This window comes from Elgaria multicarinata, chromosome 3 (genome assembly GCF_023053635.1).
Source record: "Elgaria multicarinata webbii isolate HBS135686 ecotype San Diego chromosome 3, rElgMul1.1.pri, whole genome shotgun sequence".
NCBI lineage: Eukaryota > Metazoa > Chordata > Lepidosauria > Squamata > Anguidae > Elgaria > Elgaria multicarinata.
Window position 1 is genome coordinate 153,649,549 of NC_086173.1, and position 70,647 is coordinate 153,720,195.

Below are 70,647 nucleotides of genomic sequence, written 5' to 3' on the forward strand. Positions count from 1 at the left end.
AAAATGATACTTTTTGGATGTTTGGGCTACTTTTGTTGAAGCTTATGTATTATTGCTAGAAAGCTGTATGGATTTCATAAGATATCATATGTACCTGCCCGGTCCTTAAGATCATCTACAGGGGCCCTTCTCCGTGAGCCCGTCAAAGGAAGTGAGGCAGGTGGCTACTAGAAGGAGGGCTTTCTCCGCTGTGACACCCCGGTTGTGGAATGAGCTTCCCAGAGAGGTCCGCCTGGCGCCTACACTGTACTCCTTTCATCGCCAGCTGAAGACCTTTTTATTCTCTCAGTATTTTAACTTAAATTTACATTTTACTGTTCTAACTCTGTATTTTAATCATATCAATTTTGCTGCATGGTTTTATCCTGGTTGTGCTTTTTATACTGGATTTTGTAATTGTGCTTTTAACATGTTGGTTGTTTTATTATGGTTTTAATTTTTGTGAACCGCCCAGAGAGCTTCGGCTATTGGGCGGTATAAAAATGTAATAAATAAATAAATAAATATTCATTACTTTGGAGATACACAAACCCATGTACTTATAATTTAAAAAATGGAACCATTTTTAAAAAATGGGGGGGGAATCTGTGAGCACCTGGAGGCGCCACGCTGGGGACGATTTCACAGGCAGCATTGGAGGTGGCCATGGGCCACAGAGCCACCAGCATTGGGACCCCCTGTACTGCCATCTCCCAGGCTGTAGCTTCTTCCTCAGCCTTCTTTCCTTGCTGCAACACAGCAGATCTATCACAGGTTCTACTGCTCAAGATTTTTGTTTTTAGCAGCCCCTAAGCATTCTTTATTTTAGAATATCCATTTTGAATCTTTTAAGAAAGAACAGCTATAAATAAAAAAAACAGTGTTGAGCTGACTTTTTGCAGCTTCAGTATTTATATTAGTATTAGTGTTAGTGTTCTCCTTTTCTCGCTCATGACGTTTTTTCTAGATGGACATGACGGGCATTGCCAAGTCATGCTGTCTTTTACAGATTTCCTGACAACTGAGCATGTTTTAAGCATGACTGCTTTCTGGATGTTGGTGTGGATGTATTTTGGTAGGCCCAGTTTCTGAAAGTTTTCTGAATAGTTTTTTGATGTGATGCCGGTGACTGATGTGACTAACGGAATAATTGTGATCTTTTCCTGTTGCCATAGTTCTTTGACTTCCATGGCCAGTGGTGTATATTTTTCTCTATTATTATTATTATTATTATTATTATTATTATTATTATTATTATTAATAGTATTATTAGTATTAGTATTATTGTGCTTATAGTTTTACAGTATTTGAATTGCTAGGTGCTTGGTAATGTTGCCTCAAAGTAAAGCTGTGTTGCACTGATTTTATCCTAGTGCAACTAACATCAAAGTGGAAACTGAAACTCAACCACCTGCATTCACTTTTAGAGGGAATTATAAGTAAATGCGGAGAGGGGGAATATACTGATGTGTGAATATAAGGAGATGGTATTTTGGGGGCCTGAAGAGAGGCACACAAACAACAGAAGAGAAAGCTTTAATCATACAGGTTCACATTTCAACATATGAAAAATATCCCCTGTCCCAGGCATGTTCATATGCATTATATGAAGAGGGCCTCTTTACAAGTTACCAGCTGCGAGAGGGATGCTTATTTTTTTTTGCATCTTAACAAGGTCTCATGGGAAGGGAGAGAAAGAAAGGGGAAGATTGAAATCAGGACTGAGGCTCTGCTGGTTCCGAGAATCAATCCAGGATTTTTTATAACCGTTAAAATGATACAATCTCTTGAAGAACTATCGCTTGAAGAACTAAGCTGCAAAGAGTTACTTTTAGGACTTTTCTACATGAGACATTTATCGTGCGCTTGTCGTTCCTTACTCATGGTTGTTTACAGGTTCTTTAGAGGATGTCATGACCCTCCAATTTTACTTCTGTGTCTACCCAGCACTTTTGGTGAGGTTTTTAGGGCAGTGAAAAAGCACCGTTTAATTCTGAAAGTGAAGGAGAACACGATTTCCTCTTGTGCATTTGCGCTACTTGGCTATACCACAGTGCCACCTAGAGGTTATCTAGTGGAAAAGAAGAGCTCCTCATATAGTTCTAAATCCCAATTCTACAATGAAACTGAGAATAGATATAGCAGATTAACAGACAATTAACAGCCTCGTGCAGGAAAGCGCCTAGTAACTGCAACAGAAGTCTGTTGACATGCCTTTGCTGAAGTGAAAAGATGACCTTGACAGATAAAGGATTTACACGTTCATCATCCAGGGGTGCTTTCAGCTCAGGCTTTTATCACACCTTTACCCTGCTTATTCATGGACTTTTACAGGGGGACTAAACACCGTCTTCTTCCACTCATAACCCTCCCACTTCTTCCATCTGTTTTCTTATCTGTGGAAAAGCCATTAAGGAAGAAAAGATGAAATTGCTGCAAAATGTCTAACGGTTTGCGCTAGGACGAGCCCAACGTCTAGAAGCAGCCCTGCTCTACGGAGGAGAACTTTCGAGGGCGGTTTAGCTGCCTTAAGGGGTGATGCTGAGCTGACCTTTTCTGATCACGTAAAAGTAGGGGTGAAGGGTCTCTCCACAGAAGGAGCCAGCCCAAAACGTGTAGAGCCGGGCTCCTGTGTCGGCGTCGAAAAAGGCCACCTGCCCTCCAGCACAGTTCAGAGAGACACGGATCCGTTTGAGTTCTCCACTCAGGGGCAGAAGAGGGTTCTCAGGAGGGTTGATGCTCCGGTACTCCTTATTCCACTTCCCCACAGCCCAGATCCCTTCGTCTGGAGTGAACTCCACAGGGCCTTTTCTCCTCACAGACTTCCTGGCCACTCCTACGGCCCATACCCCCTCACTTCCCACTGCGACTTCCCAGAAGTGCCTGCCTGCCGTGAATCCCTCACGTCCCAGCACGAAACCACGCTGGTCGAATCTCTCAGGATTCTTGGGTAGATCTTGCCGTTTGTCTCCCCACCAAACGCTTTTACGATCCTTGGATAGGATGAGCTGAGGGTGAGCCGTCTCTGGATCCAGAGTTACATTTGCTGTTCGAGTGCGGGGAGGGGGAGATGAGGAAAGCGAAGAAAAGCAGAATCAAACAGGAGAATGGCCTATGTCCTCCCAAACCTCCACACATCATAGGAATTACCTTCTCCCTAAAAAACAGGACTTCCATACACTGTGGAGGGGAGGGGAGGAGCCTATTGCCATCACGCACCATCTTGACTTTCCCTCCAAGAGACTGGGTTCAGATGACACAATAAGCAATGATGTGTTAAAAAGTCAATGGTGGGTTAAAAGCTCAACGGTTCGTTGTTGTCTCGTCTGTTGGGACTTCTTCACACCATGCTTGGTTATCCACCCAAAATAACCAAAGCGGTGCAGAGTTGATCAATTGAACCACCGTTGGTTATCGTGATGTGTGTTGGCCACTATTGACTATTTCGTAACACACAGTTGGTTATTTTCAGCAACTACGAAGTCACCTGGCAAGAGCGGCCAAAGCAGTGGCTGCCGCTCTAGTCCAATCAGCAGAACTCACAATGGCTGATGGGATACCAGCAGAAGGACTGAGGGGTGGGGGGGAAGAGGGTATGTCAATGAAACACACCGTTGACTAATAATCAACTTGACGCTGGCCATAATCCACATCACAGTTGATTATAATCATGTTGTGTGGAAAGTGCCCCCTCGATAATCAACCATGGAGTTGACTATTAACTCACCATTAACTATTGCGTTGTCTGAACGCAGCCAGAGTCAACCTATTGATGGTTCCAAAGCAGTGGAGGCTGGTGGCTCCGATTCCAGTGGGGTTGCGAGTCCATCTGGGTTTTAGCGAGAACCAGCCAGAACTCGAAAGGAGTACTCCAAAGTGAAGAACCCTATTCCCCAAATGGGTTCAGCATCTTGGATAGCTCCTTTAGAGTTCTGGCTGGTTCTGAATGAAACCCAGAATAGATTCACAGCCCCACTGAAATTGTCGCCACCAGCTTCCACTGTTCTAAGGTCTGCAGACCAGATTTCTTTGATCCAGGGATTCAGAGCTCCATTCATCACGAGGGCCAAATCCCATTTCCAGAAAGGCCATGGACCAAAGGCCAATTGGGTAGGGCCAAATTTCCCCCCAAACCAGCATATTTTAGTTTGAAGGGTTTGCTGCCAATAAGTAAGCCTTAAGAGAGGCATTCAAACTTTTAAAACGGGGGAGGGGGGGTGGGGGTGGGAAGAACTGCAAAATGTCAGGAAACTACCAAATGAGTGTTGGTTGTAGAGGAATGGAGTGGGACCTTCTGGGAACCACTAGAGGGCTGGATTGTGGCCTCCACAGGGCCGGATTGTGGCCCCCAGGCCTGTCCCACACCCCTGCTTTAACCTCAATGAAATACAACCAGACACATTTTCCAGCCAGCCGCCATTCCTTTTGAGAATTTGATCCTCACTGGAAATTTACCTTTTTGCAGTTGTTGTCCATGCAGTAAAGCACCTGGGGGGAAGCAAAATGATAAAAAGAGTGAGGACTAGACCCTTGTGCCCACAACAACTCTTGTTTACAAAAATATCAATTCATTGAGAGCCAGTGGCCCCGTTCAGAAGACATCTTAAACCACGGCTTTAACCATGGCGAATAAAGCAAAAGGCCTTATTCACCGTGGCTAAAGTTGTGGTTTAAGGTATCTTTTGAACAGGCCCAGTGTGGTGTAGTGGCTAAAGTGTTAGACTGGGAGTCGGAAGATCCAGGTTCTAGTCCCCACTCAGTCATGGAAACTCAGTGGGTGACTTTGGGCCAGTCTCAGACTCTCAGCGCAGCCTACCTCACAGGGTTGTTGTTGTGAGGATAAAATGGAGAGAAGGAGGATTATTTATTTATTTATTTATTTATTACATTTATATCCCAGTGTTTTTCCTCCAAGAAACCCAAGATGGCATACATAATGCTCCTCCTCTCCATTTTTATCCTCACAACAACAACCCTGTGAGGTGGGTTGGGCTGAGAGTCTGTGAGTGGCCCAAAGTCACCCAGTGGGCTTCCATGGCCAAGTGGGGACTGGAACCCAGATCTCCCAACTCCTAGTCCAAGACCTTAGCCACTACACCACACTGGTTCTAGGTATGCCACCTTGGGTTCCTTGGAGGAAAAGGGGGAATATAAATGTAACAACAACATCATTTATTATTTTCTTATTTCAAGTAAAGGGTTTAGTAGAAACTGAAACAAATCGCAGTAAGGGGAGACCTTCCTCACATCTGTAAATTGCTTGCCAATAACAGCACAATTCTACACAAGTTTACTCAGTAAGTCTGTGTTCAATGCAGTTTGCTCTCGGGTATGTGTAAATAGGATTGCAACCTGAATTGCTCAAATTTGCCTGGTTGGATGGCTTGTAAGTTGGAACTCAGGAGTAACCTGACCATATGGAAAGGAGGGCAGGGCTCCTGTATCTTTAGAATACCTGTGTAGAAAAGGGAATTTCAGCAGGTGTCATTTGTATGCATGCAGCACCTGCTGAAATGCCCTCTTCATCACAACAAATAATAATAATGATGATTTTATTTATTTGTTACCCGCCTCTTTTTTTGGATTGAGGCGGGGTACAGGACAAATGCAAATACCATAAAATACATATGGTGTATTTAAAGTGGCAGGAACCCTGCCTTCTATTGTAACTGGTCAAGAGGGTAGGGCTCCTGCAGCTTTAACTGTTGTGATGAAGACGGAATTTCACCAGGTGCTGCATGCCTACAAATGACACCTGCTGAAATTCCCCTTTCAGTACAACTAGTAAGATACAGGAGCCCTGTCCTCCTTTCCATATGGTCACCCAGCCTTAGCCTAAAATCTGCCCCTGGTAAATTAGTGAAAACCTTTACTAAAGTCAACGTTATTAAAACATATAGAATAGGGTTGGGGAACCTGTGGCCCTCCAGATGTTATTGGACTGCAATTCCCATCAGCCCCAGCCAACCTGGCTAATGGTGAGGGATGATAGCACTCCTGCATTACCTTTGAATTTCTTCATGACACCACCTAGAAAGGCGTTTAGATCACAGAATTCCCAGATCCTCCATTTCAGCTCCGGAGGGAAAGCCACTAGATTCTCAAAGGGCTCCTTCTTACGCCTGGTAAAGAAAAACAAGGCTTATCCACCACAAATCCAACCCAGAATTCCTGAGTGGAGCAAAACAAAAGAATTGAGGGGAGGAAGTAAACTGCAGAAAGCCTAGAATCAGAGGCAGGAATTGGAAGGAGATCTTCAGTATGGGGGCCAAGACCCCAAAGACAGATATCTGGCGGCCGAAAGAGCAGCAGCCCGATAACTCTTTAAGCTTTTCTACATCAGGCATTTACTGTGCACTCAAGATTCCTTACCCACAGTCATTTACAGGGTCTTTAGATACATTGGCCCCGTTCAGAAGACACCTTAAACCACGTCTTTAACCATGGTGGTTGAGCCAGAAAGCTCATGGTTCCCAGACAACCATGCAGGCTGGGAGTTGTAGGACTCCACCCACCCACCCCATACCATCTAAACATGCATAGGGTTGTGCCCTAAATAAATAAATCTGGGCGGGTGTCCTCTAACCAGGAGCCTGCAGGGCCAGCATTTCACACACCATCCAGATTCTCCCCAGCAGTACAGAGGGTTGAAATGAGTGGGACCCACTTACTTCTGCAAGATGCTTCTCACATCCTAGAGGGGAAAAAGAAAGAGGGAACGTAGTGTCTGCCACAGCCACATTATTAAGATCCCTCCCCCTGGCTGGGACGCCTTCTGACCCTTTGATGCTGGCATGCCTAACGCACACCCCACTAGGGCCGGTGGTGCAAAACTAGAGCCAGGGAACCTTTTTCCCTGTGAACAGCCATGGAAATATGAGAAAAGTCCACTTTCAATTTAACAACCGAATTCCTGGGTTGTTTTGTGACATGCAAACCCTGAAACTCTGGGTTGTTTATCAGTTAAACAACCCAGAGTTAACCCAGCATTTGCCTGTGTTTCTGGGTTGTTATTTGAAAGTGTAAATGACCATTGCTTCACTCATCCCAAATAATTCCTGGATTATACAATCCAAGAATTGTAGTGTGATATGTAAACCGGCCTGCACGCATGCACACCCTCTCTCTCTCTGGCTGTTTCCAGACAGCAACTCCTGTCTATAACACACAAGCAGAAAATCAGTGGACTCTCCACACCAGGGGCTGATTGGGTGAGGAGGACATTGCTGTGTGGACAGAGAGGTGACAATTTGAGCCAGTGCAGTATAGTGGCTAGCGTGTTGGACTGGGAGTCAGGAGATCCGGGTTCGAGTCCCCACTCAGGCATGGAAGCTTACTGGGTGACTGTGGGCCAATCACAGGATCTCAGCCCAACCTTCCTCACAGGGTTGTTGTTGTGAGGATAAAATGGAGAGGGGGAGGATTTTGTATGCCACCTTGGGTTCCTTGGAGGGAAAAAAAGGTGGAATATAAACGTAATAAATAAATAAATAACTGCCTTTCGTCCTCCCTTTCCTTCCAAGAGGGACTTGCAGTGATTGGGTGGAGCAGAGAAGAACCTTCCTAGTGGTTGATGGTGGAGTGGTGCTGACAGTTTAAAAAAAGGCAAAATGCTTTCTCTACATTTTTTCATATATGTGTGTGTGTGTGTGTGTGTATTTTAAAATCTATTTTTTAATTTGCACTCTACTGAATGACATAATGTTCGCATCACAACAAGCCACCAAAAGTTAATTAACCCTTGGGATGTCACAGTGCGTGCCAGCCGGCCTTTTGAATATCTTAGCCCTGTCTAGCGGTTGCTGTGGCTTGTCTCGTCATGCGAACCTAGCTGGAAGGGGTTGTTTGAGGGTTAGACAATCCTCAAACAACCCATGGCTTGTTTGAGGGTTATTTGAGGGTTGTTTAATCCTCAAAGAACCCCTGCCTGAGTTCACATGACACGACAAGCCACAGCAATGCAAAAATGGCACCCACCAGTGCCGGGCACAATGTGAAAAGCCACAGTAAATGAAGTAAACCATGGTGGGCTGTTGGGTCATGCAAACCATGTCAATGACAGGAAGGCAGAATGTTTTTGCATTCATGCAACAGACACCCCACACCCAAAGGAAACAAGAGGCACTGCCTCCTCTATCACACCCCAAGCCCACGTGATTATTTCTTATATGATCTTTGTTAGGTGAAGATCCCTCCCATTTTATGAGCTTCGGCTATTGGGCGGTATAAAAATGTAATAAATAAATAAAATAAATAAATAAATAAATAAATTTCTCTGTATTCAACTCATTTTCTTGCTCTCACATATGGCCATGGAGACCACATAACCTCACTTGGTGAAAAAATGAGATGCCTAAAAACCCCGAAAGATTCCATCCCTGAAAAACTACCAAAGAGCAGCTCTGAGGGATCAAACCAAGGCTAGTCCAACCTCCACTGGTCTCTGAGAAGCCCCCAATCAGGGTATCTGCTCAATAAACTGGTCCCCTTCAATTCTTGTACTATGGCAAAGGCACACAAAGGTTTGGAGCCAGCTGTGCCCCTGGTTAGCAGTCTGGGCTGTTTGTCCCATGGCCTTACCTTCAGGAGTTCGTTCGCTGGCTGTTGATACTTCTCCTCCATCTCCTGGATGAGACTTTCAAGAGAGAGGAGCTCCTCCTTGAGTGCTGCCATGTGCTCCTCCCTTCTCCTTGTGATCTCCTTCTCCACCTCGTCCATCTGGACCAGCAGAAGCTCCTCTTGTTCCTCCAGAAACTGGTGTAGTTGTCTGAAGATATCCACAGTCTTCTGCCTCTCAGTCTCTCTTAATTTCTGAAGTAAGAAGATGGAAAGAGGAGAAAAGGAGGCCAATTTCAAGACTATGTGGATCATCAGACGAGTGTTTTACAAAATGCTCGTTACTGGGTGTTTTGCTAATTAAGGTTGGGATTTCAAAAGCAATTACAAAACAAGTGGTTCAAAGGTCAAAGCTTTTATTACCTAGCAGACGAAAGATCAATACATAGATAAGGCTAAAAGCTAAGCAAGAGCTCTTATACTTCCCCATTCAGTTGTCGGGAACTCCAAAAGACAACGAGGAGACTCCATTTGCTGGCCAATGAAGTCCACAGCACCCTCTACTGCCAGCTGGGTCGGTGGCAAAGTCTGCTCTTACAGATGCCAGGGGAGCATCTGTAGCTAGCGTCTACAGGCCATCACGTCACCGTGGGGACTTTGACGTTCCCATCTCTTATCAATGTTTTATCAAGAGAACCACTGCCTGACCCCAAGACTGGCATGAGGCCAGTCTCGTGTCTTGATCTTTCTCATAGATCAAAGCCAGCAGTTCTGGGAAGCATGCCAAGAAATGCCGCCTGCCAGGCGATAAAACTTTTCCTCAGGTTTCATAGAATCATAGACTAGTAGAGTTGGAAAGAGCCTATAAGGCCCCTTGCTCAATGCAGGAATCCACCCTAAAGCATACCTGACAGATGGTTGTCCAGCTGCCTCTTGAACGCCTCTAGTGTGTGCCTCTAGGTAACTGGTTCCATTGTTGTACTGCTCTAACAGTCATGAAGTTTTTCCTGATGTCCAGCCGGAATCTGGCTTCCTGTAACTTGAGCCTGTTATTCCGTGTCCTGCACTCTGGGAGGATCAAGAAGAGATCCTGGTCCTCCTCTGTGTAACAACCTTTCAAGTATTTCATAGAATCATAGAATAGCAGAGTTGGAAGGGGCCTACAAGGCCATCGAGTCCAACCCCCTGCCCAATGCAGGAATCTACCCTAAAGCATCCCTGACAGATGCTTGTCCAGCTGCCTCTTGAAGGCCTCTAGTGTGGGAGAGCCCACAACCTCCCTAAGTAACTGATTCCACCGTCGCACTGCTCTAACAGTCAGGAAGTTTTTCCTGATGTCCAGCCGGACTCTGGCTTCCTTTAACTTGAGCCTGTTATTCCATGTCCTGCACTCTGGGAGGATCGAGAAGAGATCCAGGCCCTCCTCTGTGTGACAACCTTTTAAGGATTTGAAGAGTGCCACCATGTCTCCCCTCAATCTTCTCTTATCCAGGCTAAACATGCCCAGTTCTTTCAGTCTCTCTTCATGGGGCTTTGTTTCCAGACCCCTGATCATCCTGGTTGCCCTCCTCTGAACACGCTCCAGCTTGTCTCTGTCCTCCTTGAATTGTGGAGCCCAGAAGGCATCACATCACCCTGATGCCAGCTTTAACCCCCTACTTGCATTACATAGCACAGTCAGCTTAGAATGGAACAACTATCCTATTGAGAAAAGGCGTTCCCACAAGAATTCAAGTATTGGCTTGGAATGACTGCATATCAAACCTAATCTCCTCGAGATAACGAAGGACTTCTGGATTTTCCCATACACTGGGCACTCGCAGATTTTTATGGGTCCTATTCACGACCTCCCATGCATCTCCCGCTCTTTCTGGTCTTCTTCCCGTGACAAAAATGACCCTGGTAAGTCCGATTTATTTTTAGAAACGTAGCTTGCCACGATCTCTTGCTGCGTGCAGGAGAAACGGTGTGATAAAAACACCCGCTGAATGGGCCATGGGCAGAGCTGGGCAAAGCTGGTAATAGGCCCAGGCCAGATGGGAAATGTAGGCCCCATTTCAAACTGCTCCTTAAGTATTTTTTAATCAGTTCTAAATACATATGAACTAGAACAATTAATAAAAAAGGTAATGGCAAGCACTTTTATTCAAGATGTATATAAGACATTCTTCACATTCAGAAATGCTTTAGTGCTTTTCTTTGGGCAAATTCATCAGCAACAACAGAAAAATCAAGCAACTTTGCCCAGGGGGACTCGGAGTAGGGGCCCTCAAAATCATAGGCCCATGCCCACTGGCCCCACTGCTCCCCCCCCCTCTGCCCAGCCCTGGCCACAGGGTCGTTGTTTACTTCTCGGGGTGGAGAAGCGACGGTAAGGAACCATGATTCCCCCCAACCCCCAGTCTGATGAAGCCCTATAGCAGCATGAAGAAGTGCATTAGGAAAATTTTATAGGAAAGGGACTTTAGTTCTTTCATAGATATATAACAACCATCAGTTGAGAAAGGATTTCTTAAAGATTTTCAAGAGTCTATTCTTACAGCACTATTCTTAGAGCACTAGTGCTCCATCTGGAGCACTATTTTAGTGGATAGGGGAGAGATAAATAAAATTGTCACTATAAATAAATAAATAAATCTTTCATTAACCACTTCGGATCATTCCAAATAAGTGATGCTCTGTAGAGCAAGGCTACCTTTAGGGCTTTTGCATCTTCTGCATTTTTAATTACATTTTACATCTATTCGTTGTTCCTTTCCAAGTAATATTGACACTTACAAGCAGGGCTTCATTTTCCTTTTCTGTGTCTGCTTTATATGCCAGAATTTTCTCTCTCTCCTTCCTCAGACATTCCAGGTGACGACGGATCAGATCCTGAAGAGGGGAAAAAATGTTCAGGTTTGGTTAAGAGAGAAAGAGAAGTAGAAGTTGAACAAGATGCTTGCTCCCTGCCTGGGGACAAGGCCAGCCCTACTATTAGGCAGGGTGAGTATTGCGTCCAGTTCTAGGCACCACACTACAAGAAGGATGCAGGCAAGCTGGAGCATGTTCAGAGGAGGACAACAAGGAAGATCAGGGATCTGGAAACAAAGTCCTATGAGGAGAGACTGAAACAATTGGGCATGTTTAGCCTGGAGAAGAGAAGATTGAGGGGAGACAGGATAGCACTCTTCAAATACTTGAAAGGTTGTCACACGGAGAAGGGCCAGGATCTCTTCTCAATCTTCCCAGAGTGCAGGACACACAGAATAATGGGTTCAAGCTACAGGAAGCCAGATTCCGGTTGGACATCAGGAAAAACTTCCTGACTGTTAGAGCAGTATGACAATGGAACCAATTCCTTAGGGAGGTTGTGGGCTCTCCCACACTAGAGGCATTCAAGAGGCAGCTGGACAACCATATGTCAGGTGTGCTTTAAGGTGGATTCTTTCATTGAGAGGGGGGTTGGACTAGATGGCCTTAGAGGACCCTTGCAACTCTACTATTCTATGATTCTATGAGGTTCAGGTGGCTGCTTCAGGGGTAGATGCAGTTTGTGCAAATTGCAGCAGCAGATTAATAACGGACAAAAAGGTCCAAACATATCACACAGATTCTGGCCCACTGGCACCAGTTCCCTGTATGTTTCTGAGCCCAATTCAAGGTACTGGTTTTGACCTATAAAGCCTTACCTGACTGAGGATCACAATACCTGACAGAGCACTTCTCCCGGCATGAACTACACTTATCATCTAAGGCAGCCTTCCTCAACCTGGGGCACTCCAGATGTGTTAGACTACAACTCCCAGAATGCCCCAGCCAGCTGGCTGGGGCATTCTGGGAGATGCAGTCCAACACATCTGGAGCGCCCCAGGTTGAGGAAGGCTGATCTAAGGCCTTCTGTCTATACCCACCCTTTTTCCTCTTGCAAGGAAAAGGCAGCCTGTATGATCGTCCTCTTCTGCATTTTTAATCTCACAACAACCTGGTGAGGCAGGTTAGCTGGTAGTCAGTAACTGGCCCAAAGTCACTCAGAGAGTTTCCAGGTCAAGTGAGAACTAAAACTCGGGTCTCTTGAGTCCTAGTCCAACACTCTAACCACTAGACTACACTGTTCTTATAGATCAGAGCAGGCTAACTTTTTTTCCTGTCATGGGATTCAACACTTTCCCTAGAGTAAAAGGGAACATACTGTCTCATCAATAATCTGCTTTTTGAAGATACTATTTCATTAATAATACATCTATAACTTAATAGAATAAAATCTCTAAAGATGCAATCCTGCGCAAGTTTACACAGGAAAAGGGCCAATAAAGCATGTTGAGCTGAGGAATCCTGGGAGTTGTAGAACCTCTTCTTGCCTAAACAAGCATAAGACTGAGCGGTTTACATACAAAAATGTTACAAATCTCTGTTGAAAATACGTATATAATAGGATAGATCCTCTTTCTGCAATGCATGTGTAAAGTCTAGGGTGACCATATGAAAAGGAGGACAGGGCTCCTGTTTCTTTATTAACAGTTGTATAGAAAAGGGAATTTCTCCAGGTTTAATTTGTATGCATGCAGCACCCAGTGACATTCCTTTCTCATCACCACAGTTAAAGCTGCAGTTGCCCTGCCCTCTTTTGCATCTGGTCACTCTAGTATAGCTCCTGCAGCTTTAACTGTTGTGACGAAGAGGGAATTTCACCAGGTTCTCCATATATACAAATGACACCTGCTGAAATTCCCTTTTCTATGCAACTGTTAAAGATACAAAAGCCCTGTCCTCCTTTTCATATTTTTATGCATGTAGCACCTGGTGAAATTCCCTCTTCATCACAACAGTTAAAGCTGCAGAGCCCTGCCTAGTGTGATGAGATACAAAAGAGGGAAGGGCTCCTGCAGCTTTAAGTGTTGTGATGAAGAGGAAATTGACAGTCCTTCATCACAACACCTGCTGAAATTCCCTTTTCAATGCAACAGGGGCCCTGTCCTCCTTTTCATAGGGTCACCCTAAACAAAACCCATGAACGTGAATTGCCTTGATGCAATTCACAGTAGGTCTAGTTTGGCCCCAAGAATTTCTCAGAAGGGTAAAAGCCTTCTCCGCTGTGGCACCCTGGTTGTGGAATGAGCTCCCCAGAGAGGTCCACCTGGCGCCTACACTGTACTGCTTTTGTCGCCAGCTGAAGATCTTTTTATTCTCTCAGTATTTTACCACTTAATTTTAACTTAAATTTAAATGTTACTGTTCTAACTCTGTATTTTAATCTTATATCAATTTTGCTGCGTGGTTTTATCCTGGTTGCGCTTTTTACACTGCATTTTGTAATTGTGCTTTTTAACATGTTGGTTGTTTTATTATGGTTTTAATTTTTGTGAACCGCCCAGAGAGCTTCGGCTATTGGGCGGTATAGAAATGTAATAAATAAACAAATAAATAAAGCACAAACGGCTGTTTCCAACCAGAATCCACAGCTCTTCCTCCCTCTCCATGAAAACCCAGCGATTTCCTACCTTGTTCTCCCGGGAAGCCTCCTCCAGAGGAACCACCTTGTGATTTTCATGCTCCTTGGATCTGTCACACACCAGGCAGATGGGAGATTCGTGGTCTTTGCAGAAGAGCTTCAGGGGCTCCTGGTGCTTCTCACAGACTCGCTCCTTTCCTTCTGCCCTTTCGCTCCTCCGAATTCCCGCCCCTTTGGCCCCCTGGCCACTGAATTTCTTGGCGATTTCGACGAAGTTCGCCAGCTGTCGATTTGGCAGGAGGTTCCCCTTCTGAAAGCTCCTTCTGCACTGGGGGCAGGAGGCCTCTGTGTCCTTCTCCCCCCAGCACTGGGTCAGGCAGGCTCGGCAGAAGTTGTGGCCACACTCCGTAATGATCACCGGGTCCTGGAAATACTCCAGGCAGATGGGGCAAGTGGCTTCCTCGCAGAGATCCTGGACGGGGGTGTCAACGGCAGCCATGGCTGCGGCACCGGGATCACAGAGCTAGTTTCACTTTCCCCGTTTTGAGAGATCGGGCGTTTCTCTTCCCGTCAATGACTCATCAGCGCGTGGGAAAGCTGGAAATGAGTCGGAAGAAAAGGCACAAGAATGGGCATGAATTTCGGGGAGGAAACGCCGCATATTCTGGATACATTGTGTGAGATCTCAGCTAGTTTTTATGAACTCATTCCAGCAATTAAAGGATTTTCAGAGCCGATTGTGGCGTCACTCCACATTTGATTATATTGTATGTATGTATATATATATATATATATATATATATATATATAATAATAAATAATGTCTGGAATTAGTAGGTCTGGTAAGTAGGGAAGGTTAGAACTGAGTGGGTGTGATTTAGGATGTAACCTGTGTTAATGTATTGAATTCCCTCCCCCTTTTTGATCGGTTACTGTTTTTAATTTTTTTTAACATGTTCTTAATTTTACTGTAGGTTTAATTCTGTTTTAACTTTTGTAAATTTATACTTATATCTTTTAATTGTACATGTTTTGATTTTGTAAACCGCTTTGAGTCCCAATACTTGGAAAAAAGCAGGAAATAATAATAATAATAATAATAATAATAATAATAATAATAATAATACCACCAAACTGCCTGTTTGGTGCATTCTCTTCCCCTCCTTATTGTTTTATTATGATTTTATTAGAATGTAAGCCTATGCGGCAGGGTCTTGCTATTTACTGTGTTATCTGTACAGCACCATGTACATTGATGGTGCTATATAAATAAATAAATAATAATAATAATAATAATAATAGCTAGGGGGAAGAGGAATATATAAGAAGGGTGTTGGGAGTTTGTGGAAGAGTTTTTTACAGGATTTTTTTGTGTGTGTGTTTATTTGTAAAGAAAGAAGAGTTTAGATAGTGTGTGGAGAGTTTAGATTAGGCCAGATTGAACGTATTATATTTTTATTTTAAATAACAATTAACTTTTTATTATTCTGTTAGCTACCAAATACGTGTCAGCTTCACATTATTTACCTGCCTTACAGTTATTGAACACCCACCCCATATTATACCCACAGTGGCCCCGTTCAGACAACACACTAAACCATGCTGCTTAACCATAAAATGGTTAATGGAATGCATTAACTATTTTGTGGTTAAGCAGCATGGTTTAGCTCGTTGTCTGAATGGGGCCAGTATATAGAGAGCAGATCCTATATTAAACCTGTTTCCCTCATAGCCAGGGGAAAGGTTTTAATTAACCCTCCCTCAGGTTTTCAAGTGGGGGCGCTGGGCCTGAGGAGGGTTGATGCCACGGGCCTAGTGAAAGGGTCTGTTACGCCACACCAATGGATGACTCAGAACATGTTTATTGTGTTTTTATTTGTGTTTTTAAATTGTTGGTTGTTTTATTATGCTCTTCATGGTTTTAATTTTTGTGAACCGCCCAGAGAGCTTCGGCTATTGGGCGGTATAGAAATTAAAAAATAAAATAGTGAAATTCCATCTCATCACAACAGTTAAAGATGCAGAAGCACTGTGTTCTTTAGCTAGAGTGACCAGGTACAAAAGAGGGCAGGGCTCCTGTAGCTTTAACAGTTGTGATGAAGAGGGAATTTCACCAGGTTCTCCATATATACAAATGACACCTGCTGAAATTCCCTTTCCTATGCAACTGTTTATGATACAGGAGCCCTGTCCTCCTTTCCCTATGATCACCCGTCTCCAGGGTCTCTGATTACTCTTCCCCAAAGACTTGAAAAATCCGCTTTCTGGAGTTCGTGAACATGTCTCAATACTCTTGCTAATTAACTCTTCACCTCCCCACCCACCCACCCACCCCGGAAACTACCATTACAGGCTGCAGTCCTTTACACACTTGCTTAGGAGTAAGTCAAACGCAAAAGGACTTTCTTTTGAGAAGACACATGTAGAATTGCACTACAAGTCACCTGTCCTTCAAGGAATGCTGCAGAATTTATACATTACAACACACCATTTCCAAAAGTTTAACTATCCTTTTTTATTATTATGAATTTTAATATTGAACTTGTGTATATTGCATCAATAAAGTCCTAAAACAAAACCAATAAATTGATTTTCACCACAGTTTATGCATATGTCAGACAAAAGCTGCAACCACTTGGCACGTCCAACCTTTTCCATGGCCTAGCACGGCTGCCTTTGTTAGTTTCCTGATTATGTTGTAGCTGTAATTGTGTCAGACTGGGTGGTAGCTGCAATTGTGTTGTAGGTTTTGCGTATGCTGGCATTTGTTGTTTTGGGGGGAATGTTTGCTACTTTTATTACAGCATCCATTTTTATTATATGAATTTTATTGCTATACACTGCTTTGCGAAAGTTCCTGCCCTGAAAGGGGGGGGGGGGGGCTAGAAACGTTCTAACTAAATATAGTTTAAATGCACAAAATGAATTCTCAGAGGCTAAATATTGCCACCCTGTGGTCGCTTGAGGTAATGACTGGGATTGTTCTGTGGACTGCAGGAACTGAATGGTGAAATAGGTCTCTCTTATACAGAGAGAGAGAGAGAGAGAGAGAGAGAGAGAGATTATGTCATGATAAGCCATGATGGGTTGTGAGCCTTGCTTGTGTCAGTGTGGCTTATTGCCACATCAAAACCCGGCATGGATGATTCCGCATGGTTTGTGCACAAGCCACCTTGAGAACCCATGGTCTGTTGTTAGATTGTTGAGAGTGGCTTGTGATGTGCGAACGTCAGCAGCTTCTTGGCACGCGCCACAGAGTTGCCTGGGAAGAGCAGCAGAAAGCCTTGGCACTCCTCGTGATCTGGCTAGTGCGACCTCCTTTGTCAGTGATGTCTGGCCCTCCAGCCATACAGGAATGACACTTGGGAATGTCCTGAATGTTTTAGCCACACAAGTAATAGAAGGCAGTAGTTATTAAGTAGTACTATATAAAGTGCCAAAAAGGCACACAATTACTCCAAACACCAATAAAAGGTGATAATTATCAAATAACCCATTTATTTACAATTTATAAGATTATATAAAACCAATTGATGTGTCTCAGGGCCTTCCTAGACGAGGCCTTAGCGCGCATTCTGTCCCAGCTTCCCTGCTGTGCGTCCAGATGACGCACAGGGGAATCCGGAGACAGGCCGCACTGAGGCCTCCTCCAACGCGCCATAAGCGAATTCGCTTATGGCGCGCCTTTTCCCCAGCTCCGGCCTCAGGCCGGAGCTGGGGAACATCTAGGGACTACCGCAGCTTTTCGCGGCTCCTCGCTTACTCGTGAGGAGCCACAAAAAGCCGCGGACCTGGCACAGCACTCATAGGAGCGCTGTGCCCATCGGCGGGGGGGTGAAGGCTGGGAGGGTGGGTGCCAGGGTGGGTGGCACGGGGGGAGGGCGGGTGCGATCGCGCCGCGCGCCGTCCGGGCATTGCCTGGCATGGGGCGGCATTGCAATGCCGCCCCATGCCAGGCATTGCCCGGGCTCGGGCGGCGCGCGGCGCGATCGCACCCGCCCTCCCCCTGTGCCACCCACCCTGGCACCCACCCTCCCAGCCTTCGGCCCCCCCCAGTAAAAAACCCCCAAAAAACCCCCACTTACCTCTCTGGAGTCTTCGGGCCGCACCTGGCCCCTTTAAAATTAAAAAAAAAATGGCGGACGCCGCAGGGACGCGACATCCCTGCGCGTCGTGCATGTGGTAGCCTGGGGGAGGCACGCTAACTTCAGCGCGCCTTGGCCCCGCCTCCCTGCCAGCGTAAGCCAGCAGGTCTAGCAAGGCCCTCAAAGTGGTTAACAATCACAATGTTGGGTCCTGTAATAACCAATAATATATATCATACATACAAAAGTTCAATTCTGATACAGTCCAACATTATTACAGACTTTTATAACATTTAGCACCTGAGACAATACTATCAGAATAATATATATCATTAGGGTTTCTTCTCATTTTCTATTCCAGCATTGTCAATGCACTGAATGACGGGAATTTGCAATTAACCTTCCCGTTTTCACTGTTCCAGCTTCTTCGGACTCAACGCTATAGTGATAAGAGATTCAATACAAAATTATCAACATTAGTTCTAACCCTCTTTATAGTTAAGGACACCAGATACTCGTTTCCACAATAGCGTAAGAACACTCATTAATGTTGATAATTTTGTATTACTGATAGTATTGTCTCAGGTGCTAAATGTTATAAAAGTCTGTATCAGAATTGAACTCTTGGACGTATGATATCATAGAATCATAGAATAGCAGAGTTGGAAGGGGCCTACAAGGCCATCGAGTCCAACCCCCTGCTCAATGCAGGAATCCACCCTAAAGCATCCCTGACAGATGCTTGTCCAGCTGCCTCTTGAATGCCTCTAGTGTGGGAGAGCCCACAACCTCCCTAGGTCACTGATTCCATTGTCGCACTGCTCTAACAGTCAGGAAGTTTTTCCTGATGTCCAGCTGGAATCTGGCTTCCTTTAACTTGAGCCCGTTATTCCATGTCCTGCACTCTGGGCGGATCGAGAAGAGGTACCAGGGCCCACTCTCAGCCTGGCGGATCGAGAAGAGGATCGATATATATTATTGGTTATTACAGTACCCAACACTGTTATTGTTAACCACTTTGAGACACATCAGTTGGTTTTATATAATCTTATAAATTGTAAATAAATGGGTTATTTGATAATTATCACCTTTTACTGGTGTTTGGAGTAGTTGTGTGCCTTTTTGGCACTTTATATAGTACTGAATGTTTTAGCCACCATTTTGAGGGCTGCTTTAGAAGTACGCAAATGTGTCTGCAATTTTTTAAAATAAGAATTTCCCAAGTCCTTTGCAGGTGTGCAAGCGCACCGATTTCCCTCTCTGCAATTTAGCATAAGGAAGCAGGCCAGATTTATTTATTAAAACACTTTTATAATACCACCTCACCATTTCCAGCATCATGGCACTTTACAATAAAAACACATAAAACAGTTTAAATGGTTTAGCAGTTTAAATACAAGGAAGCTTACCATTTAAAGCACTGAGAATCCACATTAAAATTCAAGCTGCCACTCCCCCAAAATCTTATTTAGATTTGGATTTAGAATTATTTGAGAGAGTTATCCATGAAACAAGTTCAGAACTTGTTGGACATCAGGAAAAACTTCCTGACTGTTAGAGCAGTGCGACAATGGAATCAGTTACCTAGGGAGGTTGTGGGCTCTCCCACACTAGAGGCCTTCAAGAGGCAGCTGGACAAGCATCTGTCGGGGATGCTTTAGGGTGGATTCCTGCATTGAGCAGGGGGTTGGACTCGATGGCCTTGTAGGCCCCTTCCAACTCTGCTATTCTGTGATTCTATGAACTAAGGGACCATCCAGAAGGCATAAGGTAAGCTGGTTTCAATTACACTAGGTATTCCGTTTTAACACCAACTGTATAGTTTGGAAACAGGCCACAAGACCATTAACAGCATTAACCACGGGACGTTATAGGCTCTTGGCCAGTGAACGGTTCATTTTAGGATTATTTATACAGGTCTGGACAGGAGGGCCTGTGAGGTAGGCCCGGCTGCCTTAAACGTGGATGCTGAGTGGTGCTTTGTGGTTCACATAAAAGAAGGGGAGAAGGGTCTCTCCAGAGAAGGAGGCGGCTGAGAACGTGTGGAGCAGTGCTGCTGTTTCAGCATCATAAAAGGCCACCCGCCCGCCCTGACAGTTCAAAGTCACTCGCATCCTCTTGAGCTCCCCGCTCAGGGGCATCTGAGAATAATAAGGGGTGTTAAAAGCCTTGTACTGACCTCCCCACTTCCCTACAGCCGAGACCCCTTCCTTCGGGCTTAAAAAAAACTTGTTCTTTCTCTTCACGGACTTTCTGGCAACCCCCACAGCCCAGGCCTCCTCACTTCCCACATTGACTTCCCAGAAATGTCTCCCGGCTATGAATCCCTCACGTCCCAGCACGAAAGGGTGACAGTTGAATCTCTCCAAGTTGTCAGGAAGATCTTGCTGTTTGTCTCCCCATCTCACACTTTTACGATCCTCAGACAGAATGAGCCACGGATGAGCTGTGTCTGGATCCAGAGTTAAATTTGCTATCGGGAGGGATAACGAGGTGAGAGAAGAAAACAGGAATCAGCCAAGAGCCAAAACATACAACAGGAAACTCATTCCCTCTCAACTTGCCGGGACATTGAGGGTCATCACTTGGGGGGAAATCGCGTTTCCTTACCGTCGCTTCTTCGCCCCCACGTTTCTCCCTCATTACTTCCTCTTTCTTACTGGAGGGGAAAGAGGAAGTAAACAAAGACTACGTGGCCCATTCAGAGTGTGTCTTTATCGCACTGCTTTTCCTGCACACAGCAGGAGATCGCGGCACATTCCATTTTTATATTAAAAAAGTCAGATTTGGGGGGGTCTATTTTGCGACGGAAAATCAAGAAGGAGCAGGAGGCGGACAGTATCATCTAACGGACGCGCGCACATCCGTAAGTGGGCGATAAAACACTCATCTGATGAACCTCTCTCAGAGCTTTTATAGACAAAGCATTTGTTGTGTGTTCGGGATTCCTTATTCACCGTTGTTCACGGGTTCTTGAGACGCCGCCGTGATCCTCCAGTTTTGCCTCTGCTTTTTTCAGAGCACTTTCCCAGGTTTTTTTTTAGAATGGGGGAAATGGGGAATTATTTCTGAAAGTGCTGTTTCTACTGGTGTATTTGTGCTATTCTGCTATTGCACAGCGTCACCTAGAGGTCATGTAGCAAGAAGGCAAGAAAGGCCAAGCTCTTCATTCAGCTCTCAATTCTGCGACAAAACTGAAAGTAGATGCAGCAGACCGACACACCAAGTCAGGATTGGGATGATCAGAATAAAACATCCATTTTATAACTGTGACCAAGTGTAATTGGGAGCATTGATATTTACAACCTGGCTCAAAAATCAATCCATCAATCATAATAAAAACCCTTTATGCTGCAAAAGGGTCTGGTCCCTTTTCATTCAAGAGACATTCCCATGCTAATTCCTCATGTGGAAGAACAAATGGTATTACTTTCGAACTCAGGTTATCCCGTCATCTACCAGGAATGGGGAAAATGGGCGCCTCAGGGCCTTTAAGGCCATCAAGTCCAACCCCCTGCTCAATTCAGGAATCCGCTGTCCAGCTGCATCCTGAAGGCCTCTAGGCTGAGAGAGCCCACCACCTCCCTAGGGAATTGGCTCCATTGTCGTACTGCTCTAACTGTCAGGAAGTTTTTCCTGATGTCCAGCAAGGATCTGGCTTCCTGTCACTTGAACCCATTATTCCGTGTCCTGTACCCTGGGATAATCGAGAAGAGATCCTGGCCTTCCTCTGTGTGACAACTTTTCAACTGGAGTGGGATGGATGTAAACCAGGAGCGAACAACCTCTTTAAACTTGAGGACCACATCTGCTGTTGACTTTAGGACCAGGGCTGCACATAGGAGTTCATTGCGTGCTATCACCAGTATTCGAAGCAATAAGCCTGTGTGCACCAGTTGCTGGGGAACATGAGTGGGAGGGTGCTGTTGCACCATGTCCTACTTTGTTGGTCCCTGGTCGATGGCTGGTTGGCCACTGTGTGAACAGAGTGCTGGAATAGATGGACCCTCGGTCTGATCCAGCAGGGCACTTCCTATGTTCTTATGTATGCACACACAGCCCGCATATTCAGACATGCGCATATAGGGGATGGGCAGCTTTGGGATAGCCCCAGTGACCTCAGTCAGGAGTGTTGCTTTTTCATTACAAATAGCAGCAGTAAGACAGCATTTCTTGCTGCTTCAGGGTCACTGGGGGAGGCTACCCAACCTCCCGCCCCCACAGCGCTTAATCCCAATGCTAGAACCAGGGGTTAATACTAGAACCCAATGGGGTCAACCAGCCAACCTTTGACTAGTCTCATAATTCCTACATACTTAGCCTTCCCACCAGAAATTTACCTTTCCGCAGCTGATATCTAGATAACATAGCATCTGAAAAAGAAAAAGAAAAACAGAAATTAAGCACTACTTCACCCCCATGCCTACAAGAAAACAGTGTTAACAATGATATTTTGTTTATTTATTTATTTATTATTGCATTGATATCCCGCCTTTTTTTCCTCCAAGGAACCCAAATCGGCATACATAATCCTCCTCCTCCTCCTCTCCATTTTATCCTCACAACAACAACCCTGTGAGGTGGGTTGGGCTGAGAGTCTGCGACTGGCCCAAAGTCACCCAGTGGGTTTCCATTTATTTATTTATTTATTTATTACATTTCTATACCGCCCAATAGCCGGGTGGTTTCCATGGCCGAGTGGGGACTAGAACCCGGATCTCCCGACTCCCAGCCTGACACTTTAACCACTACACCACACTGCTCAAAACATATTTTATTCTTCTTATTATTATTATTATTATTATTATTATTATTATTATTATTAAATAAATTTAATTTTTTTAAAAAATAATTTTTAAAATTTTCTTTCAAGAAAAGGATTAAGCTAAGTTAAAGGAGGGTGGATCCACCTCACAACTTTCACTTTGACACTCAGAGCACTGGGCAGAAATCACATCGCGTCAACACCCGCCGCATGTGTTTTTGCTCTTAAAGCAGCCAGTGTAAGGAAAAAAGAACTAGAAAATTGGCCTAATTAATAGATTTTATTAAAGGTCGTTACACGCAAGGAATTTAATTAACTGTGAGTCATAAATAATATACTATATAAGAATTGTACATTGTTTTATAACTTTATAACTTTTGTGAACCGCCCAGAGAGCTCCAGCTATTGGGCGGTATAGAAATGAAATGAAATAAATAAATAAATAAATCATAAATTTTAATTAATGCCTGTCTGTTTTTAATGATGATGTGATTTTTTATTTTTGAAATGGTCGGAAGACTTATTCAATAAAACTTCATTCATTTTTTTATTTATTTATTAAATAAATTTAATTTTAAAAAATCAGTTTTTAACATTTCTTTCAAGAAAAGGATTAAGCTAAATTAAGGGAGGGAGGATCCGCCTCACAACTGTAATGGATAAATCATGCAAACCTGCCTGGTTTGTGGTTCAGAGGTGGCTCATAGGTTGGGACTCATGACTAGAATATGAGCAGAAATCCAGAGGACAGAATTTATATCAGGGATGGGCACCCTGTGGCGTTCCAGAAAAGTTGGCCTACAATTCCCTTTGCCCCTCACCACTGGCTATGCAGGGTAGGCCTGATGGGAGTTGTAGATGATGATGATGACGATGATGATGATTTATTGCATTTATATACTGCCCCATAGCCAAAGCTCTCTGGGTGGTTTACAAAACCAAAACGAGAACATCCAAACCAGGTTAGAAAAAGGAGAAATGGGTTCTCAAGATGCAAATGATTTATTTTCATGAAACATTAATAATGCAATAGAATACAGTAAGCTAACAAGAAAATACAAGCCCTATGAAGTACAAGCCCTACAAAATACAAGCCCAACAGTAAGCTAACAAGAAACAAAGCCCTATGAAGAGAGACTGAAAGAACTGGGCATGTTTAGCCTGGAGAAGAGAAGATTGAGGGGAGACATGATAGCACTCTTCAAATACTTAAAAGGTTGTCACACAGAGGAGGGCCAGGATCTCTTCTTGATCCTCCCAGAGTGCAGGACACGGAATAACGGGCTCAAGTTAAAGGAAGCCAGATTCCAGCTGGACATCAGAAAAAACTTCCTGACTGTTAGAGCAGTACAACAATGGAATCAGTTACCTAGGGAGGTTGTGGGCTCTCCTACACTAGAGGCCTTCAAGAGGCAGCTGGACAAGCATCTGTCAGGGATGCTTTAGGGTGGATTCCTGCATTGAGCAGGGGGTTGGACTCGAAGGCCTTTTAGGCCCCTTCCAACTCTACTATTCTGTGATTCTATGATACATTAAGATTTTTAATGTTACAGCCCCCTGAGGAAGGCCTTTGAACAAAGTACAGGCCGAAATGTATCGGGTTTTGTGAAAATAAATTTGCATCTTGAGAACCAGTTTCTCCTTTTTCTGACTGGGAGTTGTAGATGAAAACATCTTGAGGCCCACAAATTGCCCAGTCATGATCTACAACACCACATGATCCCATATCTGAAAATTGTCAGAATATATTTGACCTCATTGGGTTTAAATGTGGGCTTTTATGAAAAAGCACAAGTTTGTTTCCACTCTGGGTTATGTCATGCTCAGTTAGCTGCACAGGCACATGTGTGTATAATACCATTTGCCCCAATATTTGAAAATGATCGTGCTATATTAGTCCACATATGGTGGAAATTTGGTGCTTTTATGGAAAAAAACACACCCATCATTGTGAAAAATTGAACTACTGGCCACCATACTAATATCGGTTAGTATCAGGAACACATAGGCCGCTGTAAGCCATCTCTATAAAATTTCCAGAAGGACATTGGATATTCTGGTCAAAGAGATATTTGGGGTTTGGGGTTAAAAAAAACCCAAAAAAACTTTCCACACTGCAATCAAAACAATGCACAAACAAATTTTAACACCTTTTTGTGATTTGCCTCTAGACCAGAAGTAGTCAACTTGTGTCCCTCCATGTAATTTTTTTGGCCTACAACTCCCATCATTTATTATTATTATTATTATTATTATTATTATTATTATTTGCATTTGTATACTGCCCCATAGCCGAAGCTCTCTGGGCAGTTCACATAAGATACTACTGGCTATGCTGAATGGGGTTAATGGGAGCTGTAGACTAAAAAAATGCTCTAGTCTATTACATTTTTTTTTCAACGGCAGATAAAAGGGAAAGTTGAAAGGAAAAAGAGCTTTTTTAATATATATATATATATATATATATATATATATATATATATATGAAAATTCAAAGAAGGGTTTGAAATTTCCATTGCCAAAGCCAGGTTACCTAGAATTCCTCCTGAAGCTACAGCTAAGAGATTGTTCTTTTGGACAAATGTATTCCCTGATATAAATTCCTTAGAGAAAATCTTCATTACCTCTGAATTGCTTCATGACACCCTCTAGAAAATAAGTTATATCGCAGAATTCCCAGATCTTCAACTTCAGCGCAGGAAGAAAACCCACCGGATTCCCAAGCATTCTGATCTGCTCACACCTGGGGAGCAACAGTGTTTGTTACTGAAGAGTTCAGCCTTGCTGCCATTTTAAGTTTGCCCCTTAGCGCCCTGACTCTAGGACGCTTCGCTCTAACCTGGTTCAGACAGAACAATACCCAAGAGTTTGGGTTCAGAATGGGTTACTGAATCCTGGGTTGTCATTACATGCGAACCTGGAAGTACAGGTTAACTGTGGGCTGTAAACCATGAAGAATCCAGGAAGAGAATCCATGGTTTGTTGTTGGGTGATGAACACTGGGGTGTTTGAACTCTGGGTTGTCATTACATGCAAACACAAAGCCACGGGTTGTTTCACCTGGCTACAGAGACAGCAGGAATAGGAGTGGTTAGATATTGCACAGTACAGTTATAAAAGAGTCTTGTTCTGGTGGGGCCACTCACCAGAACAAGTGAGATTCACTTACCTCTCCAAAGTGCTTGCCACATCCTAGAGGGGCGAAAGAAAAGAGAACTCAGTGCCCATCACAATGTAGGAAAGATATAATGAAGCCAGCGAGGAAATAGTCTTGGGACGTAAAGTAACCTCTTAAATAAGAAAGATGACAAGATTGCCAACTCTTTTTTATCTGCTTTCATGGACAGGAGACAATTGAGAGGTCCCACAATTGAGAGGTTCAAGAACTTTCACCCAGCCATCAAACTAAGCCTTGAACAGTCCGTAGAACCGGTTCATTTTCTGGCTACAATTGTGCAATGGATATATAAGCAGCACATAATAATAATAAAAATTATTTCTAAGCCGCCTCTCCTCTCAGATCGAGGCAGGGAACAACAATAAACGATAAAATACAAAATACTCAAAACATAATATACATTGTTAAAACATCCTAAAAACATCTTAAAATCCCACTGGATAGGCCTGCCGGAAGAGATCAGACTTTATAGCTTTCTTGAATGCTAGCAGACTGTTAAGTTGACAAGTCCATTCCACAGTCTGGAAGCAGCAGAAGAGACGGTCCTCTGGGTAACAGTTGTTAATCTAGTTTTTGCTAGCTGAAGTAGATTTTATATCAGAAATGACAAATACTTGCATGCTTCTAGCCTCCATCCAGAGCACATCAGTAAATCCACGGTCTACAGCCAAGCCCTGCATTTCAATTGTATCTGTTCATTACCGTTATATTGTATTTTATATCATAGTTTTGTACTGTTGTTTTATACTTTGAATGGTTTTAATTTTTGTGAACTGCCCAGAGCTGCAGGAGCTATGCTGGAGTGACCAGATTTAAAAGAGGGCAGGACACCTGCAGCTTTAACTGTTGTGATGAAGAGGGAATTTCACCAGGTTCTCCACATATACAAATGACACCTGCTGAACTTCCCTTTTCAATACAACTGTTAAAGATACAGGAGCCCTGTCCTCCTTTCCATATGGTCACCCTAATGTTGCCCAAGTGCAGCATGCTAATAGTCATCCGTGGAGTGGCCCATAAGGGCATCCGAACGCAATCAGAGAGCAACCTGGGCTGTTTCTGCCATAGTCTTACCTGCAAGAATTCACTCGCTGGCTGCTGACACTTCTCCTCCATCTCCCGGATGAGACTATCGAGAGAGGAGAGTTCTTTGGAGAGTCTGGACAGGTGCTCATTGCTTTCCTTCTTCACCTCTTCCATGTGGTCCAACAGACGATTCTCTTGGTTTTCTAGAAATTGGCGTAGTCGTCTGAATTTGTCCACTGTCTTTACCCACTCTGCTTGTGTTTGCTTCTGCAGTAAGCAGATGGAAAGGGGAGAAAAGGAGGCCAAGCTCAGGAAGTTAGTTGGTCTTCACGACATCAGGGAGTGAATTGTGAAGGGGTAATCTGTTGCCCTCAGATGTTTTGGCCTACAACTCCCATCAGGCCTAGCCAGCATAGCCAATGGTGAAGGATGATGGGAGTTAAAGGCCAAAACATCTCGAGGGCCACAAGTTGCCTGCCTCAGTTCTATAGCAAGGGCACTGCTGACTTTTTACAGATACCTTAATATCTGTCTTTCGAAAAGTACAGTTTCCAGAGAGATCGCCATTAAAAATACAGCAGCCTTAGTCAAGAAAGGTAGCTTTCCTGGCTCCTCATCAACTGCTCCTGGTGCGTTCTGTGATTTCTAGGAACATAAATAGGAAACCTTTGGCGTCTCATCTCACATCTGTCAGTGATAACGAGAGCAATCTCATTTTTAATTAATCCCCTTCTAGCGACATCTCCTGACTGCTTAAAAGGCTCATCTTGCTTATGTATAACTTGACCAGTGGAACATGTTGGATAGCCATTCCCAATCAACCCGGCAATTCATAATAAAAAAGGGTGCAATCTTATGTCCGTCTAGACAAAAAAAAGTCCTACAACTCTCAGCATTCTCCAGCTAGCATGGTTTTTGTATCTGGTCAAACTAGGCTGGGCTCCTGCAGCTTTAACTGTTGTGATGAAGAGGGAATTTCACCAGGTGCTGCAGGCTTACGAATGACACCTGCTGAAATTCCCTTTTCTATGCAACTGTTAAAGATACAGGAGCCCTGTCCTCCTTTCCATATGGCCACCCTAATGTTAGTTTCGCTCCAGGCTTTGTGCTAAGGAGAAGTAAAGAGAGGCTGAAACTTGAACAGCAGAAGACTGGGAGGCTTAGTGGCCCTTTCCCCTACTCCCGAGTAAATACATTGGGGAAAGCCGACCAGACTAGAGTGTGTGCTGGGACAATTCATAGCTCTACCTAACCAGGCTGGTGTGCGCTCAAGAACTGGAACTGTCACAATGACACTTACAAGCAAGTCTTGGGTTTCCTTTTTATATGCCATTTTCCTCTCTCTCTCCTCTTTCATAGTCTGCAGGCAGCTAGAGATGTGACCCTGAAGATGAAACACAAGTTCAGGATTGGTGCCTTTTACAAGATTATTTATTTGTATTTTGTTTTTTAAAATACGTATGTCCTGCTTTTCAACCTAACAAAATGCCTACAAGGAAACTCACAAAATACTTAAAGCCCATAGAACAGTCTAAGCCAGTAAGCTAAGATAAATGAAAACCACAAGCAGAAAAGAAACGAGAGGAGGAGAAGGAGGAGGTGAAAGAGAAGAAGAAACACTGAGAGACAGTGTGGGGTAGTGGTCAGAGGACTGGACTGGGAGTCGAGTGATCTGGGTTCTAGGCCCCATGAAGCTCACCAGGTGTCTTTGAACCCATCACTGACTCTCAGCCTAACCTTCCTCACGGGGTTGTTGTGAGGATAAAATGGAAAGGGAGGTGTTAATGTAAGCTGCCTTTGGTTTCTTGGAGGAAAAAAAGGCTGAATGCAAACCTAATAATAAAGACCTGTTCAGACAACACACTAAACCATGATGGTTAAGCATTTTGAGCTAAACATTACAGCTTAACATGTCGTGTGAACCATGACTAGGCCCTGTTCAGAAGACACCTTAAACCATGGCTTTAACCATGACGAATTAGGCTTTTTGCCTTATTCACCATGTTAAAGCCGTAGTTTAAGGTGTCTTCTGAACAGAGCCAACATGTCGTGTGACCCATTCCTAACCATGGTGACTACATAACCATGGTTTAAACATGCTCACTAACCTAGGGTGACCATATGAAAAGGAGGACAGGGCTCCTGTATCTTTAACAGTTGCATAGAAAAGGAAATTTCAGCAGGTGACATTTGTATATATGGAGAACCTGGTGAAATTCCCTCTTCTTCACCACAGTTAAAGCTGCAGGAGCTATACTAGAGTGACTAGATTTAAAAGAGGGCAGGGCACCTGCAGCTTTAACTGCTGTGATGAAGAGGACATTTCACCAGATTCTCCATATTTACAAATGACACCTGCTGAAATTCCTTTTTCAATACAACAGTTAAAGATACAGGAGCCCTGTCCTCCTTTTTATATGGTCACCCTAACCACTTGCTGCGAAAGGTTAACAGCCAAGCCATGGCTTAGCAGGCCTGGTCAGACAACATTTCAGGCTTTGTGGTTGGTGAAACTGTGGTTCTCTGGCGTTAGCACTAACCACAAGCCGTGCTGTCCCATACGTCACTTTAAGCCATAGTTAGAGTTGCTAACCCCGTCATTACTGAGTGAGCAGGGTTCAAGACACCTTGTCCGATGCTTAACCAAAAGCCTTAACCAGCAGGGTTTAAGGTGTCTTCTGAACAGGCCCAGCATGTTGTCTGAACAGGCCCTAAATAAAATAAACAAATAAATAAAGGAAAAATAACTCCGTAATCCCAGATATCCTACAGCCCCTCACCTGAGTTATTGCACTGATAGCATTTGTCCTCCATGCCAGTTCCAACTTTGCAGAATCTTGTTTGTGTCCAATATTCCCATTACACAAGCTTTTAGACACAGAATGAGTGTCTGGTTGACAGCTGGTTGACCTCTGTGTGAACAGAGTGCTGAACTAGATGGACCCTCAGTCTGATCCAGCAGGACTCTTCTTATGTTCTTAGGCCAGGATTGTCAAAACTTGCTGGCAGTGGTTCTCCAGCGTTTATGGCAGAAAATTTCCCAGCCCTACCTGGTAGGCTGACCATATGAAAAGGAGGACAGGGCTCCTGTATCTTTAACAGTTGTATTGAAAAGGGAATTTCAGCAGGTGTCATTTGCATATATGGAGAACCTGGTGAAATTCCCTCTTCATCACAACAGTTAAAGCTACAGGTGCCCTGCCCTCTTTTGTATCTGGACACGCTTAGTTCAGGGCTCCTGCAACTTTAACTGCTGTGATGAAGAAGGAATTTCACCAGGTTCTCCATATATACAAATGACACCTGGTGAAATTCCCTTTTCTATGCAACTGTTAAAGATACAGGAGCCCTGTCCTCCTTTTCATATGGTCAGCCTACTACCTGGAGATGCCAGGGATAGAACCTGGGGCTTTCTACATACAAAGCAGGTGCTCTACCACTGAGCCACGGCCTCTCCTTCAAAACCCTGATATGGGAACTGCTTCCCCACTGCATTAAAGGTAAAGTGCATATTTTACACACATTGAGAGGACTCCATTAATCCAAAGACCTAGATGCTTTTTTACCTTGTATTCCTCAGCAGCCTCTTCCTTGGGAAGAACAGTGTGTGATTTATGATCTTGGGAGCCCTTACACTTCCAGCACACCAGTTCTTCATCTTCTTTGCAGAACAGACGGAGTTTTTCCTTGTGTTTCTCACACAGGCTCTCTTTTTCAAGGAGTTTAATTTGTTCTACTATATTTGCCAGCTGCCAGTTGGGCCGGAAGTCCCCTTTCTGGATTTGGGCTCTGCAGACAGGACACTCCAAGCCCTCTTCAAGTTCTTCCCTTGTCTCACAGTGCTTTGTGATGCAGCCCAGACAGTAGTTGTGGCCGCAGTCCAGAGTCACAGGGGCTGTCAGACACTCCAGGCACATGGCGCACGTGGCTTCCTGTTCCACACCCATGGCTGGTGGGGATGAGGCCATTGTGGATGGAGTCTCTGCAACCTTGTTGGTAGAAGAGGCCTTTGTAGGGGGAGAGCAGAAAGAGAATAGCAGAGGGAAGGAAGAAATATCAATTGGTTAATAACTTTTGAGCAAACAAACACCTGAAAACCCTGCCATTTAGAACAAGAGTTGTCTCTACAAGGAAAGCTCCTAGCACTACCGATCAAAAGGCTTTGTGCAACTACTACGTGCATTTAGATGCCAGGCAATCAGGGTGCAATCAATCAAGTTTATTACAGCAAACAGCCAGCAATTCAGGGTGCAATCCTATACATGTTTAGACAGAAAAAGGGTGCCACAATTCCCAGCATGGCAGGCTGGGAGTTATAGGACTGTCTAAATTTATTTTGTAATCAATTTTTTTAACGTGAGTTTTAACAAAACAATAAAACAAAACCATGGCTTAGCATGTTATCTGAACAGGCCCAAAGTTTTGCACTTTTAATATTCTCCTTCATTGTTAAAATGTTATTGTTTTAAATCAGCCTTCCTCAACCTGGGGTGCTCCAGATGTGTTGGACAGCACCTCCCAGAATGCGCCAGCCTGGCTGGGGCATTCTGGGAGTTGTAGTCCAACACATCTGGAGCGCCCCAGGTTGAGGAAGGCTGTTTTAAATTGATGTTCACTGCCCTAATGTGTTTTTTTAAGCAAATAAGGCAGTATCATGATGATGATGGTGATACAATAGATCATGTAGCAGGAGGATGTAAAATTCTGGCAGGAATGGACCATATGGCCAGTCACAATACAGTTGCAAAAATAATTCACCAACCACTGGCCATCAAATTCAACCTACACCATACTATACATACTCACCCAAAACAATCTTGGAAAATGCAGATCATAAAATATACTGGGACAAAACAATTCATAGAGACAAGACAATACCTTGCAACCGACCAGACAACTGTTAAAGCCAAAAAAGAAAAAGCACGTTCCTCCTTGACATAGCAATACCTAATGACAAAAATGTAGAAAAGGAAGAGGAAAAGCGAGAAAAATATATGCCACTGGCCCCGGAAGTTAAAGAACTATGGCAAAAGGAAAAGGTCACAGTTATTCTATTAGTCACATCAGTCACTGGCATCATATCAAAAAACCATGCAGGAAACTTTCAGAAACTGGGCCTACCAAAATACATCCACACCAACACCCAGAAAGCAGTCATACTTAAAACATGATCAATAGTCAGCAAATTCCTGAAAACAATAAAAGAATGCATGACTTGTCAAAGCCCATTATGTTCATCTAGGAAAAAAATGCCACGAATGTGAAAAGAGAGATATGAGACCCCCGCTAAAGAGGTCAATTAATAAAGTTTTTATTTATGTTTTTATTATTTATTATTATTTATTTATTTAGAATATTTATATACCGCTCCCCATTGAAAAATTTCGGAGCGGTGTACAAGGTAAAATGAAAATAAAAACAGAATAAAACAGTTAAAACAAAATTTAAAAAGAAGCAAAAATCAGAAAACCAAGGCTGCATGTTAAAGAAAGGCTTCTTGGAATAAAGACGTTTTCAGGAGGCGCCGAAAGGAGTACAAGGTCGGAGCCTGCCTGACCTGCAGAGGCAGGGAATTCCACAGGAGGGGGGCCACCACGCTGAAGGCTCTTCCCTTGGTGGATTCCAATCGGAGGATGGATCCAGGTGGAACCACCAGGAGCAGGACCTCGGATGACCTCAGTGACCGGGCAGGTTGGTAAGGGAGAAGGCGCTAGTTTTATTGGCATGATGATTATCATGATAGTTACATTAAATACAATTTTAAAAATCATTAAGTCAAGAATGTAAACAGCATTATAAAAGCAGCAATAAAATCATAAACTCCTCAAATAGTAACAACAGCAGGGTAAAATAACAAGATCTTTGCCTGACACGAAGCATTTTAGGATGTTTTTAGTATGTTTATAGGAAGTTTTAACAATGTATATTGTGTTTTGATTCATTTTTAATGTATTTTATGCTTGTTGTTGTTCCCCGCCTCGATCAGGATGGAGAGGCGGGTTAGAAATATTTTATTATTATTCAGGACACTTCCAGAAGATGTGGGGACAGCCACCAATTTGGATGGCTTTAAGGGGGATTAAACAAATTCCTGGAGAAGGCTATCAATGGCTGCTAGTCCTGATGGCTATATTCTTCCTCCAGTATCAGAGGCAGTATGCTGGGGATCATGGGCTGGAAGGTGCTGTTGCACTCATGTCCTGTTTGTGGCTTTTTTTCTCCCAGAGGAACTTGGTTGGCCACTGTGGGGACAGAATGCTGGACTAGATGGACCCTTGGTTTGATCCAGTACGGGCTCTTCGAATCCAAGGCTGGAGTTAAAATCGCAGGAAGAAACATTAACAATCTCAGATATGCAGATGACACCACTTTGATGGCTGAAAGCGAGGAGGAGCTGAGGAGCCTTATGACAAAGGTGAAAGAAGAAAGTGCAAAAGCTGGGTTGCAGTTAAACCTCAAAAAAACCAAGATTATGGCAACCAGCTTGATTGGTAACTGGCAAATAGAGGGAGAAAACGTGGAGGCAGTGACAGACTTTGTATTTCTGGGCGCAAAGATTACTGCAGACGCTGCCTGCAGCCAGGAAATCAGAAGACGTTTACTTCTTGGGAGGAGAGCAATGACAAATCTTGATAAAATAGTTAAGAGCAGAGACACCACACTGACAACAAAGGTCCGCATAGTTAAAGCAATGGTATTCCCCGTAGTAACCTATGGCTGCGAGAGCTGGACCATAAGGAAAGCTGAGCGAAGGAAGATAGATGCTTTTGAACTGTGGTGTTGGAGGAAAATTCGGAGAGTGCCTTGGACTGCAAGAAGATCAAACCAGTCCATACTCCAGGAAATAAAGCCAGACTGCTCACTTGAGGGAATGGTATTAAAGGCAAAACTGAAGGACTTTGGCCACATAATGAGAAGACAGGATACCCTGGAGAAGAGGCTGATGCTAGGGAAAGTGGAAGGCAAAAGGAAGAGGGGCCGACCAAGGGCAGGATGGATGGATGGTATTCTGGAGGTGACAGACTTGACCTTGGGGGAGCTAGGGGTGGCGACAGCAGACAGAAAGCTCTGGCGTGGGCTGGTCCATGAAGTCACGAAGAGTCGGAAACGATTGAACGAATAAACAACAACAGGCAACTACTTCCACTTTTCTTAATCTAATGGAGATTTCCTTTCTCTGGGCCTGTCCACGATTTAGGTTGTCTTGTCTTTCTTAAAAGAAAGAAAGGAGGGGACTCAAGAAATTTGCAAGTTTAGTTTGTTATTTAAATGTTTATTTGGCACCTTTTTACATTTTACAAAACCCAGCCGTGTTGAGCTTCTCCTCCTTACAAATACATGACAACAAGGGGTTCATAATAACGGCCTTGGCACCATTAATATGAGCTCTGTCTGAGGTTTTAGCCCCATCCGCTTTGTGCGGGAGAGAAAACAACGTCTTTTCACTTGCAGCGCACAAACTTGCTCGGTGCCAGATCACACCACTTTAATTCACGCCGGCAGCACTGTCCTCTACACGCCTACTCGGAAGAAAGTCTCATTGTTTTCAATGGAGCTTACTTCCCTTGTCAACGTGTTTAGAATTGCAGCCTCAATAAACATGCTCACCTTGGTTGCAGGGCTTGCTATTTGCTGCCGGCCATGAGCGAACTTCCTCTGCAGCTGCTTGGCTTTCCTTTTCCTCCGATTTAAACTCCTCCGGCTTCCCTCCCACGCCGGATGCACTTCTGGTCTGCACGCGGGACAGTGGAGGCTGGTGGCTCCGAGTTCGGTGAGGCTGTGATTGCATTCTGGGTTTTAGTCAAAACCAGCCAGGACTTTAAAAGAGCAATCCAAGGTACTGAACCCCATCCCCAAACTGAGTTTGGCATCTTGAGCAGCTCCTTTAGGGTTCTGGACGGTCCTGACTGAAACCCAGAATGGATTCACAGCTGCACTGAAATCGGAGCCACCCGCCTCCACTGAAGCAGGAAGGAAATGTGTTTTTGCTCTGAAGGTGTGTGCAGATGGTGTAAAGGCCGGAAGGGAACAAAAAAACGGAATGGAACCTGTCTATTTAAATCAGCCTTCCTCAACCTGGGGTGCTCCAGATGAGTTGGACTGCATCTCCCAGGATGCCGCTGGGGCATTCTGGGAGTTGTAGTCCAACACATCTGGAGCGCCCCAGGTTGAGGAAGGCTGATTTAAAAGAAGCGGGGAAATGCCAAAAGCAATGGCAAAGGCCAGGTCTACACCAAGCAGGATATGACACTTTGAAAACGGCTTGAAAATTGTATATTGCGTGTGTCCTGGGCCCCAACATTTGTCACTACTGTTGTAAACTGTTTTGAAGCAGTAGTGTAGATCCTGCCTTAGTATTTTAGGATGGAAATACTTTCAATTTTACCACTGCAGGCTGGTGGCTCCAATGTCAGTTGGGCTGTGAATCATAGAACAGTAGAGTTGGAAGGGGCCTATAAGGCCATGGAGTCCAACTCCCTGCTCAGTGCATGAATTCTTAAAGCATCCCTGACAGGTGGCTGTCCATGACCTGCCCTCTTTTGTATCTGGTCACGCAAGGCAGGGCTCCTGCAGCTTTAACTGTTACGATGAGGAGGGAATTTCACTGGGTGCTGCATGCATAGAAATGACACCTGCTGAAATTCTCTTTTCTATACAACTGTTAAAGGTACAGGAGCCCTGTCCTCCTTTCCATATGGTCACCCTATTGTTGCCACCCTCCAAACCTAACTTGGAGAAATCCCTCAGCTATTGATCACAGGGTGGGGATCGGTTCAGTGCTCAATGACTTTGCTGGCTAAACAGCCAGTAAATACTCATTTAATAGCTAGGAAACAATTGGAAGGTGTATGACAATCCTCACCACCGCTTTGGGGGACTGGAGCTCCTGTTACAATAGCCCAGAAACACATTATTTCACATCATGGAAGGTACAAGGTATAAATCTGCATTTTATTTTCAGTTTCTGGGTACAGAACCACACCTTAAAAACTCAGGTGGAGGCTAGAAAAGCCACAATGTGGAGCAAAGGAGGGACAGGACTGGGTATTTCCGCAGACAATATTAGAAGGAGCCTTGTTGGGGCTGCTGTGGGGGCTGCTGGCATTGGAATCTTTAGAATGGTGCATCCGGGTACCCACCTGCTCCCCATCTTTTGAAAAGCAGCCAAAAAATGCCTCAAGTTCTTGGTGATCTCTCATCTAAATGGAAACTAAAGCCTGAAGAGCAGAGAAGTAGGAAGGCTCCTAGAACATAATGGAATGATTATAGCCTTCCCCAGTCCCAACCTGGTGCCCTCCCGATAGTTTGATTCCAACTCCCATCAACTCCAGGCAGCATGGCTAAAGGTCAGGATGATGGGAGTTGTCGTCTGACCACTTCAACAGGCTCCTCATCCGTGCTGTAGAGGCAGGGTGGGCACAAGGTAGATCTCCAGATGTTTTGGGCTATAACTCCCAAAAAGCCCCCGACACCATAGCCAAGGATTAGGAATACCGAGAGTTGGAATGCAAAATATTTCGAGATCTATTTTCCCCTCCCCCACCATTGCTGTAGAGAAGTCTTCCCCAACCTGGTGCCCTCCAGATGTGCTGAACTGCAACACCCATCATTCCAAGCCATCACGGCCAATGGCTTGGGAATTATGGAAGCTGTGGTCCAACACAGCTGGATGACACCAGGTTGGGGAATGATGCCACATTCAACGCCACTAACAGATGGAGCCAATTCAAACACTGATAGATATGAAACCGATTCACAGATCTCTTTGGTTTCCTTCTTCTGAAGTGGCAGGTTTACCCATGGATCTAACCCTGGGGCAGAAGGGATTCATTTTGTGAGTGGGAGACAAGACCAGAAGCAACCGGGGGACAGCTTGATCTCAAGATGGCTGAAGTGACACGAAAGACGCTGGTTCCAATGGAAGCATGTTTCCCACCCCCGTGTAGATTCTTTTGTGTAGTGCAGTTCACACTCTAATAACAGTTTTTTTCCACATCATTTATACAGTTTATTCCTGATGCAGATGTGGTTGGCTATTAGTGATCGATTATTTAGAAAAGCTCCAGTGAATCACTGGACATGAATCTCTGTCTTGCACTTGAAGTTCTTTCCCTACTCCAAGCACTTTTAGCATTCACAGGAATCTCTCCTGTGTGACTTTAAAAACAAACAAAAAAGTTTATCTTGTGAGATAACCTCTGGCCACATTTATATGGTGTCCTCTTTTGTGTGGTGTCTCAAATGATAAGCAAGGTTATAGCTACGACTGAAGCACTTTCCACACTCTGAGCATTTATACGGTTTCTCTCCCGTGTGGATTCTCTGATGACAAACAAGGTCTGTCCTCTGGCTGAACCTCTTCCCACAGTCTGAGCATTCGTACGGTCGCTCTCCTGTGTGCACTCTTTGGTGTTTGTAAAGAGTAGAGCTCCGATTGAAACACCTTCCGCACTTCACACATTCAAACGGTTTGTCCCCCGTGTGGACTCTTTGATGTTGTATAAAGCTGTAGTTACGACTGAAGGTCTTTCCACACATTGAACATATCCACCACTTCTCCCCTGTGCACACAATCTGATGCCTAATAAGGTTGTCGTGCCGATTGAAGCTCTTCCCGCATTCAGAGCACTTCCATTTCTCCCCAGCATGGACTCTCTGATGTCTATTCAGGTGGCACCTCTGACTGAAGTTCTTTCCGCACTCAGAGCATTTCCAACTCTTCTCCCCTGTGTGTACTCTTTGATGTTTAAGAAGGTTGTCACGCCGTCCAAACCTCTTTCCACAATCAGAGCACTGCAACGGTGTCTCCTGGTGGTGAATTCTTTGATGTCTTTTTAAGTCTGAACTCCTAGCCAAGTCTATGGCAGACTGAGGGCCTGCCTGCCTTTTGTTTCCTTCCCGGTATTCTTCTTGGACTGAAATGTCAGAGCCTTCGGACAAAGTGAATTCCTGCCTCCACTTCCGCTCTCGTACCTCAGTTTCCCTTTTCTGCTGTTCAGTATCACTCTCGTTCTCCCTCGGTTCACCTGCAGGAATAAAGAAAGGAACGAAGCCTCAAATCAGAGAACAAGCCCAATTAAAAGGACAGAGGGTGGGGAGGCAAATGCAGCCTCATATTTATTTATTTATTTACTTCTATTATTATTATTATTATTATTATTATTATTATTATTATTATTATTGAAGAATTTATAAACTGCTTACATCTTCAGATTTCAAAGAGGTGTACACATATCATACAAACATAAAAACAAGAACTTGATACATTGAATCAATACATATCCATATGAATAAAATACAGGGCTGTTTAAACTACTATAAATAGATGTGTCTTCAACGTGCAGCTAAAAATAAGAATTGTTGGTGCATGTCTAATCTCAGGGGGAAGATTGTTCTACATAGTGGAATAATACATATTAAATAGCATCTATTTCTTGTCCTTATTTATAAGCATACAAAAGTCCCCAATAAAACACTTTGTAAGTTTCTTAATCCGTTGTCCAGTTCTCCTGGAAAACATGGCGTTCATCCTATACTCTCCTTCTCTTTTTGGATGCCACTGTGGCAAACAGATCTAGTAAAGGCACATTATTCAATCTATTACCTTCATTACCTTTTCCTTTCTTCTTCTTTTTTGATCTTGGTGTTGAAAATGATAGAGCAAGCTCTATTAGCACGAGCAACACCAATCCACTTTTTTCTTGTGTTAAAAAAAAAAAAGACAACACTGATTTTCACTCCTTTTAACTTTAATTTTAAGCATTTTTCTCTGCATCATTTTAATTTCGCTTTTCCTTTCCATCCCATCAGCAACATCGTCTCACATGACAGCAAGTTAACGTTTCCCATTTACTGTTGAAAACTGTTCACTTGTCAGCCTCAGCAACAGCGGGAGCGCTCACAGGGCAGGAGTAACAGAGCACTCTGAGAACAGCCACCAGCGTGTCTGAGAGCGGACACTCTGAATGTAACACTCTGACGTCCTAGTGATATAGGGCGGGATGCAAATGTTTTTAATTAATAAATTAATGTAAGAACGTAAGACATGCTGGATCAGACCATGGGTCTATCTAGTCCAACACTCCGTTCCCACAGTGGCCAACCAGCTGTTGGCAAGGGACCAACAGAGCAGGACACGGTGCAACAGCACCCTCCCACCCATGTTCCCCAGCAACTGGTGCACAGAGGCTTACTGCATTGGATAATGGAGGTAACACATAACCATCAGGGCTAGAAGCCATTGATAGCCTTCTCTTTCAGAAATTTCTCTAACCCCCTTTTCATAGAATCATAGAATAGCAGAGTTGGAAGGGGCCATCAAGTCCAACCCCCTGCTCAATGCAGGAATCCACCCTAAAGCATCCCTGACAGATGCTTGTCCAGCTTTTAAAGCCATCCAAACTGGTGGCCACCACTACATCTTGTGGTAGTGGATTCCATAGTTTAACTATGCCCTGTGTGAAGAAGTCCTTCCTTTTATCTGTCCTGAATCTCCCACCAATCACCTTCTTGGGCTTCGTCACTCAAAGTGCAGGAGTCATAAAGCCCTCTGAGAGCACTGCTAGCTACAGTGTCTTCTCAAAGGAACATTTGCAGCAAAGCCCAGTGAGGCTGGACTGAATTTGCAGCCAAGGGATGGGTGTAGGGAGGAAAAGGGCTTGTGGAAATCCCGTACAGGTGAGAGCAGCAGTACCAAAATTGGTACATTAGCAGGATAGCACTGGTGGGGGGCGGGTCAGGCCACTTGTACTGGCCACTGGTATGGTCTTGGCAGTGGGGGGACCATGCAGACAATGGGCTACTGGTTGTGCACCCTGGTTTATAATTTGATAAACAAGAACCTGCACTTTAAACTGGACCTGGAAACAAATTGGAACCCAGTGTAATTAATGTAAGGCCAGTGTAATACATTGTACAAAATACATCCCGGAAAATAATCTGGCTGCAGAGTTTTGTACCAGCTGCTGCTTCTGAACACTCTTCAAGGGCAGCCCCACATACAGCGTGTGGCAGTAATCTAACCCACTTTGTCTCCTTCTCTTCTTAAGAGCTTGAATCCCGCTGTTTTTACTCTACAGTGTTCTAATGTTTCCATTGGACTTTCCATTTAATATTGTCATGGAATTTATTTGAAAGGTGGGATATAAATTCTAGTCCCCACTCGGCCATGGAAACCCACTGGGTGACTTTGGGCCAGTCACAGACTCTCACAGCCCAGCCTACCTCACAGGGTTGTCGTTGTGAGAATGAAAATGGAGAGGAGGAGGATTATATACGCCGCCTCGGGTTCCTTGCAGGAAAAAGGCGGGATATAAATGCCAAAAAAAAAAAATCCCATCGTTAATACATGAATGAATAAAATAAGTAAATGAAAGGGAGAGCCTTACCCAGAGAGGTGAGATTACCATCATTCTCCTCCATGACATTCCTGTGCAGAGCTCTCTGGCCTGGATCCAGCAGAGACCACTCCTCTTCCGTGAAATGCACAGCCACCTCCTCAAAAGTCACTGGGCCCTGAAAAAGAAAACGGTTTTTCCCCCTGACAGGTAATGTAGCAGTGTAAAAGGGCAGCCAATTTAAGGTGGCTGGAGGTTTTCCTGCAGCAGCCAAAGCCTTCCCAGTGGAGCAGCTTTGACAGAAGCCAAAAGGACACTCTTAGGCTGAGCAGGATGTGCAGGCCACGGAGAGGCCCAAGCCTGTTCCATGCTTATTTGTCCACTTATTCTTCTCCTACCTCATTCTGCTGCACAGGAACTGTTTCCTTTCCACTACAAAGAGAGGGCCTGGAATGAATTGTCACTGACGCCCCATCGCCTGCGAGGAGAGAAAGGAAGGAGGTGGAGGTAAGACGCTTGATCCTAATAGCTACCTGACCCACTTCAAGATGCAACCACACCTCAGAAAGGATACTGGGCCTGTTCAGACAACACATTAAGCCCTGGTTAGGCCGCTAACCCTTTTTGCAGCATATGGTTAGCGAGCGTGTTCAAACCGTGGTTACGTAGCCAACGTGGTTAGGAATGGTTCACATGACACACTACGTCATGGTTAACATGACACGCTAAGTCATGGTCCACACGGCACGCTAAGCTATCATGTTTAGCTTGCAATGCTTAAGCACCGTGACTTACCATGTTGTCTGTACAGGGCCAATATAGAGTTGGTAAAAGTGCAAAAAAAGAGGGCAACCAAAGCGATAAAGGGGCTGGAACAACTCCCCCATGAGGAAAAGATCACAATGTTTGGGGCTATGTGAACCGCCCAGAGAGCTTCGGCTATGGGGCGGTATATAAATGCAAATTATTATTATTATTTATTTATTTATTACATTTTTATACCGCCCAATAGCCGAAGCTCTCTGGGCGGTTCACAAAAATTAAAACCATCATAAAACCACCAACAAGTTAAAAACACAAATACAAAATACAATATAAAAAGCACAACCAGGATAAAACCACGCAGCAACATTGATATAAGGTTAAAATACAGAGTTAAAACAGTATAATTTAAATTTAAGTTAAAATTAAGTGTTAAAATACTGTGAGAATAAAAAGGTCTTCAGCTGGCGACGAAAGGAGTACAGCGTAGGCGCCAGGCGGACCTCTCTGGGGAGCTCGTTCCACAACCGGGGTGCCACAGCGGAGAAAGCCCTCCTCCTAGTAGCCACCTGCCTCACTTCCTTTGGCAGGGGCTCACGGAGAAGGGCCCCTGTAGATGATCTTAAGGTCCGGGTAGGTACATATGGGAGGAGGCGTTCCTTCAGATAACCTGGCCCCAAACCGTTTAGGGCTTTAAATGTCAATACCAGCACTTTGAATCGGGCCCGGACCTGGCCTGGCAGCCAATGAAGTTGTAAAAGGACTGGCGTAATGTGATCTCGCCAGCCAGTCCCTGTTAGTAAACAGGCTGCCCTGTTTTGTACCAGCTGAAGCTTCAGGACCGTTTTCAAAGGCAGCCCCACGTATAACGCATTGCAGTAATCCAAACGAGATTACTACGATATTATTATTAGGGTTTTTATTGCTGGCCTGCACCCCCGAAACCTCCAATTTTGAAGGCTTCCAAGCAGCCCATGCTCTGCTGAGCTGCTGCAACAGAAGCAATTTTTGCCTCTATGTCCTCTTTTTTTACTTTTTCCTCTAGACAGGCCTCTGAGCCTGCATAGCGGAGGCGCACGGGCTAGAGAGGCCATAGGGTTTCTTGCATCCTGGCCTTTCCTCATCCTTCCTCTCCCCACCCACAGGAGTGCCCCCCTTTTCGACCTCTACGAGACCCTGAGGCCCATTTGCGACCATGGAAAGCAGACCGCAGGGTTCTTTCCACATCAGCTGCAAGGGGTTGGCGGGAGGGATTTTGGAGTTCCCCTCCCAAAGTCATAGAATCATAGAATAACAGAGTTGGAAGGGGCCTACAAGGCCATCGAGTCCAACCCCCTGCTCAGTGCAGGAATCCACCCTAAAGCATCCCTGACAGATGCTTGTCCAGCTGCCTCTTGAAGGCCTCTAGTGTGGGAGAGCCCACAACCTCCCTAGGTAACTGCATTGTCATTGCAGTGTCTAGGGCTTCTGGGTGGGGGGACTCAGAAAAATTCTAGTGTCCCTGGGATGCTCTTCAGCCACCATTGGATTGTTCTCTTAAATAATTAAAGAATCCTGTATAATTTTTGTTTAATGGGATGTTTTCCCCTTAACTCTATTTCTGATCTTCCTGGTGCTTGTTAAGGTACATTTTGTGCTTTTTGTTCCTTGTACATTCGAGAGACTGACATCAAGTTACAAGATTCAGTGGGCTCTCCTTTGATGGGCTCAAGTTAAAGGAAGCCAGATTCCAGCTGGACATCAGGAAAAACTTCCTGACTGTTAGAGCAGTACGACAATGGAATCAGTTATCTAGGGAGGTTGTGGGCTCTCCCACACTAGAGGCATTCAAGAGGCAGCTGGACAAGCATCTGTCAGGGATGCTTTAGGGTGGATTCCTGCATCGAGCAGGGGGTTGGACTCGATGGCCTTGTAGGCCCCTTCCAACTCTGCTATTCTATGATTCTATGATGGGAGGGGCATTTAAATAGAAGCTGGATGGCCATGCTAAAGTTGCAAGATTCCTGAACTGAGTCGGAGGGTAGATTAGATGACTTTCAAGGTCACTTCCAACTCTTTAATTCTATAAAATAAACTCCCATTATCCCTTATCCAATGAAGGAAAACTTCCACTGTTGTCTTGCATGCTGGCCCTGAACAGTGGCCTCTGTCTGGTGTCCAAAAAGTCCTTCTCTGTCCCGGGGAAATCAGGGGCCACCGCCATCAGCCGTGTCTGCACCTGAAACAGAAGTGAGGATTGGGGGCACAGAATAGGAAGAGGGATTAGGAAAAGAATAGTGCAGGCAATCAAGGTGGGTTGCACACCTGGAATGGCTATTGGGAGGGGAGGAAAACCTTGGATAAATGGTGGGTTTTTTAAAAAAAATTCACATTGTTGGCCCTGCGCATATAAAGCACTGTCACCTGCAAAACATCCTGCTTCTTGTCCTCTGCCTGGCTAAGGAGGAAACCTTCTGCCAGCGCCACTGCTTGGCAACTGGTTTCTGCTCCACACTCCCTGACCCAGCGCTCTATCTCCGAGGGCAGGACAGTTAGGAACTGCTCCAGGATCACCAGGTCCAGCATCTGAGCCTTCGTGTGCAATTCTGGCTTCAGCCACTGACGGCACAGGTCATAGAGTTGGCTGCAGGCCTCTCTGGGCCCCTTAGACTCCTGGTAGCCAATCTCCCTGAAGTGCTGGAGCTGTGCCTCTGAACTGGTGCTCTTCCCCTCCGGGATCTTCTCACTACTCCCAGCTTGGATGGGTTGGGGGCCTTTACCTCCCTCAGGGTCAGCTGAGTCTTGTTCTTCCATCTTTGACCTCTATTTCCAGCTCAGCCTCCAACCAGATTCGAAGGATCCCCTTGCTCTGCAGATAATTTCTTCCTTGAAGCAAAAAGTGCAGGAACCTGGAGTGAGGAGGAGAGCCAACCTTTCAGAAGTCTCAGGTCATTCTGGATGCAAGTGTTACATGCCCCAAGCAGGAAGGTCCTCTGCAAGAAGCCATGGATGATTCTGGGGCTTTTCCCTGAAAAGAGCACCAACCAATTCCAAGATATTAGAGATGAGTGTGGCTGGAAGAAGAGGAACAAACCCAGGTAACTGGCTCACAGACAGACAAGCTAATGGAGCATCCCTCACACAGAACCACCGCAAACAATGCCCCTATACCTACAACAGCTTCACCCTCTTACTCTTCGCAAAGCCCTCTCCCAAATCCCTTCTGCTCTTCCAATCCTGCTCTACAAATACACAGCAGTTTGCAGCTAGGTGTATTGTATTGTATCTTAATTCTGGTCCCAGGGAACCCCTGGCTTAGCACAGAGGGTATCTCCAGTATCAGATGCAGTGCGCCTATGCACACCAGTTGTTGGGGGACATGGGCAGGAAGGGGTTGCGGCACGTGTCCTGCTTGGGGGTTTCCCGTGGGCAGCTGGTTGGCCACTGTGTGGACAGGATGCTGGACTGGATGGACTCTTGGTCTGATCCAGCATGTATGTTCTTATGAAGCAAGAGGCTCTCCAATATATGGGTGTCATGGAGGAGTTCCAGATGGGTCAGCCGCAAAGACCACCTCCCTTGGGGAGGGGAGGGGTGGGGAAGAGAGAACAAGCTCACCTTCTCACACACACAAACCTCCACTAGCAGTTGCCTCCCTGACTGTGTTTTTCACTCGTTCCTGGAGGACTCTTCCAAATTAGGCTGACCATATGGAAAGGGAGGACGGGGCTTCAGCATCTTTAACAGTTGTATTGAAAAGGGGGATTTCAGCAGGTGTCATTTGTAGGCATGCAGCACCTGGTAAAATCCCCTCTTCATCACAACAGTTAAAGCTGCGGGATCCCTGCCTAGTGTGACCAGATACAAAAGAGGGCAGGGCTCCTGCAGCTTTAACTGTTGTGATGAAGAGGGAATTTCACCCGGTGCTGCATGCATAGAAATGACACCTGCTGAAATCCCCTTTTCTATGCAACTGTTAAAGACGCAGAAGCCCTGTCCTCCCTTTCCATATGGTCACCCTATACTCCCCACTTGCTTGCCTGACATGTCTCACCAGCCCACCCTCCCTGGGCCTCCACTGAACCCCAATGCACTGACCAGACCCCTTGGAGGAGGAAGCGTGAGGGGGCTACTGATGCTACTGGAACAGGACAAGACCAGGATCCTTGATTTAACGCAGCCCCCAGACCTTCCTTCCCATCATGCACTTCCTCTCCACCCACCCGCTTTTCCTCCAACGATCTTTCACTCGCCAGAATCCTTGAAGAAAAAGTGGGGGGGGGGGGGGAGAGACAGGAAATAAGTATTTCAATGCCTCTCTAGGCATATGTACTCACTCCCCTTAACCCTGAAATTCCCCCTCCGTTTCTGTTTCCGAAGACAAGAACAAGCAGCCTTCCTTTCTCAACGTTACATCTCCTGATTATGTTAATTACAATTCCTATCATCCCCAGCCAGCATGGCCCAGGGTGAGGGGAGTTGTAGTCCAATAACATCTAGGGAACCCAACGTTGGGCAAGGCTGCATTAAGGTATTAAAACCTAAGATATGATGAAAAGGAGGACAGGGCTCCTGTATCTTTAACAATCATCATCATCATCATTCTCATTATTAGTATCCAGCCTTTTGCCCAATGCTGGGCCTCAAGGCGGCCTTACAAAGTTTAAAACATACATGGGGTGGGGGTGGGGAAACAAAACCACAAATGTTTAAAATACACAACAAAATTATAAGACATTAACATAGATGGAGGGCCAGATTATTCTCTAAAGGCCTGCTGGAACAAAAAAGTTTTAGCCTGCTTCCGAAAGCCCATCAAGGAGGGAGCCAGCCTAGCGCGCCTGTGAAGATGGTGGGACTGAAAGAAAGGCTTCTGCAGAAGATCTTAAAGCACGGGCAGGCTCAAAAGGGAGACTCAAAAGGGAGAATACGTTCTTTCAAATAACCTGGACCCGAGCCATATAGGAGCTATACTAGAGTGACCAGATTTAAAAGAGGGCAGGGCACCTGCAGCTTGAACTGTTGTGATGAAGAGGGAATTTCACCAGGTGTGCATGCATACAAATAACACTTGCTGAAATTCCCTTTTCAATACAACTGTTAAAGGTACAGGAGCCCTGTGCTCCTTTTCATATGGTCACTCTATAAAACCTGAACTTGCGTTCCTCAGGGAAAGTAATTTCCTCTCTATCCGCAATTCCTTGGGAGAGCTGGATAGGGTCTAGTAAATAGAAGGGGGATCTGGGCAGCCTTCTCATCTGCACGGACAGCTCCTGCGAGTACTTGTTGAGTTGTGCTTAGCTCCTGCGTCTGGCTCCCTGCCACGCTGCCACGCGACTAAGGCAAAGGATGAGCAAAGCCGACCCCAGCACTCAGCCAGCTCTTGCAGAAAGTGTCCAGGGGTACTATAGACCTGTAAATATTTTACAACACAAGTAAGAACTTAGGAACATAAGAAGAGCTAAATTGGACGAGACCAAGGGTCCACCTACTCCAGCTTTGGGTTCACACAGGGTAGGGTGACCATATGAAAAGGACAGGACTTCTGTATCTTTAATAGTTGCAAAGAAAAGGGAATTTCAGCAGGTGTCATTTGTATGCATATCACACCTGGTGAAATTTCCTCTTCATCACAACAGTTAAAGCTGCAGGAGCTATACTGCAGCTGTACTGTGACCAGATCACGCTTCCTCCTCCAAGGGGTCTGGTGAGTGCATTGGGGTTCAGTGGAGGCCCAGGGAAGGTGGGCTGGTGAGACATGTCAGGCAAGCAAGTGGGGAGTATAGGGTGACCATATGGAAAGGGAGGACAGGGCTTCTGCGTCTTACAGTTGCATAGAAAAGGGGATTTCAGCAGGTGTTTTGTGACATTTTTTACTCTACCCTGTGCCTGTTTGGTGCATTCTCTTCCCCTTCTTATTGTTTTATTATGATTCTATTAGAATGTAAGCCTATGCGGCAGGGTCTTGCTATTTTATTGTTTTACTCTGTACAGCACCATGCACATTGATGGCGCTATATAAATAAATAATAATAATAATAATAAGATTTAAAAGAGGGCAGGGCACCTGCAGCTTTAACTGTTGTGAAGAAGAGGGAATTTCAACAGGTTTTCCATATAAGCAAATGACACCTGCTGAAATTCCCTTTTCTATGCAACTGTTAAAGATACAGGAACCCTGTCCTCCTTTTCATATGGTCACCTTAACACAGCGGCCAACCAGCTGTCAACCAGGGACCCACAAGCAGGGCATGGTGCAACAGCGCCCTCCCACCCATATGCCCCCATCTGAACTAGTAGCCATTGATAGCCATTCAAAAGTATATATTTTTAAAAATCCAAATATTGTTTGGATAAAACTTTTAAACCACATCGGCAGGCCAATTCTACTTCTGTAAAGGGCTGCCGGAAAAGCCTCTAATGTTTGAAAGCATCTGCTGTTTGAACAGCTGTCCTGCCCAATTCGGATTTAAAGATAAGCCACAAGAACCGTTGCTGCCCATCAGCAATTAGTACCTAACAGCAGGCAAACTGTCACCAGGGCCGGATCTACACTACTGCTTTAAAGCGCTTTGTAAGTTTTATTTAAAGTTTTATTTAAAGCAGTTAAAGCGCTTTATAACTGTTATAAAGCGCTTTAAAGCAGTAGTGCAGATCCAGCCCTGTTAAGTCTAGAGATATAATTTAAATATATCTCTAGACTTAAGAGATATAAGTCGACAATGGAATCAGCTACCTAGGGAGGTTGTGGGCTCTCCCACACTAGAGGCCTTCAAGAGGCAGCTGGACAAGCATCTGTCAGGGATGCTTTAGGGTGGATTCCTGCATTGAGCAGGGGGTTGGACTCGATGGCCTTGTAGGCCCCTTTCAACTCTACTATTCTATGATTCTATGAAATAGAAATTCAGTACAACTATTTCTAAAGTTGCATCTATATATGTAAATTAGAATAGTCCTATGCATACCCATATACGTATAACCATCAGTGTGTTGCAGAGCAGGGGTGGACAATGTACAGCCCTCTGCCTTATTTCCAAAGCCCTGCACATTCAATCAGTTCTGACAAAAATGCTTTCGCCCTTCCCTTGCAATTCACTGCACGGGAAGTGAAAGGGAAAAGAACAGAAAAAGGGGTGACCCACCCACTTTTGACTCTGGCTGCACTGATTGCCAACATGTACCCCTACCCCAGACAGATTTACCCATCAGGGAATAGGGCCCTTGACAGAAAATAGGATGCCCACCCGTTCTAGAGGGCTGTTTGCCAGGTGTGAAGGTTGCAGTGCAGCCCATGCGAACTAGCTCCATTGAACTCACTAGGGATTCCTTCCACATAAACAGGCATAGTATAAAGTCATTGTGCTACAGTCCTATGCCCTTTCACCAAGGAGGTATATTTGGAAATTCAGCGGGGCTTAATTCTGAGTAAACAGGTATGAAACATATGAAGCCAGCCTTTATTTATTTATTTCATTTCATTTCATTTTTATGCCGCCCAATAGCCGAAGCTCTCTGGGTGGTTTACAAAAATTACAACCATTAAAAACCATTCAAAATATAAAACAGTATAAAAGCATAATATAAAACCACAAAAATATAGGACTGTATACAGAGGATACTCTTATGGCAGGAGAAGACTTTTCACAGCCCTGCTGTTTGACATTGTTATTTGCGGTTTGATTCATTTCACAAGTGTACGGCCTTGCTTTTCAACCATTGTTCTCCAAGCAGGTTACAGTTAAAAGAAAAATGCAATACAAATAAAATTACAACAATTTTGGGGGCCACCACCAAAAGACATTGTTCTATGATAGCCTCCAGTATGTCATTTGGTGGGGGTCTATCACTTCCTTTAAGCTGGAGATGGCCAGTGATTGAGGTTCCTGAATAGCAGTGTTTACCTGTTATAGCAAAAAATAATTTTTTGGCATCTTGAACACGAATGCATTTATTGTGGCTCCAGATTTCATTAGCTATACAGATCAATAAAGACGAGCTGTACTTTTATTATAGACAAGTTCAAAAAGACTAACAATGCAAGAGAGGAGCGTATCACATTATAACCCAGAGCAAGAAATAAGAGCAAGGCAGAGAAAATCCAGTTAGAATTGATGTAACCCACTCCGAACTGGTAATGAACTCGCTAACCAAAATTACCTCCGAGCTAATCACTCTCCCTCAGCCTATCTTCCCTCACAGAATTGTTATGAAGATAAAATGGAGCCAAGCTTGAGGGAAGAGTGATATATAAGTGAACTAAGGGCACAATCCTAAGCATGTTTAGGCAGAACAAAGTCCTACACCTCCCTGCATCCCCAGCAAGCATGTAGGACTTTTCTGTTTTGAGGATATTTTCACTAGGGATGTGCATGGACCCCCTGCTCCTCTTCGCGCCCGATCCATAAATTGCGGATCAGGCCCGGTCTGTTCTGCCTCAATCCGCCTAGGGGCCGTTCCACTCCACTGCTCCGGCTCCTAATCGGCCCCCCTACCTCCTTCCACTTACCTGTGTCCGTCCAGGCCCATCCCAGCTTCACTAGAGCCCGCAGCTCAACCAGGAACTGTAGGCCCCGATTGCGGCCTACACTTCCTGGTTCAGCCGCAGGCTCTAGTGAAGGTGGCGACAAGCTGCGACAGACACAGGTAAGACCACCCCTTACCTGCCACCAAACCCCCCTCCCCCTTACCTGCATCCATCTGTGGACCCGTGGCTGCTTCAACGGAGCCCGAGGACTCAAACAGGAAGACTAGGCCGCGGCCTAGTCTTCTTGTTTGAGTCCTCGGGCTCCGTTGAAACAGCCGCGGGAAGGCGGACAGATGCAGGTAAGATCCACCTCCTCCTGTCAGGTTTTTGTGTTAACCTTAACAGTAATTAAGGCAGATTATTGGCAAAGACTTGCAAGCTCAGCACACCTGTTGGTGATTGAGTGAAGGGAGTATAAGGCTCGCTCTTTCATAGCAATATGCAGTCAGCCAGTGGAGGTTTGAGGGTATGGCGTAAGCTGCTGCCGCTGTCAGGGAAAAAGGAGTATGCTGTTTTGATTACGGTGACCAATCGTCCGGATTTGGCCGGACATGACAGGAAATTGGGGGGGGAACACCGTCCGGCCGGAAATGACCTCCCCCCCCTTTTGCCCGGGAAAAAAGGCTCCCCCAGTTTCTATCGGGGCCTCTCCTTGGTCGTCGTCACCATGGCGACCAAGGAGAGGCCCCAACAGAAGCCGGGGGAGCCTTAACACGCGGCGCTGGGGCCTTCTATCGATTGGAGCGTCCCCTCCATAGAGACGCCGGCGTCTCCATGGAGGAGACGCTCCAATCGATAGAAGGCCCCAGTGCCGCGTGTTTCCCAAACGCGGAAACACCCGGCTTTAAGACCCACCCACCTGGAGAGACCCGAGGTGGGCAGGTCTTAAAGCCGGGTGTATCCGCGTTTGGGAAACACGCGGCGCTGGGGCCTTCAATCGATTGGAGCGTCTCCTCCATGGAGACGCCGGGGAAGGGCAGGTGAGTGGGTGTCTGGGAGAGCATTTTAAAAGGAGAGGAAGGGCAGCTGGGTGTGGGTCTGTGGGAGAACATTGCACTAATCTAATTATTTTTTTAAAGGAGAGGAAGGGCAGGTGGGTGTGGGTCTGTGGGAGAGCATTGCACTAATCTAATTATTTTTTTAAAGGAGAGGAAGGGCAGGTGGGTGTGGGTCTGTGGGAGAACATTGCACTAATCTAATTATTTTTTTAAAGGAGAGGAAGGGCAGGTGGGTGTGGGTCTGTGGGAGAGCATTGCACTAATCTAATTAATTTTTTAAAGGAGAGGAAGGGCAGGTGGGTGTGGGTCTGGGTCTGTGGGAGAGCATTGCACTAATCTAATTATTTTTTAAAGGAGAGGAAGGGCAGGTGGGTGTGGGTCTGTGGGAGAACATTGCACTAAACTAATTAATTTTTTAAAGGAGGGAAAGGGCAGGTGGGTGTGGGTCTGTGGGAGAGCATTGCACTAATCTAATTAATTTTTAAAAGGAGGGGAAGGGCAGGTGGGTGTGGGTCTGTGGGAGAGCATTGCACTAATCTAATTATTTTTTTAAAGGAGAGGAAGGGCAGGTGGGTGTGGGTGTGGGTCTGTGGGAGAGCATTGCACTAATCTAATTAATTTTTTTAAGGAGGGGAAGGGCAGGTGGGTGTGGGTCTGTGGGAGAGCATTGCACTAATCTAATTAATTTTTTTAAGGAGGGGAAGGGCAGGTGGGTGTGGGTCTGTTGGAGAGCATTGCACTAATCTAATTAATTTTTAAAAGGAGGGGAAGGGCAGGTGGGTGCGGGTCTGTGGGAGAGCATTGCACTAATCTAATTAATTTTTAAAAGGAGGGGAAGGGCAGGTGGGTGGGTGTCTGGGAGAGCATTGCACTAATCTAATTAATTTTTAAAAGGAGAGGAATGGCAGGTGGGTGGGTGTCTGTGGGAGAGCATTGAACTAATTAATGCACATGATAATAATAATGCATATAAAAATGTAATAAATAAATAAATGTGACCGAGGCCACACCCCCTTGGGGGCCGGACATGTTGAGTTGGCTCCGCCTTGGGGGTGGGCATGTTGGGGTGGCCACGCCTCCTGAGGGCGGCCATTTTGTCCTCCTTTTTGGTTTCCAAAATATGGTCACCCTAGTTTTGATGCAAAGCCAACTTTTGTCAAGGAGAACCGTAAAGCTGTTATGCTTACTTTGATTTATGGTGAGACAATTGCTTTGTTATAATTTGCTGCTACAAGCCTGGTTGTTTTGTTTTTGAAGAACTTCGCTAAATAAACTGCGCTGAAGATTCAAAACTCACGCTTGCGTTTATTTGCGAGCTGCGGAGGAATTTGTACAACAATACTTATTTCCCCCAACACCCCCTCCCCCGGCTCTGCTGCCGTCGCCGCATGGGCGGCGGCGGCAGAACCAGGTAAACCTCCCTCCTCTCCCTTACCTGCGTCCATCTGCGGACCCACGGCTGCTTCAACGGAGCCCGAGGCAGTTGCGGCCTAGTCTTCCTGTTTGAGTCCTCGGGCTCCGTTGAAGCAGCCGCGGGACCGTGGACAGATGCAGGTAAGACCCCCTTACCTGGCTCTGCCGCCGTCGCCGCATGGGCGGCAGCAACAGCAGCAGGGCCAAGGCCAAGTAAACCCCCCTTAGCTTTTCTGCAGAGCTCCGGATGGAGGTGAAGGACCCGCCTTCACCTCGATCCGCTCCGCAATGCTCCGCAGCTTCCCTGATCCTCTTCGCCTCTGCCTTAAGCGGAGGCGAAGCCCCCCCCGATCCGATCCTGCTTCTCCAGTCCGAGAAGCGGAGCACATCCCTAATTTTCACAATGTATATTATGTTTTAATTCAGTTTTATGTATTTTATATTTTCTGTTGTTCCCCGCCTTGATCAAAATGGAGAGGTGGGTAAGAAATAATAATTATTAGTAGTATTATTATCTAATCATGCAAAGGATTGCACCTTAAGAGAGAAAAGGGAAACTGAGGCGGAAATCCTATACATATTTAGTGGGGCAGAATCTCCATTAAACGTAATGGGACTTATTTCAGGGTACATATTGAGGTCCTCAAGGCTGGAGCCCCTGGTTGCCAGTATGACAACTATTATGAGCTCTGCCTTTGCTTAGGATAGATACAGTAGGGTGACCCTATGAAAACAGTTGCATAGAAAAGGGAATTTCAGCAGGTGTCATTTGTATATATGGAGAACCTGGTGAAATTCCCTCTTCATCACCACAGTTAAAGTGCAGGAGCTATACTAGAGTGACCAGATTTAAAAGAGGGCAGGGCACCTGCAGCTTTAACGGTTGTGATGAAGAGGAAATTTCACCAGGTTCCCCATATATACAAATGACACCTGCTAAAATTCCATTTTCAATACAACTGTTAAAGATACAGGAGCCCTGTCCTCCTTTTCATATGGTCACCCTAGATCCAGTATTGCAATTAGTGTTATTAGTGTTATTATTGCCTTTTAGGGGTTTTTTTTAGTCATGACATCTGTGTCTGGAAGCTATTCTAATGCCTTTGCAGAGCTTTCAAATGTTTTGCTCTTGACCAAGACATGTTTCAGTTTTAGATCTATTGTCCTGGTCTGGGGAGAAATACCAGCAGGGCCTGTCAGGTAAATCAGATTGGAGAGTGAGACAGGCCTCTCGTGACGCCCACAAGTAAGGGACAAGGGCCTCACTTGACAACGAGGCTTCTGTTAATACAAAGAGCTGGGCTGCTGAATCAACATCGTAAAATGCCAGCCACCCTCCTTCACTGTTCAGATACACCCGGATCCTCTTGAGCTCGCCACTGAAGGAGAGTTCCTGCTGACAGATGGGACTGGAGATCTTGTACACACCTTCCCGCCTCCCCAGTTGCCATATCTCATTTCCCTCAGGGGTCAACTTAATATCTTTCATGGCAACCCCCACAGCCCACTCGCCTTCACTTCCCACAAGGACATCCCAGCAATGTCTGCCTCTTGGGAGTGTATCAGACCCCATCACAAACAGCTGTTGATTGTGGATTCCCTCAGGATTCGTGGGCAAATCTTGATCGTTGTCTTCATGGCTCATGCTTTTATCGTCCTTGGAGGGGGTGAGCGGAGGAGGATTAACTTTGCCTGGATCTCCTGTTACATCTCCTGTTGTGGCTGCAGGGGAGGAAAGAGGAAGAGCAAAATTAGTTGTGAGACTATGCTTTCTGATTACGTTTTGTGCAAACTAGACTCCCACTTTGGATGCAATGGCAAATTATGGCCTTGTCATGTACCAGGACGCACTGGAAGTAATTGGAGCACACTAACATAAGGCTCAGATCACACGAGGAAGCTTATCTGTGTGAACTAGTCATTCTTTATTTCCAAGTTGAACGACATTGCCACAGGACCCTCAATGTGTGATACAGAGAGCCACTGTTGTATATTCACATATGCAGACAACATGCTAAGCCAATGGTTAGTGAATGTTTAATCCATGGTTATGTAACCACCATGGCTAGGAATGGTTCACACAACACGCTAAGCCATAATGTTTAGCTCAAAAGTGCTGAACCACCATGGTTTAGCTTGTTTTCTGAACGGGGTCTATTTCAGCATTCTACTGAAATAGAATGCTGGGGGTTGTAGTCCGAAATCCCTGAATAGAACTAGGTTGGGGAAGGTGGCTCTAACATTTGGCTCCAGATTATGGCCCTCCAGATATTTTCACCTAGAATTCCCGTCAGTCCTAAGCAGCACAGCCAATGGTAAGGGATGGTGGGATTTGTAGTCCGTACCTCTTAAAGGGCCACCATTTGCTCACTCCTGCTCTAACCCTTCCAAAGTATTGGTGAGGTGGTGCTTGTGAGGCAGTTTTAAATTTGTTAAATGAGTGACAAATATTTAAGTATTTTTATATGCCTTTCTGGGCAAAAGCCCACCTTGTTCATGTTATTTATGGTTAGCAAAAGATGAACTTATATGCACACCCAAAGCAAGACAGAAGGGACATGGGACAGAACTCTTCCAGCATTTCCCAGCTGCCTTTAAAACCCAGTTAAGGGAAATCCTTATTTATGTCTTCTTCCTATAAGGAACATACTATTTGTGCTTACTTATTTCCACTCTTTCTTTGTTAGAGGTTGTTCCAGTTATCTCTCAGCCCCCAACACACACACACACACACAAACACACACCAATATATATGTGTGCGTATATATACACATATGTGTGTGTGCTTGTGTGTAGGACTGGTTAGACAGCAAGAAGGCAGTCCAGCCATTTCAGCTAGTTTTTATAGGAAATTAAAAGCTGAAACCAACATGGAAGGCCCACAAAGAACTGCCATCACAGGAATGGAGACTGGGATTAAAGCAGGGGGGTGGGCAACAGGTGGCCCTCCAGATGTTTTGGCCTACAACTCCAATAATAATATTTTTTATTTATTTATTTATATAGCACCATCAATGTACATGGTGCTGTACAGAGTAAAACACTAAATAGCAAGACTCTGCCGCATAGGCTTACATTCTAATAAAATCATAATAAAAACAATAAGGGGCAACAGGTGGCCCTCCAGATGTTTTGGCCTACAACTCCAATAATAATATTTTTTTTATTTATTTATTTATTTATATAGCACCATCAATGTACATGGTGCTGTACAGAGTAAAACACTAAATAGCAAGACTCTGCCGCATAGGCTTACATTCTAATAAAATCATAATAAAACAATAAGGAGGGGAAGAGAATGCACCAAACAGGCAGTATAAAAGTCAGAACAAAATCAAGTTAATAATAATAATAATAACAACAACAACCTGCCTCTCCCTCTGGATCGAGGTGGGGTACAACACAAACACCAAAAATACATAACTAATTAAAACATTTAAAATACATTATAAAAAGGAGCTCATTATTAAAAGGCATCTTAAAATTCAACTGGGTAGGCCGCCGGAAGAGATCAGTCTTTAAAGCTTTCTTAAATTCTGAAAAGACTGTTAAGTTGACGTCATCCTTTACCATTGCCTACGCTGTCTAGAGATAATGGGAGTTGCAGGCCAAAACATCTGTAGGGTCACCGTTTGTCCACCCTGGATTAAAGGGTTACAACCTCACCAACAGCAAGATCCTTATGACAGTGCCTACCACCAGTTTCACTGTCATTGAAAATTCAGAATAGGAGGCAAAAGAAAGTGGTTCATATGAACCTCCCAGAGAGCTCCGGCTATTGGGCGGTATAGAAATGTAATAAATAAATAAATAAATTTCTCTGTAATCAGGACAAACACCCTCTGAACAAAGTATTTAGAAAGTGACAGACACAGTAGGCACATTAAGGTTAGAAGTATAGGAAAAAGGAGTTGGAGTTTAACTGGAAAGAAGTAACTAGCAGATAGCAGGTTATAACTTAAGTCAGCCTCCCCCAGTCTAGTGCCCTCCAGATGTACTGGACTTCAGCCCAAGCCAACATGGGCAATGATCAGGAATACTGGGAGATGTGGTCTAAGACATCTGAAGGGAACCAAGTTGGGGAAACCTGACTTAAGCAGATGAATCTTGCTTGGTCTGATGTAGCAGGGCAGTACAAAGGGATGGAAGTGCTCTTTCATTCTACTTCCCCAGTAAGCCCTTAACTAGTTAACCCATTTAAGGTTAAGGAAAAAATTGGCAACCCCAATGGAACACAAATCAGACAATTTCCTGAAAAGTCCCCCAAATCCCTTATATGAATTTGGCCCTCTATTGGTCTTTGAAATTTACCTGTTCGAAGTTCAAGTCCAGAACCCAGTCCCTCTGGGGAAACAAAGAGAACAGAGTTATTACTTCCTCACTCCTTTCAATAGTAAACCTGGGTAATGAATTCTGACAGGAATGGAGTCAAAACAGGGCCACTGAGACTAGACTTGCCATACGTCCCAGAAAACCAGGAACGTTCCGATTTCCAGGAGATTCTGAAATGTCCTGACCAGCTGGGCAAGAATCCCGGATTCCTGGTCCAGCTGGCCAGAGAAATTCTGACCTCCAAAATGGTGCCTTGAGCCTGCTCAGCAAAGCGGCAGCAGCAGCAGCAGAGAAAAAGAGACATCAATCCTTGGATTTGGGTTGCAAGCCTCAAATCCGTTACTTGGAAGTAAGTTGCAATGAATTTATGATGCCTGGTTTTACAGTTGTTGGTGTTTTAATTGAAAAATTGGGCTTTCCCTAGGCCTTTACATATTGCTCAGTTTTTTAAAAAAATCCTAGCCCCCTCACAAAAAAAAATTGTCCCGGTTTTGTGGATTCAGAATATGGCAACCCTAACTGAGACCCAAGATGGAAATATCAGTATGCCTGAGGAAACCCCCTACATTTGCCAAAGACTGTGCATCCTCTGTTGCCACAAGACGGTGTCTATGGAAAAAGAAAACTTGGAAGGGGAGTGCGTGGGATGGGAGGCCCTATTTCAGCTCTTCAAAAGTCCTAGAAGAAGGCATAGCTGGCTGGCTAGTACCCTGAACTTCAGCACTCCTGCCACAGGCAAGGATACATCACAACATTTTGTTGCAGGTCCCACTTGTATGGTTATATTGCATGTGTTTTTTCCCCACTTAAGCATGAAATACCGTATTTCTTCGATTCTAAGACGCCATCGATTCTAAGGCGCACCCCATTTTTAGAGCTGTTTATTTAGGGGGGAAAGTGTGTCTCAGAATCAAAGAAATACGGTAAGTCCTGCTGGAAGTTGTAGGACTTACTTCTGTCTAAACATGCATAGGATTGCATCCTAAATCAATTGAAAGTCCAAGTACAAATTGAAACAAATCTGATTCCCATCCTAATTCTAAATTTCCATGCTAATATTCAAATCCAGAACATCAGCAGCTTGGATTTAGAAAACAAAAGTATTATTACATTTGACAAGATCACTTTTTCCAAACAATTAATTTTGCCAATGTTAATCAAAAATGTGGTTTTTCAGAAGTCAATCCCTTTGTATGGGGGTTTGGACATAACTAACTTTTTGCATGAATGAAGTGCATATCTTTGCAAAAAACTCCTCAAAATCCAATTTCTAAAGCAGATTTTAAATTAAGGCACTATTCTATGCCAGCATCCCATCACTTGAGTTTGGGGATTTTTATTACAATCCAGATTCATTATAGCCATTGAGATAATACCATTGAGGGTAACGCCATCAATTAAGTTTTTTGAGAAGGATCAATGAGATTGGGCCTGTTCAGAAGACACCTTAAACCCTGCTGGTTAAGGCTTTTGGTTAAGCAGCAGGGTTTAAGGTGCCTTGCGTGATGCGTTTTGCTAAGGTCTGCTCACTCATTAACCCCAGTCAAACCATCTACAACAGGGTTAGAGGCTCTAAAACCACGGCTTAAAGTGTTGTGTACGAGACCATGGCTTGTGGTTAGTGCTAACCCCAGAGAACCACAGTTTCACTAACCAGATCCTGATGTGTCGTCTGAACAGATCCGCTGAACAGTGAATGAAAGGGACCCCAATTTTGCTATGTGCATATTAAGATTAGCGAACTGAAGTCATTGTGGTTGTCAGATTATTGAACTCCTTGCCCTGGGAGGCTGTTTAATGATTTCACCATGCTTATAGGCTTGAACCCCTCCTCTACTATGAAGTTTTCTGCTGCTTTTGTTACCTATTTATTTGCTTGTTTAGTTATTGATTTCGGTTTGTTTTAAGTTTGCTTATTATTAGCCACCTTTATGATCTTTTGGGGACCAAACGGCAGGATATAAAATATATAAATTATAGCTCAAATAGTCCACACCTTTCTTAAATCAGCTATAACATCACAATCTTTTGCTCATATGACCATTTCCTTCTAAACTGGCATTTTCTTCACCCTTCTAATATTCCCAGTGATGGGAGCTGCAGTCATATTAAACTTATTTGGAAATAAGCCTCACTGAACTCAAAAGGACTTACTTCTCAGTAGACTTGTATAGAATTGCACTGCTACATTCTCACACACCAACATCTGAACCAATGTAATGTCCAGTACTGAATTCTTGCATACCTCTGAACTGCATCACGGTATCCCTCAGAAAGGAATTTATATCGGAAAATTTGGTATTTGGCCACTTCTGCATAGCATCAATATATGCCGAGTTTTGAAATGGCTCCTTCCTCTCATACCTGAAAAGAAACAATGTTAGCTCTCCAGTCCAGAATTCCTGAGGCAAGCGAAACAAAGGAGCAGAGAGCAAGAAAATGGCAGAAAGTTTAGACAAAAAGAGAGTGTCCCCTGCCCCTCATGGTGCGTTTATTCGTAATTGTGAGACGGGCGCGATGCAAAGCAAAACATTAGCTTCTATCTTTATCTCTAACAGCAGACTCCAGAGAAATTCTCAAGAAAATAAAAATGGCAGGTAACTAGCTTAGTGCTTCATTTCAAAGCATGTTCAGCCACTCAGAAAAAAGACAAAAACATGCATGGGTTTGTAGGGTGGGTGTGGGTGGGTGTGGATGTGTGTGCTAGAGGGGTCATGAGAAACAACATGGGACGTGTGAGAAAAGGACTAAGTCCCTGAACTACACAGACGTAAGCAAAAGCTAGAAGTATCATTCTCTACTAAGAAAACGTGGCACACTGCCATGCCTTGAAAAGAATAGCAGCAAGATTGAGCCTTGAACGATCTAATGTGTATAAAATAACTGCTGTAACCACAGAACAGGGCTCATGATGTGTGTGTCTGAAGCAAGTGCATCAATAAATACGTTTTTGGAATTGTACCCGCTTGTCCATCTCAAAATTGACTCTCGGCTGAACAGATTTTTAAATGAACAATTAAAGAAAGATATGAAACAAAACAATAGCGAGAAAGGGAATTTGCACATTTCCTCTTGAAGTTCTGAGAAATGATTAAGGAATTGCATGTAGCATTTTTATAGAATAGAATAAGTTTACAACAAATATTTTACATCTGTTTTGTAGTTTGAGGGGGAGCCGACAGAGGCTCAAAATGAATAGTTCAAAAAGATCACAGAATCATAGAATAGCAGAGTTGGAAGGGGCCTACAAGGCCATTGAGTCCAACCCCCTGCTCAATGCAGGAATCCACCCTAAAGCATCCCTGACAGATGGTTGTCCAGCTGCCTCTTGAAGGCCTCTAGTGTGGGAGAGCCCACAACCTCCCTAGGTAACTGATTCCATTGTCGTACTGCTCTAACAGTCAGGAAGTTTTTCCTGATGTCCAGCTGGAATCTGGCTTCCTTTAACTTGAGCCCGTTATTCCGTGTCCTGCACTCTGGGAGGATTGAGAAGAGATCCTGGCCCTCCTCTGTGTGACAACCTTTTAAGTATTTGAAGAGTGCTATCATGTCTCCCCTCTCTCTTCATAGGGCTTTGTTTCCAGACCCCTGATCATCCTGGTTGCCCTCCTCTGAACACGCTCCAGCTTGAATTGTGGAGCCCATCCTCCTTGAATTGTGGAGCCCAGAACTGGACGCAATACTCTAGATGAGGCCTAACCAGGGCCGAATAGAGAGGAACCAGTACCTCACGTGGTTTGGAAACTATACTTCTATTAACGCAGCCCAAAAAAGCATTTGCTTTTCTTGCAGCCACATCACACTGTTGGCTTATATTTGGCTTGCGATCTACAACTATTCCAAGATCCTTCTCATTTGTAGTATTGCTGAGCCAAGTATCCCCCATCCTGTAACTGTGCATTTGGTTTCTATTTGATTGCAAATAGGTTTCTAGATGATTGCAAATAACGTTTTGCTACTTTGCAGGTTCTGCAAACCAAACGGACACAACGTACAGCAGGCAGAAAACCAAAAAACATCTGGAGGACCAAAGCATCCCTGGCCCAGGCCTACAGCGTAGTACTGCAGTGGGGGACCTGTGATTCTCCAGATCTTGTTGGACCAACTCCCATCAGCCCCATCCGTCATCAGAGGTGATGGCAGTTAAAACGTAAGAAGTAGCAACTTGTCCTAAATGTAGGTAGTCAAATGCAAAGAACAATCAATAAGGGCACAATTCTATGCATCCTTATTGCTGGCTGGGGAATACGTAGGGCTTTTTTTGTCGGTCTAATCATGCCTAGATTGAGCCCTAAGAAGTGAATGAGAAGCAGGGGCAAATTATCCAGGCAGCAGGAATAACTTTAATGAAAGACTGAATGGAGAAACAGTGAACGAAAGAACGTTGCAATAACATCTTAAAGATGTTTTAATCATGTATGGTATGTTTTTAATCAGCTTTTAATGTGTTTTATATTCATTGTTGTTCCCCGCCTCAATCCAGGTGGAGAGGCGGGTGAGAAATAAACTATTATTATTATTGTTATTATTATTAATATTAATAAGATGTGTCAAATAATCAAAGTCCAAATCAGAGTGTTGGCAGAATAAGACAAAATGCTAGAAATACTATAGAGAAAGAAACAAGATTTAAAACAATAGAACTAATGTAAGAGACAAATTGAAAACCAGGAAAAAGAGAGACAAATAGGTACTATTCAAAAGAATCAGGAGGGTTAGATTTAGGTGAATAACTAGGAATTCTATCTTTTTGGTTTCAGATGACCAATAGAACATAATATGGAAATAGAAGAGAAATGAGAAATACCACAAGAATACAAGGACAAAACGGAATGAAGGAAAACGAGTGGAATCCACTTACTTCTTCAAGGTTTTTCCAGCATGCTAGAAGGAAAAGGGAAAAACAAGGGAATTATTATTATTATTATTATTATTATTATTATTATTATTTATATAGCACCATCAATGTACATGGTGCTGTACAGATTACACAGTAAATAGCCTGTCACAGGCTATACTAGAAATACCCACTCAGATCTTGCAGGGTGATGCTTTTGATCTCACCAGCAAGGGAAGTAGTGTAATGTCAGAAGGTAGCAGAACATTTTTATAAAATTAGAGGAATACCAAAAACACATCGGAGGGGTCTTACTGGATCAGGTCAATGATCCCTTACAAGCCTGCATGCAGGATTTGAAGTCTAGGAGGGTGAGTCATTTGGACAGAACTCAAGAGATGTCTAGTCCAGAAGTGAATGCAAGTACGTATTGCAAATAAACCTTGTCAGCATTATAAATCTGGGTTCCTTTATATCTTATCTTAGGCTGACCGTATGGAAAGAAGGACAGGGCTCCTGTATCTTTAACAGTTGTACAGAAAAGGGGAATTTCAGCAAGTGTCATTTGCAGGCATGCCGCACCTGGTGAAATTCCCTCTTCATCACAGCAGTTCAAGCTGCAAGAGCCCTGCCTAGCATGACCAGATACAATGGAGGGCAGGGCTCCTGCCACTTTAACTGTTGTGATGAAGAGGGAATTTCACCTGGTGCTGCATGCATACAAATGACACCTGCTGAAATTCCCTTTTTAATACAGGAGCCTTGCCCTCCTTTTCATATGGTCACCCTATCTTATCTAGATGAAGAAACACAAAGGATTGGAGTTAGCTGTTCCACAGAGAAGGGCCTGTCCATTTCTGCCACTACCTTACCTTCAGACGTTTCCTATCTGGCATATGACACAACTTCTCCATCTTCAGGATGAATTCCCCAAGGTCATCTATTTCATTCTCATTGCTGATTTTGCCGTCGCTCTTCATTTTTTTAATCTCCTTCACTGCGCTGTCATTAAGGGCCAACAGATAGTCCTTTCTGTCTTCCAGAAACACCTGTAGTTTCTTGAACTCGTCCACTGTCATTTTCCTCTCCCTTTTCAATTGTTTCTGCAATAAGTAGATTTAAAGAGCAGAAAAACAGGCCAAGATTATGAATCTCTGCAGCATCGCAATGCAAGTTAGGAGAAAATAATAGGAAGGGCATTTCTAACTAGTCATAGAGATCACGTCAACATTTGGCAGGGAAAGATTTATTCATTTAACTATTAAATTTGCATCTTGTCTTTCTGCCAAAAATTGTGTTTAATAATAATAATAATATTATTATAATATAGCTAAAATAGAAGCTTGATTATAATCTAACAAAAACAAATGAATTAAAAGCACAGTCAAAAATACAACAATACAAAGAAATAAACAGGACCCAGCCAGTTAAATAAATAAATAAATAAAAACCTTCAGCAACACCAAGCCTACATGCAAAATGCCTTCCTGAATAAAAATGCCGTTGCACAACTGAGAGGGAGCAAATCTGGCCTCCTTTAGGAGGGAGTTGCAGAGCCTGAACGTAGCCATTCAAAAAGAACTCTTTCTCATCCCCACCAAACGTGCCTCTATGTCTGAAGGAAGGGTATCCCCCAAAGTTCTGAAGACCTGGTCAGGCTCGTCTTTCAAATAACCTGGTCCTAAGTCATATAGAGCTTTATAGGGGGCTCTCTATATATGGCCAAAAGGCCCACGGTGGCGGCGAATCTGTGCTGCAGCAGTTATATGAAGCCTCAGATTCGCAGCCATGAATCTACTTTCCCATGAATCATAGAATCATAGAATAGCAGAGTTGGAAGGGGCCTACAAGGCCATCAAGTCCAACCCCCTGCTCAATGCAGGAATCCACCCTAAAGCATCCCTAACAGATGGTTGTCCAGCTGCCTCTTGAAGGCCTCTAGTGTGGGAGAGCCCACAACCTCCCTAGGTAACTGATTCCATTGTCGCACTGCTCTAACAGTCAGGAAGTTTTTCCTGATGTCCAGCTGGAATCTGGCTTCCTTTAACTTGAGCCCATTATTCCGTGTCCTGCGCAGAGAATCTGCGCAGAGAAAAAAATTGGGGGGAATCCCCTATTTTGTGGTGGGAGCAAGGTCCCCCCAGCCTTTCCACCATCTGACCTCACTCCGAGGCTGATCTGGGGGGTGGTCCTTGTGAAGGGTGACTGGCGATTGGTCACCAGAAACCAGGAGAGGGTGAAGGGACAGCTCCAATACTCGAATGACCACTGGAAAGCCCACGCTCCCTCCTTGGCATCAGAATTCCCTGATGCCACCCTGGGTAAGTAAAACCATGAGGTTTGGGAAGAAGGAGGCACCAAATCAGTGCCATGAAGACAGCCCTTAGGTTATAACCAACACTTTGAATTGTTCCCAGAAACAGTTTATAGCCAATGAAGCTGTTGTCACATGTTCCTTGAACTGGGCCTAGTCAACAGTCCAACCACAGCATTCTCAGCTATCTGAAGTTTCTGAACACTTTTCAAAAGCAGCACCATGTAGAGTATGTCCAAATGGCATGTAACTAAGGCATGGATCACTGTGCCCAGATCCAGCATTTCTAGAAATGGGCACAGTTGATACCCTAGCCTGAGCTACGCAGACAAATTCTAGCCACCTCCAAAAGCTGAGCACCCAAGTTCAGAGCTAAATCCAGGTGTACACCCAAACTGCAAACCTGTGTCTACAAGGAGAACGTAATTCCAACTAAGACACATTGAATCTGTACTCTGTGAACTACTTTTTGACTAACCAGGAGTAATTCTGTCTTGTCCAGATTATGCTTCGATTTGTTCTCCTTTATCTAGTTCCTTACTGACAGCAGATACTGATTTAATAATATAACAATTCCCTAGGGAGGTGGTGGGCTCTCCCACACTAGAGGCCTTCAAGAGGCAGCTGGACAACCATCTGTCAAGGATGCTTTGAGGTGGATTCCTGCATTCAGAAGGGGGTTGGACTCGATGGCCTTATAGGGCCCTTCCAGCTTTACTATTCTATGATTTCCGCTGAACAAATTTATCCTCAGGGTTTGAAGTGTTGAACTGAAACTAGCGCGTGTCCGGCTTCCATTCCACACTTCCCCAAGTCTCAAGCAAATGCTTCTAAGACAGATCTACTCTCCCCTCGGAAGATAGATGCTTTTGAACTGTGGTGTCGGAGGAAAATCCTGAGAGTGCCTTGGACTGCAAGAAGATCAAACCAGTCCATACTCCAGGAAATAAAGCCAGACTGCTCACTTGAGGGAAGGGTATTAAAGGCAAAACTGAAGGACTTTGGCCACATAATGAGAAGACAGGATACCCTGGAGAAGAGGCTGATGGTAGGGAAAGTGGAAGGCAAAAGGAAGAGGGGCCGACCAAGGGCAAGATGGAGGGATGATATTCTGGAGGTGACGGACTCGACCTTGGGGGAGCTGGGGGTGGCAACAGCTGACAGAAAGCTCTGGCGTGGGCTGGTCCATGAAGTCACAAAGAGTCGGAAGCGACTGAACGAATAAACAACAACGCCCTCCCCTCCCCTTTTTGTGTCTCCCATACAGTTACTTGCCAATTTCATCCTCCAGTTCCATGCCCCCACCCCACCCAAGTGAAAGGGGGGCAGGGAATTGCCATGTTGTTTGCCAAGTATGGTGTATGGCTCTGCTGGGCAAAGATGAAACTGACAAGGATATTAACAAGAAGGGGAATAGGCCTCAGCGGGGCTGCATAGCGGATAGGCGGTCTTGCGATTGTAAGCAGTAGCACAAGACAGTAAATTTAAAAAGGAATTATGACACCATTTGCACACATTTCGTGACCCACCTGCCCCTAAACGTGTGGATTTCAATTTCTGGAACCCAGGAAAAAAAATGTGCCAAATTTCCTGAGAAACCTCGGGCAGGGGGCACACACAATTCAGTCCGCCCCTACTTACTCGAATGGGCATGCCGAGGAATTCTGTCAGTCTTAAATAGAATGGAATTCCCAGTGTCAGACATCCCTATGTATGGTACATATTCAGTTGTCCCACATATTGGTTCTATTAGGGTGCAATCCTATGCATGTTTAGACCGAAAAACATCCTACAATTCCCAGCATTCCCAGCTAGTATGAGGAGTTGTGGGGGGCTCCTTTTTGCATAGGATTGCACCCTAAGTTGTTCAGCTCTAAGAAATAGCAACACTTACAAGCCATCCATTTGCTTTACGATTAAAGTCGTCCCCAGCATCCATAATTAGGTCTTCTTCTTTTCTCATAGTGTCCAGACAGCTAAGGAGGCGATCCTGTGGGAAAAGGAGAAGTTCAAATTTAATTTCTTTTTAGAGGTTTAGTCTCTCTCTCTCTCTCTCTCTCTCTCTCTCTCTCTCACACACACACACACACACACACACACACACACACACAGAGGAGGAATGAAATTGAGAAGCTTGCTACTGCCTGTGTTAAAGTGTTTGTAATACGGGATCACTAAAATGCCATACATATAAATGCACAGCAAAAGGGACATACTGGAAGTCTTATATTGGCAATTTACACAGTGTAAGGAAATAATATACTGTCGGGTGACCATATTCATATGGATGGTCATGTCATATGTGTGTGTGTGTGTGTGTGTGTGTGTGTGTGTGTGCGCGTGAGTATATATTCCAATAAAAATAATGTTCATATAAACTGCTTTTAATTTGTTTAAAATATAATATGTAAACCGCATTAGAAGGGACTTCAGTGACAGATGGGCCTATTGATATGCTAGCCATTTTGTCTGAACAGTAATGTGGTAACCTCCAAATTAGATTACTGCAACATGTTCTACGTGGGGCTGCCTTTGAAGACGGTTCGGAAGCTGCAGGTTGTGCAAAATGCAGCAGCCAGATTGGTAACCGGAACCAGAAGGTTTGAACATATAAGACCAATTCTGGCCCGCTTGCATTGGCTGCCTGTATGCTTCCGAGCCCAATTCAAGGTGCTGGGTTTAACCTATAAGGCTTTATACGGCTTGGGATCACAGTACCTGATGGAGCGGCTCTCCCAACATGAACCTACCCGTACACTGCGCCCAACATCTAAGATCCTCCTCCAAGTGCCTACTCCGAGGGAAGCTCGGAGGATGGCAACAAGGGAGAGGGCCTTTTCAGTGGTGGCCCCTCCAATTATGGAATGATCTCCCCGATGATGCTCGCATGGTACAACTTTTTATATTGTATTTCGTATTTGTGCTTTTAACCTGTTGGTTGTCTTATTACGGTTTTAATTTTTGTGAACCGCCCAGAGAGCTTCGGCTACTGGGCAGTATAGAAATGTATAGAAATGTAATAAATAAATAAATAAATTTATCTTTTTGGCGCCTCGTTAAGACTTTTCCCTTTTCCCAGGCAGTTAAACAACATGTGCTGAGTTTGTGTGACCATAGAATAGTTGTTTTAAAAGGATATTGTTGTTTTTTATGTTCTTGATGGTTTTAAATTTGGTATACTTGTTTTTAATGTTCACTGTTTTTAACTTCTGTAAATCGCCCAGAGAGCTTCGGCTATGGGGTGGTATATAAATGTAATAAAATAAATAAATAAATACAAACATACAACTGTAAAGAAAAGAAGAGAGTGGGAAATGAACCATCTAAAGAAAATGAACCATCTAGAGCAGCCTTCCTCAACCTGGGGCGCTCCAGATGTGTTGGGCTACAACTCCCAGAATGCCCCAGGCAGCTCTGCTGGCTGGGGCATTCTGGGAGATGCAGTCCAACACATCTGGAGCGCCCCAGGTTGAGGAAGGCTGACCTAAAGAGCTTTACAGCACCATCTATGCCTGCATACTCAGAACTAAGTAATGCTTAAGTACAGGTAAGTAGGTTAAACATTTTAAATACCTTAAACATGTATGCACTGCAAGGTTTAAGCTGAGACAAAGCTTGGCCCCCCTGAAAGCTAGGATTTCCATAGGATATCTAAAGGCTCAATCATATGTACAGTAGGCTTAGCCAGAAAGAAGTCCTGCACCTCCTAGTATCCCTCTGACAGCAATGCTTGTGGGTGGATGTTGGGAGATGTAATACTTTTTCCTGGTTAAACATGCATAGGATTGAGCCCTAAAATAACATTAAATAAGAGAACTTCTGAGCATGCGCTGAGTATGCTTATTTAGTATGTTTATTTAAATAGCTTGGGGACATGTTATCTGAAGGAATGCTTCCTCCCATATGTACCTGGCTGGACCCTAAGAACATCTTCAGGGGTCCTTCTCCGCGAGCCCCTGTCAAAGGAAGTGGGGCAGGTGGCTACCAAGAGGAGGGCCTTTTCTGCTGTGGCAACCCCGGCTGTGAAATAAGCTCCATAGAGAGGTTCTCTTGGCATCTACGTTATACTTCATCTTAGTCTTTTATTTATTTATTACATTTCTATACCGCCCAATAGGCGGAGCTCTCTGGGCGGTTCACAAAAATTAAAACCATTCAAAGTATAAAACAACAGTATAAAACCATAATATAAAATACAATATAAAAGCTCAACCAGATAAAAACAGCAGCAATGCAAAATTACAAATTTAAAACCATGTTATTTAAAATTTATAGACTGTTAAAATGTTGGGAGAATAAAAAGGTCTTCACCTGGCGTCTAAAAGCATATAATGTAGGTGCCAAGCGAACCTCCTTTGCAGTTAAACTTTGCAGTTTTAACTTTGCAGTTTTAAATTTATATTATAAATCTGTATGAAACTCTGCATTGATGCTCGGTTTTATCCTAGTTGTGCTTTAATTTTGTACTTTTATATTGTGTTTTTATATTGTAGTTTGTTTTATACCTTGAATTGTACTTGATGGTTTTAATTTTTCTGAACTGCCCAGAGAGCTTCAGCTATTGGGTGGTCTAGAAAAGCAATCAATAAATATATTGTCCTACATTTAAACCTCGAAAACCTAGATACAATGCATGGATGAAAACAGCAAAGAAGCATTTTTCAAAGACCTGGGAGAATAAAATTGGGACCACAATACCTGACGGAACGCCTCTCCCGACGTGAAATCCTAGCTTTCAGGGGGGCCAAGCTTTGTCTCAGCTTAAACCTTGCAGTGCATACATGTTTAAGGTATTTAAAATGTTTAACCTACTTACCTGTACTTAAGCATTACTTAGTTCTGAGTATGCAGGCATAGATGGTGCTGTAAAGCTCTTTAGGTCAGCCTTCCTCAACCTGGGGCGCTCCAGATGTGTTGGACAGCAGAGCTGCCTGGGGCATTCTGGGAGTTGTAGCCCAACACATCTGGAGCGCCCCAGGTTGAGGAAGGCTGCTCTAGATGGTTCATTTTCTTTAGATATCCTTCTCCGCGAGCCCCTGTCAAAGGAAGTGGGGCAGGTGGCTACCAAGAGGAGGGCCTCCTCCGGGTGCCTACTCCGAGAGAGGCTCGGGAGTGTGGCAACAAGGGATAGGGCCTTTTCGGTGGTGGCCCCAGACTGTGGAATAATCTCCCTGATGAGGCTCGCCTGGCACCAACGCTGCTATCTTTCCGGCGCCAGGTTAAGACTTTCCTCTTTGCCCAGGCATATGGCTGCACATCTTAATCACCCACATGTTTAGTTTAACGGTTTTTAATGCTTTATGTGTGTATGTTCTGTGTGTTTTAGAGTTTTGTATACTTGTTTTTCTCTCAATTTTAGAATTTCTGTAAACCGCCCAGAGAGCCCTAGCTACGGGAGTGGTATATAAGTGTAATAAATAAATAATAAATTTTGCCTGGCACTGAAAAGATAACAGTGATTTTACTGGGAAAGCTTTTCTGGGGACAGGCCAGCTCTACTGAGAAGGTTCGGTCTCTGGTTGCTGCCTGCCTCACCTGAGATAGCAGGATCACCAGAATAACAGCCTCTGAAGAGGACTTTGATACATAAAGACGTTGGAATGGGAGCAGGTGCTCACTTCCACACCACTGCAATAAACCATCTCGCACAATTAGATTACACATCAGAGATGCCGAGGAGAAGAGGGTGGACAGCTTTGAACCCTGGCACCAGATATTTCTTAGATTATGTGCTGGTTATTCCTAAATCTTATCAATTTATTTTATTTCTTTAAAACATTTCTTGGCCGCCTTTCAGGACAGAGGCCCTCACAAGGTGGCTTACAACAATAAAATACATAAAATATTAAAAGCAATACAATATTTATTGCTGCTGTGGCACCCCGGCTGTGGAACGAGCTCCCCAGAGAGGTCCGCCTGGCGCCTACACAGTACTCTTTTGGTCACCAGCTGAAGTCCTTTTTATTCTCTCAGTATTTTAACCCCTAATTTAACTTAAATTTCAAACTTTGCTGTTTTAATTGCGTATTTTAACTTATATCAATTTCTGCTGTGTGGTTTTACCCTTGTTGTGCTTGTTATATTGTGTTTGTGTTTTTAGATTGTTGGTTGTTTTACTACACTCTTCGTGGTTTTAATTTTTGTGAACCGCCCAGAGAGCTTCAGCTATTGGGCGGCATAAATATGTAATACGTAAATAAATTTAAAATATTAAAAGCAATAAAAGTATGGTCGCAATAAAACAGCAACTAAAATAATAAAACCAACAATAAAACCAGGCGGAGGAACAATAGCAGCAGCAGGAACGACCATAACAGCAGTAACAATACTCGTCACGCGAATGCCATGGTAAAATAAAATGCTGTGAAAGCTGGCAAGGAAGGTGCATGGCAGAACTCTGATGGGAGTTTGTCCCAGAGGTTTGGGGCCACAGCAGAGAAGGCCCTCTCCTGGGTGGACACCCACCTAATTGCCCTCACAGGTGAGCAAATGAGAAGGGCCTCTCTTTCTGATCTTAAATGGCTCATTCTCACCTGGCACTCCCGGGCAGCCTCTCCCACGCTGATCACATGGTGACCTCTGTGCGTTGGTAATCTGACATCCACCACACAGAGGAAGTCTTCATCCTCTTTGCAGAACAGGTCCTTGGGTTCCTCATGTATCATACACTGTTCCTCCTGTAGGGCTGGTAAATTGATCTCTCGTGAAATTTCCACAATACGTCCTAGATGTCTGTTTGGCCTGAAATTCCGCTCAACTTCCTCTCGGCACTCCGGACACTTGGTTATAGAGTCGGGCTCATCCCAGCATCTAGCAATGCATCTTTGGCAGAAGTTGTGCCCGCAGTCCACAGACACCGGATCCACAAAGTAGTTCAGGCAGACTGGGCAAGTCGTCTCATACCGAAGCTTCTTGCTCGGGTTCTCATCAGCCATCGCTTTGCCCCTGCGGCGTAACACGAAAGGAACAATTTCTTTTCTCCTGCACTCAGAACCAGCTTCACCTATGCGATGATGACCAGGATCTGCTCACCCTAGAACAGAGTTCAAAGGAATGTGTCTCCACCCTGGAAAGAAAGATAAGCAAGGGAACTTATGCATAATTGGAAGATCTCAAAAAATTGTTCACCTC

At 44.4% G+C, this 70,647-nt stretch overlaps 4 protein-coding genes across 4 annotated transcripts; all 4 read right to left on the reverse strand.

The window, feature by feature from the left end:
- Positions 1–2,255: 2,255 nt before the first annotated feature.
- On the reverse strand, positions 2,256–14,526 carry LOC134396057 (zinc finger protein RFP-like). Its single transcript, XM_063122404.1, has 7 exons — positions 14,016–14,526; positions 11,314–11,409; positions 8,560–8,790; positions 6,651–6,673; positions 5,986–6,101; positions 4,435–4,467; positions 2,256–3,025 (listed from the first exon to the last, which is right to left on the reverse strand). The coding sequence occupies exons 1-7, from the start codon at positions 14,463–14,465 to the stop codon at positions 2,508–2,510; spliced, it is 1,467 nt and encodes a 488-aa protein (XP_062978474.1). The 5' UTR covers positions 14,466–14,526; the 3' UTR covers positions 2,256–2,507.
- Positions 14,527–19,967: 5,441 nt separating this feature from the next.
- LOC134395572 (zinc finger protein RFP-like) lies at positions 19,968–30,967 on the reverse strand. Its single transcript, XM_063121733.1, has 6 exons — positions 30,587–30,967; positions 27,069–27,287; positions 25,986–26,008; positions 25,441–25,559; positions 22,392–22,424; positions 19,968–20,524 (listed from the first exon to the last, which is right to left on the reverse strand). Exons 1-6 carry the CDS (start codon positions 30,965–30,967, stop codon positions 20,007–20,009), a joined length of 1,293 nt encoding a protein of 430 aa, XP_062977803.1. The 3' UTR covers positions 19,968–20,006.
- A 5,908-nt stretch (positions 30,968–36,875) lies between these two features.
- Positions 36,876–41,176, reverse strand: LOC134396078 (zinc finger protein 436-like). The gene is made up of 4 exons (XM_063122430.1): positions 40,756–41,176; positions 40,409–40,535; positions 37,822–38,047; positions 36,876–37,737 (listed from the first exon to the last, which is right to left on the reverse strand). Exons 1-4 carry the CDS (start codon positions 40,951–40,953, stop codon positions 37,230–37,232), a joined length of 1,059 nt encoding a protein of 352 aa, XP_062978500.1. The 5' UTR covers positions 40,954–41,176; the 3' UTR covers positions 36,876–37,229.
- Positions 41,177–43,199: 2,023 nt separating this feature from the next.
- On the reverse strand, positions 43,200–44,787 carry LOC134395574 (zinc finger protein 24-like). The gene is made up of 3 exons (XM_063121734.1): positions 44,731–44,787; positions 43,523–44,126; positions 43,200–43,337 (listed from the first exon to the last, which is right to left on the reverse strand). Exons 2-3 carry the CDS (start codon positions 43,910–43,912, stop codon positions 43,200–43,202), a joined length of 528 nt encoding a protein of 175 aa, XP_062977804.1. The 5' UTR covers positions 43,913–44,126; positions 44,731–44,787.
- Positions 44,788–70,647: the final 25,860 nt, after the last annotated feature.

What these genes read in the sequence shown, in the direction of transcription:
- LOC134396057 (XM_063122404.1), bottom strand. Translation starts at nt 14,465, where the DNA reads ATGGCTGCCGTTGACACCCCCGTCCAGGATCTCTGCGAGGAAGCCACT. An exon ending in AGGAAAATGAAGCCCTGCTT is followed by an intron (nt 8,791 to 11,313) that starts GTAAGTGTCAAT and finishes TTCTTACTTCAG; the next exon opens with AAATTAAGAGAGACTGAGAG. An exon ending in TGTCATGAAGAAATTCAAAG is followed by an intron (nt 4,468 to 5,985) that starts GTAATGCAGGAG and finishes GCTTCCCCCCAG; the next exon opens with GTGCTTTACTGCATGGACAA.
- LOC134395572 (XM_063121733.1), bottom strand. Translation starts at nt 30,967, where the DNA reads ATGGGTGTGGAACAGGAAGCCACGTGCGCCATGTGCCTGGAGTGTCTG. An exon ending in AGGCTGCTGAGGAATACAAG is followed by an intron (nt 27,288 to 30,586) that starts GTAAAAAAGCAT and finishes TGCTTACTGCAG; the next exon opens with AAGCAAACACAAGCAGAGTG. An exon ending in GTGGCAAGCACTTTGGAGAG is followed by an intron (nt 25,560 to 25,985) that starts GTAAGTGAATCT and finishes GTTGCTCCCCAG; the next exon opens with GTGTGAGCAGATCAGAATGC.
- LOC134396078 (XM_063122430.1), bottom strand. Translation starts at nt 40,953, where the DNA reads ATGTGTTGTCTGAACAGGCCCAGTATCCTTTCTGAGGTGTGGTTGCAT. An exon ending in TTCCTGTGCAGCAGAATGAG is followed by an intron (nt 40,536 to 40,755) that starts GTAGGAGAAGAA and finishes TTTCTTTTTCAG; the next exon opens with GGCCCAGTGACTTTTGAGGA. An exon ending in ATTCACCACCAGGAGACACC is followed by an intron (nt 37,738 to 37,821) that starts GTTGCAGTGCTC and finishes AGGGGAGAAGAG; the next exon opens with TTGGAAATGCTCTGAGTGCG.
- LOC134395574 (XM_063121734.1), bottom strand. Translation starts at nt 43,912, where the DNA reads ATGGAAGAACAAGACTCAGCTGACCCTGAGGGAGGTAAAGGCCCCCAA. An exon ending in AGAAGCAGGATGTTTTGCAG is followed by an intron (nt 43,338 to 43,522) that starts GTGACAGTGCTT and finishes CTTCTGTTTCAG; the next exon opens with GTGCAGACACGGCTGATGGC.